Raw genomic sequence first — 72,089 nt, forward strand, 5'->3', positions numbered from 1 at the left:
CCAGTGACATCACAAGATGATGTCTTAACTTTCTACATGGTTAGATTTAACTCAGGCAGAGTTATATAAGGTCATCAGCGTCATTCTTTCTTATAGTTATTGAAGTCTAGTGGCAAGAAAAAAGTTACCCCCAGGGTACCATGGATGACCTTTGCATCTTCCTTGTGTGACCAAATTTTAGGCACTCCATAGCTCCTGCTTTCAAGTCCTTCATGGCCATTGAAACAAATTGTTCTCATTGCCCCGTTCTGCAGTGGTAATACTTCAAATGCTTGGATAGACACCCTTCTGACTCACCAAACAGTTTGTGGCTCCTCAGTTATCCTCAACTTAGTTTAGCCCATCTGCAAAGATGGCTTACTAAGGTGTGACTACTGTGCATGCTATAGCTTCATGGAGCCACAGGTGAGAGGTAAGTGCCAGGTGGACATCAAAGATAGATAAGCAGTTCTGAAAAAGGCTCAGAAAGACCTCTGCACAGAGGGATGAATCCTTCTTAAGCGTCCAACAGATAGGGCTTGGCTTTCAATCAATCATGATGGGATAATCCTAAAAAACAAAAGTGGGTAGGGAGAGGTAAAATGGAGAAAACTATCTCATTCAAAAGATGCATAAATGAAAGAACTTAAAGTGAAGAAAAAGATGGGGTACAAGGTAGATTAACCAGGAATTTTATTCTCATCAGAAGTGGGTTAAAAAGGGAATATACATCAAGTTGGGTATAAAAGCCATCTTAATTTACAGAGAAAAAGGATATAGGATAAGGGGACAGGATAAGGAAGGAATTATTACAAGGACATGAAGAAAAGAAAAGCAATGGTCAGAAATAAGTTCGATTTCTGAGTAGTGTTAGTGCAAAGTGTGTGTGTGTGTGTGTGTGTATGTGAGAGAGAGAGAGAGAGAGAGAGAGAGAGAGAGAGAGAGAGAGAGGGAGAGAGAGAGAGAATAAACAAATAAACAGTGAGGAATACAGGATGGGAAAAATAAACAACTTGTCATTATAACATTGAATGTGAATGGATTTAACTCACTTATAAAAGAGAAATGGATAGGAGAATGAGCCAAAATCCAGAACCCAACAATATCTTTTTACAAGAAACATACTTAAGAATGAGAAGCATACATATAATAAAAATAAAGAGATAAAATAAAAATTATGATGCTTCAGATGATGTAAAGAAATACAGGGATAACAATCTTGATCTAGATAAAGTTAAAGTTAAAATACATTTAATTAAAAGAAATAAATAAGGAAATTACAATATTTTAAAAGGTGCCATAGATAATGAACTAATGTCAGTATCAAGTATATAAGCACCAAATGTTATAGCATCAAGATTTATAGAGGAAAAGGCAGTTATGTTACAAATGAAAACAGGTAGCAAAACTAAAATAGTGGGAGAGTTCATTTTTCCCCTCTCAGAACTAGTGTATCTAACAAAAAAAAAATTACATATATATGAAAGAAATCAAGGAGATGATTAGCATCTTTGATAATCCAGGTGCAATATGATAGATATATGGAGAGAACTGATTGGAAATAGAAAAGTATATATCCATTTCTAAGTGGTGCATGGCATCGTTACAAAAATTAGCATTATGTTAGAAAAAATCTAGTTCATGGGAACAATAAATAATTTTATTAAAGAGAACAATATTAATGAGACAATATATCAAAATTTAGGAGGTTCAATTATAGTGATATTAGAGGAAACCTTCTATATTTCAATGCTCATATGAATAAAATATAGAAAAAGAAGTATAATGAATTGAATATGTAATTTTTTTTAAAAATAGAATAAGAATACATTTTAAATCTCCAATTAAAAACCAAATTGGAAATCCTGAAAACCAAAGATAAGATTTTAAAAGCTGATTGAATTAAATAAAACTAGGACCTGATTTTATGGAGAAAAAACAATAAACTATTGGTTGATACAATTTTTAGAAAGAGAGAATAAAACTATTATCACCAGTATCAAAAATGAAAAGGGTGAATACACCACTAATTAAGAATAACTTAAAACTATTATTAGGAGTCATTTTGCTAATTATATGCCAATAAATTTGAAAATGTTAAGTGAAATAGGAGAATAATTACAACAATATAAAATGCCCAGATTAATGGAAGAGTAAATAAAGTATCTAAATAAACCTTTAAAAATAAAAAGATATAGAACAGGAATGGAGCCATCATTTGACAAAAAAGAATGTGTATATATAAAACTATGTCTTTTTTATTTCTATTTATCAGTTCTTTTGATAATAATAATGAAGATAACAATAATATCTAGCATATGCTAAAGGTTTACAAAGCACTTTATCATTATTGTCTCATTTTAGTTTCACAACAATCCTGGGAGTAGGTGTTATTATTTGCTCCATTTTACAGATGAGGAAACTGAGACTTATGGAGGTTAAATGACTTGTTCAGTGTCATATAGCCATTTGGTATCTGAGAGAGAATTTGAATTTTCCACTGCATCATCCATATATAAGCCATCAAGGATGCTTGCACAGATGACAAAATGAATCATTGCCTCTCAAGCAACCATATACTTTAATGCAGTGATCATAACTTCACAGAAGAAAAAAGTTCCAAATCTTCAGATCTGAACAGGATACTTGGAGATGATTTTTCTCCTGCTCCAGTAAAACATTGAAGTAACTTTGGAGTAGCTTTGATAGACATCCTAGAATTGAACCCTTCCTGAAAAAGTAAATTACCTGATTTCTCTGATCCCTATCGTCGCAAGTAAGGTACTCTCTGAGCAGAGGCTACTAAGTACAAGTTATTTAATGACTATAGTTACCGGAGGACTGGAATTCTAGTAATCCAGCCTCATATTTAGTGATCTGTTTGATCACAAGAATCCTTTTCAACTATCTATATGCCCTAATGGAACTGGGTCTTTACTAAATGGTTAGACTATTTAAATGACCGGAGTCACCTACTAAAGGGTCATACCTCATAGAAAGTCTCTACTGATAAAATTTGCTCTCCTAGGAAAGGCCCTGGCTATTACTTTTCAGTCAGTCAATCAAAAGGCATTTTGTTAAATGCTTGCTTCTGTGCTAGGTAAGGAGGCTACCGAGACATAAAATAAAAAGGAGTTTAGGTTATCTTGGAAGAGAAAACAGGTTGATAGACAAGATGAAAGAAAAGCAGAGGACTGAGGGCAAGGGAAGAAACACTAGTAACAGGGGTCAGGGATCAAGAAATGCCTCATGCAGGAGATGGCATTGGCACTGATGTTTGAAGGGAACTAAAGATTCTAGGAGATGGTAGTGAGGAGGAGAGAAAACTAGGAACAGGGGACAGTATTCAAAGGCTCAGAGATGGGAAACTCTGTAAAGACTACTAAAGAGTGAATCAAGGAGAATAATATAAAAGTAACCCGGAGAGGAGGGTCAGAGCCAAGTTCTTAAGAGCTTTAAAGGGCAAAAGAGGCATGTATATTTGATGCTAGAGGCAAAAAGGAGCCAATGAAGATTATTGAACAGGAGAATGACAGGATAAGACTTCAGAATTCTCACTTTTACAACTCTGGTGGAAGGATTGAAGAGTTACAATTTTGCATTGAACCATACTTTGTTTCCCTCTTTGATTCTCTAATTCTAACCTGGCTCACAGACCACACATTTGGGACCAGCCTTCTTTCTAAACACTATTATTATTACTACTATAAAATAATAATAATAACCAACATTTATATAGCACTTAATGATATGCCAGCTACTATGTTAACCACATTACTACTATTATCTCATTTGGTCCTTACAACAACCCTGGGAGGTACTATTATTATTCCCATTTCAGTGGAGTAAACTTGGGTCAAAGAAAGATAAGTGACTTATCCAGCATCACACAGCTAGTAAATATCTGAAGTACGATTTGAACTCAGCTCTTTGTGACTCCAAACTCAGGGCTCTATACAATGTGCCACCTAGCTCCCGCTCCTTTCACAACTTGGTCGCTTCCTTGAATTGAAGAGGTTTAGCCCCCATTGCTTTGTCCCTATCTCGGACTAGTTGTTACCCTGACCTCACCCCTTAGCATGGATCTCAAACCGGGTTATCTAGCCCAGCCCTAATTTGCAACTCCAATATCCATGCATTGATCTCATACAACTGCCACATTTTTCTATTCATAGGAATACTCATTAATAGATATTTTATACTTAGAAAATCTTGAACCCCTAAAACTACATTACCCAGAATGCTTTTCCCTTTGTGCATGTTTGCATCTTCACATAATTGTTTATAAGTTCTGTAGCTCCTCCCTATTGCTCTCTTCTCTTGCAACCAGGCTGGGTTTAGGTAGATTTTTTTTTACTTTAGTTATTATTAATAAAACTTTTAAAATATAATAGTTATTGAATATCAATTTAATCATTTTAATCTTTACAATATAGTGCAAATCTGGCCTCAAATACTTCCCAGGTGTGAGCCTGATCAAGTTACCTAACCCCAATTGCCTAATTCTACTTTTCTGCCTTGGAACTAATAATTAGTATCAGTTCTAAGACAGAAATTAAGGTTGTTTTTTTCAATTCTAATGACTAGAACTTGCCTACTGACTACTTTGATCCCAGAATTCATCTTGATTTTTTTTCAGTATAGTTATCAAATTAAAAAGAAAAAGAAACCCCAAAGTACATATCCTTACAACTCATCCAAAATTAATGCTCATTTTCATTAATTTGTAAGCATAGATCTTGGTCTGGGGAAAATTCTTAAATTGGGAAAGAAAAACTAATTTAGGCACCATTAGAACTAGGAAGGTAACTCCATCTGGTACAAGTAATCAGCACACACCGCAAAAAGATCAGTCTGAGACAACTTCCATGATAGTTTATGCTTTTCTTTATTATTTATTGCAACATTGGGAAAGGATAAAAAAATTTTAGGTGAAATGAATGTTTTCTTAACTCTATTGGTTTCACACCAACAGAGTAAAAAAACAGATGGATGAACTTTGGGTCCTCAGTTTTGTCTCTGTCTTCTTCCACTGGTCAGCTAGAAGACAAAAACATGTGATAAGCAAAAATGATAAGAAGCAATTAAGCAAAAACAATGTTCTCATTTTTCCCCTCCCTTTTGAAAAAATATACCGAAGTATTTGTTTTTACATCACCTATCTTTCCCAATATATCTTTCCTTCGACCCCTTCCTTGAAAGATATCCTTTAGAGGAGTAATTTTAAAAAAGAAAGTTTGGGTGCAACTGGGTGGCTCATTGAATTGAGAATCAGGCCCACAAATGGGAGATCCTAGGTTCAAATCTGACCTCAGACACTTCCTAGCTATATGACCTTGGACAAGTCACTTAACCCCCATTGCCCAGCCCTTTTCATTCTTCTTACTCAGTATTGATTCTAAGATGTAAGGTAAGGGATTTTTTTAATTTGTTTTTTAAAGTTCAAAGAAACTAAAAGTCAAATAAAGTTGTATATGCAAATTTCTTTTATCATAGTCCCCTTTGCTCTATAAAGAGAGATCTCTTTATTTAAAAGACAATGGATTCATTAAACAAATCCAAAACCACTAGACATTAATGAATTCAGGAAGGGCAAAGAAAACATTTATCCATAGAAATCTAAAATTTAATATGAGCCCTTTCTTCTTGAGATGAGAAATCCTGAAGAGATTTAATATGTACCCTCCTTGGATTTTCATGGCAATGCTACATCATAACAAACATAGTAGGAATCATTACAAAACAGACTCTCTTCAGATTCCATTCTAGAGAAGTGATTTCTCAGGGACCACCACCCCATTTGCCTAATGCAGCTTGACTATATAGATTTGAATTCAGGCTTCAGTGTTGTCCGTTACTCAGGTAACATGACCTAAGACATAAGGTGCTAGACTGAGTCAAGAAGGATGGGTACCCTACCTTTGATGCTTATCAGCTCTGTAAAAGCAAGTCACTTAAACTCAAGTAAGATTGAGCTATTACATCAACTGTGAAAGATGGCAATTGAGGACGGTCCCACAAAGTTGAAATGTCAGCTACTTGACATATCCACATATTGCCAACAAAAGACCCAAAGAGAGTTACCTGAAATGCTAGCGGCAGCTTGTCCCTCTGCTGTTTATGCTAAGGCAGCTTGAGCTGAAGCAACCAGTTTGGGACCCTGCATGCAAAGAAATCACAGATGTGTGAAAAAGAAATTCCAGCGAGATCAGACCTAAGACCCCTGAAAGGGACTCTTTGAGTATGATCCATTGCTTTTAAAGATCCAAAAGCAACCTTATCAAATGTGCATACAAGATATCTAATTGCATATTAATCTGCTCTTGAATTGATAGGAAAGTCTTTCCTGTAGAATAGGGATGAAACTTGTTTGCTTTTCCCCTAGAGGTTGGCAAAACCTGTAAGAGCTACCTGTAAGACTTTACAAAGGGAGATAATGAATTCTTCTTCCTAGAAGCCTTCAAGTGGATTCTAGATGACAAATGGCCAGGTAAGGGCAAAGAGAATTATTGTGCAAATAGTGTTTGGACTAGATCAGGGGTTCTTAACTTAGAGTCCACATTTTTTTTCTAATATTGGTAACCGTATTTCAATATAACTGATTTCCTTTCCACTCTGGCACATTAATTTTGTGCATTTCAAGAAAATTCTTCTGAGAAGAGGCACAAGGACTTTACGGGGTTGCCAAAGAAGTCCTTGAAGCCAAAAAAGGTTAAGAACCCATGATCTAGATGATCTCTGAGGTTGCTTCCAACACCAAGTTTCTAGATTCAATGTTTGGGTGTCTTTGGGGCTGTTTTATCACCTAATCACAAGCATTCAGATTTGGCTGGGTTACAGATTGGTCTTTTTCAAAAAGATGGCCAACTAAAGGAATTCTTTGGTTAAATTTTATGCATCCTTCCAATACTACACATGTCTGATTTTCATTCAACTGGACACATACAAGACAGAGGAGCTAGATACCCAAATGGAAGAAAACTACAAACTTACAACAAAAATGAAGCATTCACTAGACACTTAAAATCTTTTAGTTTTGTGAGAAAAGGAAATAGGTTCTTATGTCAAGAATGGCCAGTGAAGCCCTTGTTAGGAAGCTAAGGTAGGAAACCTAAGTACTCCTGACTGAGGTCCCATTGAAATGTCACCAAGGACTCCCACAGATAGATGCGTAATAGAAAAAAGACATCCATACATCTTCAGCAAAGCAGCCTTCCTGGCTATCAGCTTTGCAGCATTTGTCCACAAAAGCAGTGAAGTCACTAATGACAGCCTTGAGTTGGTCCTGAGTGATCTTGGGCTTGTGTTTCACGAGTTCCGCAAGTACACTGCAATGAAAGAAACCACAGAATAGAATGGGATATGAAAAGAACAACTAGGATGGCTAACCATGCATCATCTGTCCTAGTTCTAATTCACAAATCAGGACACTGGTACCGAAGCATGAAGTTTAAAGAAATACATAAGTAAAGATGCACCTTTGGAAAATATTAGGACCTCCTAGGACATTTTCCTACCTTCCCCTTCATCTTATCATGGACTCTATCACATCAAATTAGAGAGATTCTCCTTTAGTTCCCACTTTCCACAATAGTGATCTACTAGATAGTGACCTACCTCTCTATTTGACCTTAATTTGGGGAGTAGACTAAGATAGGTAAATAGGTACCATGATGAATCCAGTGTTGGACTTGTAGTCAAGAAGACCTGAGGTCAAATCCTGCCTCACTAATTGTGTGACACTGCACTAGTCACTTTAACTTTTTCAACTTTAGTTTCCTGATCTGTAAAATGGGGTTAATAATAGCCTCCACCTATCAGGAGTGCTGTGAGCGGCAAGTGACATAACTTATCTAAAGCTATAGAAAGACTAGTAGCTAATATTGCCATTAGATGCTATTCAATTATCGTTGTTGTTCCACAAGTGTCTGCTGAATCCTTTGCACCTCAAACACTTTCTGAATATTTTTCCCTAACTGATACTTGCCCTGCCTCAGAAAGGTTTGCTCATGCAGTCCATAGAATGTATTTCTCTTTCCCACTCTCAAGGATGAAGCAAATAAGTTTTAAAGAAAACGGGACACCCAACTCTCCTTACGTTTGTTTCTTGGTCTGTTTTTCCTCTTCTGGAAGTGTGCATAGGTCAGCATGGAAGGTGAATGTGTCTGCAGAGAAGGCCTTGGGTTCATATGTTTCATCAACTCCCAAGGCAGTGAAGCAGGGCCTGCGGTTCACCAAGGATTCAGTGCAGCATTTGGTGATTTTGTCGCTCACTGGTGTCTTTTCATGCTGGCGGCACAGCTTGTCAACTACAATAGCCAACTAAAGATAAAAGGACAAATGGGTGAATCCGTCAGATAGGTAGAATGAACACATTACTACTTCAACAGACTAAACTAAGCTGCCATATTGAAGCCAATCCTTATTCATTGCCTCAGTCTTCCCTGTTCAATTCAAGGCTTCTGAGAGTGTAGGGTATTTCAAAAAAAAAATTAATTAAGGTCTTTTGGTTTGGGATTTTTTAATGCTCTCCTCAAGAAAAGAAGTAACTAACATTTATATAAAGCACTCTTGCCACGGATTTTTTATTGGCATCTTAAGCTTAAAAACTCACAATGAATATACAGAGATAAATGATCTTAGCAACTTAGTGTTTGATGAACTCCAAGACTCCAGTTTGGGGGATAAGAACTCACTATTTAACAAAAACTGCCAAGAAAACTGGAAAAGAGTATGGCACACCCTATACTAAGATAAGGTCAAAATGAATATATGATCTAGATATAAAGGGTGATCCCTAAGTAAATTAGGGGAACATAGAATAGGTTTATCTATCAGATCTATGGAGAAGGGAAGAATTTATGACCAAATAAGAGACAGACAGCATTATAAGTAAGATGTAAAATTTTGGTTATATTAAATAAAAAGCGATTGTACAAACAAAAGCAATGTAAGTAACCAAGATTAGAAGGGAAACAAAAGGGGGGAAAGTTTTATAACAAATTTCTCTGACAAAGGTCTAATTTCTCAGATCTATAGAAAACTGTCAAATTTATAAAAATACAGGCCATTCCCCAATTGATAAGTGGTCAAAGGATATGAACAAGCAGTTTTCAAATGAAAATATCAAATTATCAATAATCATATAAAAATGTTCTAAATTTCTCTTGATTAGATAAATTCATATTAAAACAATTCTGAGGTACCGCCTCACATCTATCAGATTGGTCAATATGACAGTAAAGGAAAGTGATAGATGTTGGATGAGATACGGCAAAATTGCATTGTTAGTGAAGTTGTGAACTGATCCAACCATTCTGGAGGGTAAACTGGTACTATGCCCAAAGGACCATAAAACTAAGCACACCTTTTGATCCTGTGATATCACTACTGAGTCTGTATCGCAAAGAGATCATAAAAAAAAGAGGAAAACACCTGCTTGTACAAAAATATTTAGAGTAGCTCTTTATTGAAGGGATGGATGTCCATCAATTGAGGAATGGCTGAATAAATTGTCATGTATGCCAGTGATGAAATACTATTGTGCTATAAGAAATGGTAAGCAAGATGATTTCAGAAAAAAACTGGAAAGAGCTACATGAACTGATGCAGAGCAAAATAATTAGAACCAAAAGAACACTGTACATAGTAACAACAATATTGTATCACAGTATCAACTGTGAAAATGTGGCTATTCTCAACAATGCAATGATCCAGGACAATTCTGAAGGACTTTTGACAAGGAACACTATCCACCTCCAGAGAACTGTTGGAGTTGGATGCAATTCAAAGCATACTGTCTTTCATATCAGCTTATTAATGGTTTCCTTTTGGATTTTTGGTTTTGTATGAGTGCAACAGTGACCAATATAAAAGTGTGTTTTGTATGATAAGATGGCCCAGGTCAAATGGTTTGGAGCTTATAATTTTGGAAAACATGTTGGAAATTATTTTTACATGCAACTGATAAAATAAAACATCTTTAAATTACACATTTTTTTAAAAAACCCAAAAATAGTATTAGAGTAGGAAAGGGAAAAAAAACTCACATAGCCCTCGGCACAGCCCATTTTTTCGTCATCACTGAGTTTACAGCATTTGGATCCAACTTTTGCTAACTTTTGTGAAAGTTCAACTACTGTTGGGGTTGATACTTGAGGCATTTTTTTGGTGTAACGGATCACTAATCTGTAATGACAGCATTCCAAATATTTGTAGTCAGACCAAAAAAAAAATACTTTTTAATTCAAAATAGCAATTATCGTGAATTCCATCAAAACTTGTTAAACACCAACTTGATAAATTTAAACTGATTATTACCTGGCAATCAATATGACTCTTCTATTTCCTTCCCTGTCTGGCCCTCCACTATCAGTCTCCTCCACCGATCCATTCTACCCAATATGGTGTTTTATTTAGTGATGACAATGATTTTTTGAAGGCTTTATAGATCCCCTCAATGTTGTTCACATTTAAAATCATAAAAGTTCTCCAGATTTCCCGGGTTTCCTCACTACTAATTTGTTATGCATGGCTCTTTCTTAAACATTGAATTTACTTAATTCTTTAGTCTATACTATCACCTCTTGGTATTCTTCAAGTTTCCTCTCCACATTGGAGAAAAATCCTTTTAATTATTTGTCCTAACCCATTTTGTTTCCATTTCAAGCCTCATATTTGCCTGAACAAGTCTAACATTCTTTATACTGATGCTTGTTTTCATACTTTTTTAGCCTTTGATCATATCAGCTTTCAAGTTTCAACTTTCCATGCTAAAGAATTTTGATGAGTTCAACACTGGATCATAGATTTAGAACTGGAAATGATCTTAAAGGACATTGAGTCCAAAACCCTCATTTTACATAGAGGGAAACTGAGTCCCAGTGGCTTGTCCAAAATAAAAAAAAAAAACCTAGTATCAGAATGAAGTCAAGATCGAGTCAAACTCGTCTTCCTAACCACCCTCACTGCTCTGTTCACTATCCCATATTGTCTCAGTCTATAGTAACATCTTTCCAGTAACAACCCAAGTGCTTTGCTTGTAACCTCAAAGTATTAAAGGAACCAGATTCTTTCAAAGGACTTGGAAAATGAAAGATTTTTGTGTTTTATGGCCATTTAGGAGAGAAAGTTCCTCCATCTTATTAAATCCTAAATGTTAAAAACTGATCAAACACAGGAGAAAAAAACACCATTCATAAGCAAAGGATAAACTATGGGAGTGGAAACACCGAGGAAAAGCAACTGCCTGAATACAGCGGTTGAGGGGACATGACAGAGGAGAGACTCTAAATGAACACCCTAATGCAAATACTATCAACAAAGCAATGGGTTCAAATCAAGAAAACATCTAATGCCCAGTGGACTTACGCGTCGGCTATGGGGGGTGGGGGGGGGGAGGAAAAGAAAATGATCTATGTCTTTAACGAATAATGCTTGGAAATGATCAAATAAAATATATTTTTTAAAAAAACTGATCAAACAGCAGGGTTCCACTTACTCATTTGCAAAGCCATATTCTCCAGCTTTTTCAAAAATATCACAATTTTGCTTGACTAAATTATTGCTGTCATCAATAATAGTTTTCCGTTGTAAGGTCTGAAAAAGAATAAAATGGTGTGCATGGTGTGTCTTCTGGGAACATATTACATATGTTGCTTATTATTTATCATTGATTATATTCAGTTTAGAGGACATTTTAGTATTCACCCTCAAAAATCATTCCTCCAGGCCACTACTTCACACAAGAGCACATCTAAAATATAAAACAAAGGTTTTCAAGGTTTCTATACAAGGACATTCTAGTTCCAGTGCCTAATGACCCTCATGCTCAGGATCCTCGTGACAACTCGAAATTTTTTCTATATAGCTAAATTGAGTCTCTCTTAAATTGCAACTCTCAGAATGCTTTTTCTCATTCTCTATTGATGGAGACGGAAAAAAACCAAATCTTTCTCCTTGGTCAAAGAGCCATTCTAGAATGAGAGCGTGTCGTTTGCAACCTTCTCATCTCTAGTAACTCATTATAATTCCTTTAACCACTGCTTATAGCAATCTGACTTAAAATCCCAGTGAGACAAAGTCACAAGGAAAAGTGCAACTAGTATTCATATGACTTTCACTGTCCCCCTCCTGCCCTCATCTTTTTTTCTACTACTGCAATATCATTTCCAGATTGAGCAATCCTGAGCACTTGGCATCCTTCCTCAGGAATTTAATTTGATTTTTTACTTTCTCATAAGAAACCTACCACTTTGGCATAGCAAGAGGGAGGATCATCTGTGGCACAGCATTCCTCAAGTGTGGTTTCATAGCCCTTGGCAAGCCTTAACAGTGTGGTGACTGCAAGGTTAGCACCTCTCCTTGCACTGTCATACAGATAGCTTTAAAATGAAAATAAAGCAGATGTTAGCTTGGTAAGAAACAGGACCAATCCCTAGCATTATTCCTGTGTCCTAAGGTCCTATGAATTTTGCGAAATTATAACAATAAAAAAGTTGCGATAAAATGTTTAGATTTAACTTCACCTACTGATCTTTATATTGATGCATTCCCCAGACCATGTTAAGTTTTCCTTTTTTATTTTTTCAAAAATTCAGTTGTGTGCATTATAGTTTTATTATATATATATATATATATATATATATATATAGAGAGAGAGAGAGAGAGAGAGAGAGAGAGATCATTGAAACCAGAGGATACCATAGTTACAACAGAAATATATCCCCCAGTTCTATACTTATCATAGCACTTAACTCCATAGTACCTTCTACTGTTAGTTAGTAGTTGCGTGTCTAGATGGCTTTCAACTTCTCCATTAGTCTGTACCTTCCTGGAATGCTAACATTCTATCTTATACTTTTTAATATCACTTGCAGTGCTTGCTCAATACTGTGAGTATGGTAAGGACTCAACAAATACTTATCTAATGAATGGGAGGGAATGAATGGATGGACCCATGAATGGATTAAAGAAAAGCTTAGCAGCCAGGGACAATGCAGGGGTCTCCTTTCTTCCCTGATAGGGGAGTGCTAAAGTTATCAAGCCTTGAAGGGTTCCAGAGCTAAAAGTGACCTTAGAAGTCCTTTGTACTCTTCCAACCAGTAAATGTCCAAAACTATCTCCATGTCCCTAACATCTGTACTCTCTGAGCCAAGCGGGACAATGAGAACTGCCTGTCATCATTGGACTCCTCTCCAGCTTAAAGGAAAGAGAATAAGCTGAAGTTCTAGAGTCATTGGCCTGGATCCCATGTCTAAGCACATCCAAGGTCATGAAGAGAGTTTTGTCTCTATCTCTCCCTAAAAGGCTTGGAGAAGGAATAGAGAACAGAACAAAGAAAAGGTAAGGAGTCATCAATAGCTCTACAAATGTGAAACAAGAACACCCTCTGGTAAATGGCATTAAGAATTTGAAAGAAGGGGGCAGCTGGGTAGCTCAGTGGATTGAGAACCAGGCCTAGAGACGGGAGGTCCTAGGTTCAAATCTGGCCTCAGATACTTCCCAGCTGTGTGACCCTGGGCAAGTCACTCGACCCCCATTGCCTAGCCCTTACCACTCTTCTGCCTTGGAGCCAATACACAGTATTGACTCCAAGACAGAAGGTAGGGTTTAAAAAAAAATAATTTGAAAGATATACATAAATAATCTTAGAAGTTTAATTACTTGGCTAAGAAGAGATCTTTTGCTTCTTTGTAGTTTTGGCAAGCTTCCTTGCTTGTCACATAGGTTTCATCGAAGTCAGGGAGGTCAGCAGGAAGGTCATCATTCTCCAAATCAGCAATGCACTGGCTCTTCTCCACTAGAGACTTATCACAACATTTTGTGAGTTTGGAGGAGATTGAGTCTTTGTTCTGACAAACGTAGTCAGAAAGAGCTGCCTAGAAGCAATAAGATGGAAGTGGTTCAACAGATGGTTCAACAATAAATGCCTATCCAACTCTGCCCTTCTCTTTTAAAGTACTCTATAGAACTTTCCTATTTTTAACAAGCTGTCCTTCACTTAGACCCCCCTCTTCTGAAGTTCCTTTCACATCCTTGAAGCCTCAGAAAACTGACATTCTCCTGATCCCTTTCCACCCTCTCTAGAATGGGATGTCCCTTTGCTCACCCTTTACACACACACATTCTCTCTCTCTCTCTCTCTCTCTCTCTCTCTCTCTCTCTCTCTCTCTCTCTCTCTCACACACACACACACACACACACACACACACACACACACACACACACCACATTGGACCAAAAGAGTGGGGTAGAATGTGGTTCCTTGCCTAGTCACTGGCACTTTCAGGCCCTTCATCTAGCACCAGCACTCTCTGGCTTCTTTTGAAGTTCATTACAACTAGATGTATAAGCCTATCCTGACCTAGTGATTTTTATCTAACTCCCCCAAGTCATCCTTCTCCCTTTATTTTGCTTGGTTGCATATCAGGTCCCTCCAAATTTGGTTGATTTTTTAAAGTCTTAAGCCTATAACTCACCTACTTAATGAACCCTAAAGGGTCTCTCCAGGATCAATTGTAAATTCTGATAGATATGCAAACTCTCCATCACTGGTCCCCTTCCTAACTTTCTAGCCTTCCTACACTATACTCTATTCCACAAGCTTTTCCAGCTAGGGACACTGGCCCTATTTGTATTGGCTGTACCCTATGGCTCAAATGCTCTATCCCCCAACCTCTGACTCAGTTTTCCTGACTTTCTTTAAGATTGATTAAGAAATCCCCCAAATGTAAGAGTCTTCCAGTCTCAGACTATCTTTCATATACTCTCTGAATATCTTGCATATTCATTATTTATTTGTGTTCTCCTTCCACTGGAATGTAAACTCTTGACAGTAACTATTATTGTCTTTCTCAGTATCCACAATACAATGTCTGGCACATAGTAGGTGTTTAATAAATACTTATTGACTGACTGACAAAATAGCTAGCAGCCATATTTACTTTAGTGACAATGAGTCTTTTCCAAGAAAACAACAATTATAATAATAACAATCAATATTCTTTCCTAAGAGCTCATTTGGGTAATGGAAATGATTAGAGTTTGAGGATGCTGGGAGCCCCGGGGGTCAGAGGGAAGATTTCTCACAACAGGTAGAGAAAGCAATAGGAATCTTAGAAACCTCGTCTGCTTCATTTCATAGTGTTGCCGATGATCTCCTTTATTTTATCAATGAGCAGGTATTCACTTGCTTCCTTCCACTGGCTAGACCCCAAGGATACAAAGGCAAAATAGTCCTTGCCTTCTAAGGACTTATATTCTCTCCAGGGAGATAACAAATATATACATAAGTATATAAAAATATATAAAAGTCAATACATAGTAATTTTCTGTAGGAAAAAAATGGGCAGCTGAGATCAGAGAAAGCTCCCTATACAGAGGAGTTATTTAAGCCTAGTCCAGTGCTTGGCATACAGTAGATGCTCAATAATGCCAGTTGACAGATTGACCTAAGGTTTTCAGGAAACTAGGGATTTAAGTGTATTTGTTATAATTTGTTATAATTCCTCTGATTCTCAATTAATTAATATTGTAAAAAAAATGTAAAAACCCAGATAAGTACATTATAAAGGAGTTTATATAAGAACAATGTGGGTTAATAACAATAAATAATTACCCTATCATCAGCACACTCCAGCAGGTCACCATGGCAACATTCTTTGTGAACATTGGCAAGATCTTCCACTATTTTATGAATTTCAGCAAAATCAGCCTTGGGAAATTTCTGGCTGAGTCTAGCTACAAGCCTGGAAAGAAAATTCATGAAAAGCAAATTGATAAAATTTTAAATTTACATGAAATTTCCCTGGAAATCATTTTTTTAAAAACTTTGAAATTCTTGAATGAAATTTACATGTAGAAAATATTTGGGAGGTCAGTCAAATAAACTTCAGTGTTGACTCTGAACTATCATTGCCATCACCATCACTAACTGAGTTGAGAGTCAGAATCATCATCTGGCCTGAGATACTTACTAGCCAGGTGACCCTGAGCAAGTCACTTAACCCCCCAACTACCTATCCCTTATAGCTTTTCTGCCTTGGAACTAATACTTTGTATTGATTCTAAGACAAAAGGTAATTTTTTTTTTCAATGTCAGCATACTCAATTCTAAAGTGCTCTAGATTTATGATCAGTGAAAAAAAAAGACAAGGTGATTAATTGTTTACTGATTCAATATAATCTCAGAACTAAGAGAGCTTTTCTGAAACTAGCAAACCTGCCAAGAGACCTGGGTGTTCCCCCTGACTTCTAAGGACTCGCAAGAAAGAAGTTTTGAGTTTTGAATCTCTCACAACAGTTCTGAAGTATCCAGATACCCATTAACCTGTTAACATGTATTTGCTACACACGTTGATCAGAAAAAAAATCTGTATCTTCTATAGATTTTCGGTCAGCTGCAGGAAATAGTTACATGGAATGCTTATCAAGAGGTTGATGGATCTCCTCAAGAAGGAATCTATTTCTAGGCTTCTCAAGGGGGAGTTAGGTGAAGAAGACCCAGGGATTGAGGGGGGAGAGGGAAAAGATTCCTTAACTCTATAATATTGTAGATTGACTTAACAGTTAACTTTGATAAAGAATCTATAATTACAAATCACTTCTATACTTCATCTGAGCTCACTATCTCAACTATAGATATTATATTATCTCTACTTTATGGATGAAGAAACAGAAGCAACAAAATGGTTTTCCCAAGGTCACAAAGCTAATAAGTAGAAGAGGCAAGAACCATAACCCAAGGCTTTTTTTAGTACTCTATTTCACTGGAAACAACAATCATCAACAAAAATAAACTTTATGTAAGAAAAGCTCTTGGATCATGAACCTTATATTTCTGGTGCCACATTCTGTCATTGTTGTTCTACAGCAGAGAGGATTCCCAGGAGAAACTCCCTACGCCAATTTAATTCATTTATAATTTTAAAAATCTGAATGATCTGGGGAACTGAAACAAGAAGTGATTTGCCTAGTTAAATAACTATTATGTGTCAAACATGGAACCTTAACCAAGGTCTTTCTGATTCCGAGTGCAACACTCTATACATTATGCCATACTTTGGGGAGGGAAAAGGATTATCCATGCCTTAGTATTAAATTGACCTTCATTACTATATTTTTATGGTCTTGAAAAACAGAGGCCACATCTCTTACTCTCTCTGCAAATTTTCCCACCCTGAGTATATATATATATATATATATATATATATATATATATATATATATATATATACACACACACACTCGTATAGAGAATATAGTAAACACATGGTTACCTAGAAACTTGTAGGGGACTTTGGGAACCCCCCTACAATGAGGTACTTTAGGGAGTCAAGCCCAGTATTAATGGACTCTTAGAATGAAAATAGAATCATGGCTTAACTGGGCTGAATGGGACTACATCATGATCCAAAGTGGAAAGCAAAGAATTAGACAGAACCAAACTCCCTAATCAATATAGCAGTAGAAGGAATTGGAACATTAAACTAAGTCAAGCAGTGGTGAAATGGGGTAGGGTTGGGGAAAAACCATTGCCATAAATTCTCTCTAATAGTCTAAGTAGGGGGTAGGGGGAATAAACATTTCTAGACCTTATTGACAAGACTGGAATAGGAATACCTGCCACTTTTGTGACAAGGATTAAAGAGAAATTTTCAGTTCTGAGGGGGTTTTTATTGATCTTATTTAAAATTAATTGATTTTGTCCTGTACATCATGGTTCTTTGTCCCTGGATTTAGTGAAGAAAACTGGTCTGTAATGAGTTAAGTTCAAAAATCCAGTTCTCCTGTTCATCACTGTTCTGTGCTTCCCTCAAGGAATTCTGCTATCATGGCAGGATAAGGATGGAAACAAGGCAAGTTATCCTTCAAAGATGTCTAGTTTCTATCCAAAGAAGTCGAGCTCACTATGTTTTAATGTTACAAATAGACTCAAATAATGAACTTTTCTTAGTCACAGGAAGGAAGGAAGGGGGCTATTGCTAGCCCCTCGTTTCCAACTACAACCAATAATAGTATTCCCTGAGCCTCAGCTATATAACGGATCATATTGTTCTCAACACCAGGATGTTGCCTGTGCTAGTCTGTTCTTTATTATTTGCTTGTTAAAAATGAGTTACATCTTTAATTCTTTGTCTTTTGACTAAACAAGTCAATCATTAGACCCAATTCTATTGAAATGTTTTCTTACTCAGAGAAGTGTGCTTTGGTTCATCTTTTTGTTTAATTTCACTCAACAATGCTTTGACATTTTTGAGGTGATGAAATTAACAACACTAAATGGTGATAGCTATGGATATCAGAATCCCAGGTCTTTTTCCATCTTTGTCTCTTCAAGAAATGTAACCATTTTTCGGCAAATGATACTTAAAGACTTACCCTGCCTTGACAGCTCTCTCTCCAAATTTGTCTAAACTGGCACATCGGAATCTCTGCTTTGCACCTGCACTTAGTACTTTTTCTCTTAAATCAGTGAGCTGTAGAAAGAAGAAACCACCTTTTTTCAGAAATAATTTTCACTATTTTTATTTATATGAAAAATAAATTCTCCACAAAGTCTTCAAGAATTAATTCAGTATTTTTATAATTCGGAGGTTTTAGGCTGGGTTCCATAAAATAGATAGATAGATAGATAGATAGATAGATAGATAGATAGATAGATAGATAGATAGACAGAGAAAGAAGAGGGTATTTGACAGGCATTGATCAGTGTATTTGAATATACTTGGATTCCTTGGCAATCCTATGTATTTACTTTTAGGCATATGAAGACATCATTCTGAGAAAGGGTCCTTAGGCCTTACTAGAATACCCAATGGGTCCATGACACAAAAAAGGTTAAGAAGCCTTATATGAAGATGGCATTGCTCACTCACCAATGATAAGGTATTCATTGCACTTGTTTTCTCAGTGGTAGTGGCAACTTTGCCCCAAACCCTTAATGTTGACTCATTCACACAACTCACTCTTTTATATACAGTAGGGTCTATGTGCTCCAACTTCCTCCTCAAATGTTAACACACACACACACACACACACACACACACACACACACACCTGTCACCAGGATGCAGAAAATTCCCAGATTTCAAAATTGCATATAGTGAAATAATCAGAGTAAAATGGGAAATTTAAGCAATAGGCAAATGCTATCAGACTATCCTTGGTAGAAATAAGAACAGTAGATGAGAGGAGCAAAGGAAGGAGCATATATTTAGAGTTGGAAAGAGCACGAAGTTCAACTCCCTTGCTTTACAGATTAGGAAGCTGAGGGCAAGACAAAGTAAGTGACTTACCCAGGATCCCACAGCTAATAAGCATCTAAGGTGGGATTTGACTTGAACCACTCACCCACAGGTCTTATCTACCACACTACGTGGCCTCTTGAGCCAAGGACTCAAGAAGATGATGATGAAAGATTATAGTAAAATAGATGGGGGTTCTTGGGTCCAGGTCAGAGAGCCTATGGTGACTAGATCTTCTTTTTGTTTGTTTGTTTGTTTTTTAATGAATACCTTGTCATTGAGGCATGTGGCTTTGTCAGCTGCTGCACAACATTCCCTCACAGCATCTCTGTACTGAATTGCATAGGCAAGGAGTGCTGGGGCATAGAAGTAGGGGTGTCTTCTGGCAACTTGATGCAGATAGCTGAAATTGGCAGAGAAACAAGTGGTCACTTTTGAGCAACTACAAATATTAAACATCCTCAATCTTGTGCCCACATCAAGAACCAAGGAGAGGAGTTTACTCCTCCAACTCAACTTAATTAGATTTGAATTTTGCTGACTCTTCCAGGCTAGAGATGTGATTTCCTCATCATTCTTCCAGCTCCATCTGGGAATTGGTATGCCTAGGGAAACCTTGCCTCGGGCAAAGGATGTAAAAGCCTCCATCAGTTGAGAGGTAAAGAGACAGACGCCCTGAGATGGAAGCAAAGGCTCTGGGGAGGCCATGAGTGGTGAATAATTCACCAAGGTCCCACATCTTCATTTCTAAATTAGTGATTCCTACTAATTAGGAGCTAGGTGCTGCTGTTTCCACACTGCTGAAAGGGCTACCAACGTTTTGAACTGTCTCTGGTTCTACCCACCTCAGCACTCTAAAACTAGGTCCAGCTCTGAGCAAAGGAAATTCTGAGCAAGGACACTCCCTCCATTTCTAGAAATTGACCAATTTTTAGTAACAATAGTCTTTGCCAAGCTGCCTAGATCACTAAGACTACAGAATTCTAGAGTTAGAAAGGAGTTCGAAGACCATCTGATCTAACCCTCTCATTTGATAGATGAGAAAACTGAGACCTAAAAGAGTTTAAATGATTTGCCTTTGCCAGCTAAGTGGCACAGCAGATAAAGTATCCAGCTTAGAGTCAGGAAGACCTGCATTCAAATCCAGCCTTAAAAACTTAGTATTTATGGGATCCTGGGCAAGTCACTTAACTTTATGTCTGCCTCTGTTTCCTCAACAATAAAATGGGGATTATGACAGCAACTACATAATTTTTTGTGGGACTATAACAAAATTATATTATTAAGTCACTTAGCACAAAATGGGGGTTTCACAAATGCTTATTCCTCTCCTTGACTCCTAGGTTGGCCCACTAGTTCATAATTTCTGATCTCACTTACTAGCCCATGACTTTGTTTTCATTCTCTTGGAATTCTTGGCACAGTTTATCAGGTTCAGGGGCTACAATTTTAGGGAGGTCTGGATGGTCATCTTTGTGGCTCAGGAAGCATTGATTTCTCTCAGGTTCTTCTTTAGCACAACAGTCTGCCATTTCACCATATGACTCCCGAAGACTTGCTATTTTGCATAGCTTGTCGCCCAAAAGTTGGTGCTACGAAGAAAAAAATAGGGGATTAGCTGCTGACCAATTTAAAGTTTCAGGCATACTTGACTTTCTTATTTGGGTGGACCAACATTCAAGGGGCAAGAAGTGAGGAGAGGAAGTCATCTTCACAGTCTGCTGCTCTTCATTCAGACAAATCTTTGCATTTTTTTAATGAGTAGGAACAATCCTGGACAGATTGTTTGGGTAAGATATCCAGGATCAAAGAGCAAAATGGGCTTCTTGCAGGGACAGATTGCTATGTACCCTGGCCTCCTACCTGAAACAAAATGAGAGAAAGTCAAACTGAAGAAAAGAATTGATACTCACGAGGGATTTGCCACAGTTTTCAGCTGTCTCATCAGCAGCACAGCCTTTTGCAAATTGTACAACCTCATCCACCAATTTCACATGATCTTCAAATGGGCATTTCTGGAGGTATTGAGCAAATGTGATCAAAACTCTGAAAAAAAAAGAGTTCTTCCTATTACTGAAAGCAAAGGAGGAATTGAATAGGACAAAGCCCCATTTTAAAGTGTTCCTTATGATGCAGATCCAACTGCATTGACACTATCCACAATCTAGCTAGAGTAAGAAGGTATTCTGAGGGAGAGACAGGGACAGCATATGCCAAATGGACCAACCACCACTTCTATTCAAATCCATGCCCAGGACCCTGGCATCTAAGAGCCCTGGGAATAGCAACACCTCTCTGACTACACATCTTTCTTCTAGTGTAACATTATGTATAGCCATTGTCCAGGGGAATCAACCCTTGTAAAGATAAAACATGGCACCCATCTTGGAAATTGTTGCAGCTCCCAACTCTTCAACAGCCACAGCTACTGAAGACTCAGCAAAGAAAATACTCATCATCAAAGTCCTTGACAATGTCAAATAGCTCAACATCAGAAAAATAATATGGCTTAAATATTACCATATGTTTTGCCATTTTACCCTATGCACCATAGGATTTTTGCATCTGCCTTTTAGCCAAACTCTCCTAGATGTGTTGTCACCCCCATTAGAATGTGAACTCCTTAAAAGCTGCTTTGCTTTCTACTCAGACATATTTCCAAGTCCTTCATTCAGTGTTTAATGTATGTTTTTTCATCCATCCACTCTATAAAGATCAAAGTGTATGATCTTTCTCACAACTCCTAACAAAGGAGAAGAAGGAAGCAAGCATTTATAGAGTACCTACTCAGTACTAAACACTTTTCAAATATGAACTCATTTGATGTTCACGCCAACCCTATAGAATAAGGATTATCAACGTCTTCACTTTGTAGATGGGAAAACTAAGGCAGGCAGAGGTTAAGTGATTTGCCTAGTTATACATTTAAGAAGAAGCTTCAGAGGCCAAATTTGAACTCGGGTCTTTCTGACTCTATGCCCAACACTCTAACCACTGAGACATTTTGCTGTTTATGATGTAAAATTTGTTAAAGCCAACTTCATTTTTTAAAAAAGGAAAAAAAATCTGAGCCCATTTCTTGTAATGCTCCCTTTCCCCTCTTCTTGGTTCCCTTTTGTCTTCTCCACTTCCTAGTGTAGGAGAGGAAAGCAGATTCATCATGCTGGAAGACCAACTCCAGCAAGGGAAGGGCAGGAAGGATGGAGAATTATGATGAAAGAACTGAGGAGCTGAGAGAGAATCCAAGCAGTTAACTCACTTCTCTTTGGGGAGCCCTCCAGAGAGGTTGGTCTGAGAGAACCTCTGAGAGTTGATCATCCTTCTGAGAATCCAAACCCCCTGAATCCAGTAGAAGACAACAGGAGTGGATAGGACTTTGATAGAAATCTATCCATCCCAGGAAGATCTCCTCTCTCCCTCTAAAGTAGTCCTTGAACATCATATCAGAATTAGGACAATTTGAAGTCGGAACAGCTATCACAAATTGACCCCAGAGGGTCAGGCAGGCAAAGCCTGACCCTACAGGATTTGGGGAGAAGGGGTTCAATTGTTAATCTTTAGGAATTTCCTATTTCCCAACTTTCCCATTACCTTATTCCACAATCTCACTTACCCTACCTTTTGTGTGTTCCTCAAGAATAAATAGCTGTTTCTATAGATCAAGTGCCTGCTCATAATATTTAAGGAGAGGGAACTGAAGCTTTGGGGAGGAGAACTATATTTCCTTCCTAAGGAAGAAGAAGCAGTTCAGTTCTGGATTTTACTTCATCCCAGTCTCTCAAGAAATTATAGTCTATAAATCTGAAGACAGCCTGTGTGGGTTTACAAGGGAAAGAAAAGGGAGAAACAATCTGTCCCCTCTCTCTACCCTTTAGCTCCATTCCATCTTTACCACACTCTAGTCCTGAATTAAGTAGTGGGGGACTCCATTTCTCCCCCTCCATTACACCAGTAACCCCCTATTCCTGCTTCTCATACAAACCCATGCCTCGGAATCTTCAGTCACACTGTTATAAGGGACTGGTAAGTTTAAAATGGTGTTCATCCTAAAGGGATTTGTATTTTACCAGTTAAACAAATGGGATCAAGTCTTTAAATGGAACTCCAAACATTAGCCTGTGGAGGAAGATTTTGTGGAGGGAGGAAAGGGTGTCCCCAGGCCCCCCAGAAATCATTCAATGTAGAAGAGCACCCACTACATGTGAGGCAACACTGGACAGCTGAATTCAATTCAATTAGAAATCTAGGTGGTCTAGAAGACCTGAATTCAAAGTTGGCCTCTGACACTTACTAGATAATCACTTACTAGCTATGTGACCTGAGGAAGTCACAACCACTGTCTGCCTCAGTTTCCTTATCTCTAAAAATGAGGATAATAATCACATCTACTTCCCAGGAATGTTGTGAGAATAAATGAGGTACTATTTGTCAAGCACTTTGCAAACCCCAAGGCACTATGTAAATATTAGCTATTAGTGTATAAATATATCATTAAATGCACAAATATTATTGTGTCCATTATTTGCTATGGACCAACAACACAAAGCCATAGTCTAAGATACAGTACATTCTTCCCAACAGCATCCCTGCACCATTACAAATGACCTCATATCAAGAACAGCTAACAGAGGGAAATCAATCCAGTCTTTGATGCTAAGCTCAGTTTGCTGTAATGGACAGCAGACCAACAGAGTCCCAAATTATAATGCTCTTAACAGCTCCCTTTCTATCCCTCCAATCAATACTAGATTAATAGACTTGGATCCACTTATGTCAATACAGAATGTCCTCGGTTAGAATTCAGAGCATCTCCATGGAACTCAATACCTTACTTGGTACCTTGGAAGGTTAAGACCAGAAAAGCCAAGGTGAAGTATGATTTAAATAAGATGTAAGATATGATGCTTTCAAAAGCAGGCTCTTTTCTAAATTTTACATTTCTAAATCATTTATTTACATGATTACAGCACTTTGGAGTTTCATGATCACATATTCCTTCTACAAGGTGTGGCATAACTTAGGTACTCCCAAAAGTGTATTATAGAATCATCACAAGCTGCCCTGTCCCTTGAGAAAGATCACCATAGCAGAGATCCTTAAAGCAGGTTTATAAATGTAAGAATGATGCCCTTTCCCTGTTCAAAGAGTATACTTAACTATCATTTTTGCTGACCATGTGGGAATTTGGGGCCCCTACTCCCAGCCATAAGTGACATCAAGGCTGCATGCAGAAGATTTTGAAATCTTTGAAATAGCTACTGAGAAGAAACCAATGGCAACTTAATAAGTACCATGGGTAAAGAAGGGGAGAGAGGAGGAAAGGCTCCTCTATTCAAGGTACAAATAAATCAGGTCACAATCAATACTCATAGAAAAATTAACCAACATTCAATAATTTTACTTACAGGGCTTTCACATTTTCTTCACCCAAATCTCTATACCGTTTGGCAATCTCACTCTTTGCTAGAAACAAAACAAAACAAAGAACAAAGATTTATATATGTTTTCATACTGCCAGCTGAACAATCCCTCTTCATTTGGGGCATGATTTATCTATCCATTTGACCAAAAGATAGTGCCTCCAGCAGCACAGAAAAATCTTTGTAGAACAGTCAAATTCAATTTAATATGATAACAGGAGAATTGTTGAATGACAAAGATACTTCTAGAGTCATCATTTGAACTTTACTTTTCCCCCCTCATATTTAAAGGAGAATTTTTGTTGTTTCTTTAGTCATTTTCAGTCAATCTAACTCTTCTTTGACCCTTTTTGGGGTTTTCCTGGCACAGATACTAGAGTGGTTTGCCATTTTCTTCTCCAGCTCATTCTACAAATGAGGAAACTGTGGCAAATTAGGCTACATGATTTGCTCAAAGTCAAACAACTATTAAGTGGCTGAGGTCAGATTTGAAATCAAGTCTTCTGACTCCAAGCCTACTACCATATCAACTCTCTTCCAAATTGGGATTAGTTCTCCTATAGCTTCTTCAGAGGAAGCCTGCCTGAACTGCAAGTGCTATAAAGCCAAACTCTATTTATAAAATTTCTCTAATGGTTCTAGATTTGTACATGCTGGGGCAAAGCTGATCAAGTTCTAACTGAGGAGATAAGAAACATAAGTTCCTTTTCTGTCTTTGGGATTGTACAACTTTAGGAAGTCATGACGGCTACCATTTTCTCCATCTGCTAAAGAATATTACAGAATCCCTCATGTCTAGTTCATCAACAGCATTAGACAGACTAATGATATAGCTTCTTCAACACTATATAAATACACCTATCCTGATGAGTTTTTTAACCTCCAAAGAAAAATATACAAAATGGTACCACATATCCCCAAAAAAGTCAGTCTTCATTTATTTAGACTCTCTTTCTACATTAAAAAGAAACCATGAGGGTGGGAGGATAGGAGAGGAAGAACCTGAATCATGTAACCATGGAAAAATATTCTACATTAATTAATTAAATAAAAGTTTTTAAGTTAAAAAAAGAAACCATGAATAGAAATTTTCTTACGTGCATCTCGACGGAAGAGATCCCTGGAATAAACAGAGCTGAAGAGGAAAATAAGGGAAATAAAAGTTACCCACTTCATCTTGTCAATTGTTTGTGGGCACTGATGGGGAAAAGGTAGGATGTTGAGAGGAAAAATGCACTAATATACTTTTTTTAACCAATAATTGTAGATTATTAACTTTGTATTTCATTTCCTCCCACTGATTACAAAATTCAGAATATTCTTGCCAAAACTTTGTTTGCCCAAATTCCTTGCATATGTTTGCCATCTGGAACTCTCTTCTCAAAAAGACCTTGTAAATTCATTAAACTTATGTAAAATATCTTATCAAATTATAAACAAGAATCTAAACTATTTGTACCTTTTATTCAGTACCATGTCCTTTATCCTAGATTCCCATTTGGACATTTTAGTTTGTGATAGTTGTAAAATTTTAACCAAGCCAGAGGCTAGGGTTGGAGATCTACACTAACAGAGACCCTAAATTTTAAAATGTGCCTAGGCAACCCATTTGCAGCACTGAACTTTCCTAATTGTAATGAAAGTTGTTTTTTTTTTAATTATAAATGAAAAGGATTAGGAGGCTTCTGTGCCCTCTATTCCTGCCCATACTTGGTCAATGCTGAAGTTCAAAAAGTTCCTATATGGACCAGGATTCAACTAATGGAGAGAATATACATATATATATGTAGAGTGCACAGCCAGAAGTGCAGAAACTTTATAGCATAATTCTCAGACTTGACCCTCAAAAGCAATTGCCTTTTCTGGAGTTCACTTTAATCCTTGAATTTAGCTTCACTAGAGATTCTTAGAAGTGATCGTAGAAAACAATTGAAATTATTGATATTGAGGTAAAAATCAAAAACTTGAAGCCATATAAACATGTGGCAACGCCCACAACCTTGAAAATATCAAGGTATTGTTCTTGCAGTTAGTTCAGTAATTCAGTCATGACCAACTCTTTGTAATCCCATGGGATATAGCAGGCCAAACTCTTCTACCCTCCATTATCTCTAAAAGCCTGTCCAAGTTCATTCATTTCATGTCACTAGCTACTAGATTTTCTCATCATCTTTTTTTAATATCCTTCCTGTCCAAAATTATTTTAATCAGTACAATTTGAAAGCATTGATTCTGTGGCACTCAGTTTTTCTTATAATCCATCTCTCAGTTATACATTACTACTGGAAAAAATATAGCTTTGACTACACAAACCTCTTTCATCAAGGTGATGTCTCTTCTTTTTAGTAGTCCAGATTTGCCATAGCTTTCCTTCCAAAGAGAGAGTATCTTTCCAATTTATGACTGCTTAATAACAGTGATTTTTAAGCCCAAGAATATAAAATCTGACATTGCTTCCAATGCTTCTCCTTCTACTTGCCAGAAATTGATGAGACTAGTTGCCAAGATCTCAGGTTGGTTTTTTTTTGTTTTGTTTTGTTTTTTTGTTGTTTTTTTATGTTATGCTTCAAGCCAGCTTTTACACTCTCCTCTTTCACCTTCATTAAGAGGCTTGATTCTTCTTCATTTTCTGCCATCATAGTGGTATTGTCTATATATCAGATTCTGTTGATATTTCTCCTAGCAAACTTAATTCCCACTTTTGATTCATCACATATGGAATTTCACATGATGTACTCTGCATATAAGTTAAATAAATAAATTGATAACATACAGCCTTATCATACTCCTTTTTCCATCTTAAATCAATCAGTTGTTTCATGTTCAGTTCTAACTGTGGCTTCTTAGTTCCTTGGGAGATAAATAAGATGATGTGGTATTCCCTTCTCTTTGAAGTAGCCTAAGGTTCATGGGAGACACAGGAAGAGACAAATGCTAAGTTCATATTTTTAAAGAGTTATGGGTAGATTATATGTCAGAAAGGAAAAGAAGCAGGCAAAGAACATTAGAAGAAGAGGTAGGAAATGAAGATAAAGAAAAAGAGGGAGAAGGCAAAGAAAAAAATTAAAACAAACTTCAAAGGGCAATTCAATCAAAATCATCAGTTTAATTATATTTTTGGTAATTTATATTCTTTTTCAAAAAGAAATTTTCATAAAGGATCCTTTCCCCACATACTCTTACAATTCTAAGGAAAATTCATTTATTTCTAAGTCAGTTGCGAACTCTAGCAGACTATCCCTCTATGAGAAGTTAAGATTCATTCTGGGAGATCCAATCAAAGTCTGAGAATCTTTGAATTCAGAGTGGATGTATCTAATTTATAATTAAAGGCCTCTGAGGAGAGGGGTTCCTCTACCTTCCAAGGCAATCCATTCCACTTATTGACAGCTCTAATTGTTAAGAAGCTTTCCGTTTTCTTGAGCCTAAACCTGCTTTTCTGAATTTCCATTCATTCTTCCTAACTAGGGCCATTGGCACCCAACATAAGATTAATCCTTCATCAATATGAAAACCTTTCAAAGACTTGTGGTTGCTTTCATGTCCCTCACAAGTCTCTTTTCCAACCTCTTTAGTCAATTTTGTCCCCATCATTGTTGCTCACTTTTAGAAGGGGTCTCACTTTCTTGGTGTAGCAAAAAAAAGCAATGGAGTTACAATCAGAAAGTTCCGGGTTTGACTCTCACCCCCACCATATATTAGTTGTTCACTGCATAGTCTAGGCATTTAATTTAATCTGAGACTTATTTCCTCTTCTGCACAATAGGAATAATAAAACTTAAAGCATCCATGTTAAGTGACTGTGTTATAAAATGACATCTGTATAACACTTTGCAAACATAAAAGTGTAATAATATACATGCCTTTTATTATATTTAATAATATTATTGTGCAGGACCTTCCAAAAATATTCACAGAATAAACGCAGAAGTCTAGATGTCATCTGAGGGGAACAAAGTGCAATCGAATTGTGACCTCTTTCATTCTGGACATTGAAATTATCTCAATGAAAGCTAAGAGAGCAATAGCTTTTTTGACTGTCATAATTATATTCTCAACTCAATTCAACAGGATTGTATCAGTGGAAATGGTATTAAAGAAGAAGGATTATAATTTTCTTTTTGCCATTGTATCCTATGAACCAGGGGACCTCTACACCTGACTCCCAGATGAAACGTTCCACATGTAATAGGATCTTGTTTTGCATGACCAATACATTCCAAGATCTTTTGCATCAATTGAAAGTCATATATAATAGCAAACTCCATTATTTAATAAATATTTCTTATATGAACATATCTAAACACTTCAGAACTTTTCTTAGGCTTATCAGAGCTACCAGCATCACTGTTCTTTGGGGCCATTATTGTTAACTAAATGGCATTAATGAAATTAAAAAAACAACACACAGCTCTGATACTGATGGGGACATAACATGTTACAAATGAGAATTTCAAATAAATATTGACAAAAGAGCTTACATTTGACCCAAACACTGTAATAATATATTAAAGCTTCTTACAAAGAGAATGAACATGATTAAGTAACTGCTGAGAGACTTTATGTCACTTGGGAAAATGGCACAAATTTGTCATGGAATTGAAATTTGTATTTAATTTATTTTTCTGTCTTTATTTTTTAATTTGCCAATAGCGTATATTGGAATTTGTTTGACTTGAGTTTGCAGTCAAAGAGGTTGTGTTATATGTTGTCTCCTTCATTAGAAGATAAACTCCTTGAGAAAAAGGACTGAATTATATTTCTATTTGTATTTCCAGTGCTCTGCCCATAGCAAGCATTTCATAAGTGCTTCATTCATTCATTCAACTGAGCTTAGAGTCCATTGAATCCCCCAGGTGTTTATCTGATTGAACTATTATGGAACCACCCTATCTTACCACCCTGTACTAATGAAAGTGATTTTATAACCCAAGGGGAAAGTTTTATATCAGTCTATCTTTGCTGACATCTTATTAAATTTGGTCCATAGTTCAAGCCTGTCAAGTTGATTGCAGATCCTGTCTCTGACATCTAACATATGAGCTTTCCTTCCCAGCTTCATATCATCTGAAATTTCATGAGGATCTTTTCTATGATTTTACCTAAGTTAGTGATAGCAAACCTTTTAGAAACCTGGTGCATGCCCCACTCCACCCCCACCTAGAGACCATGTGCTATACCCCACCTCCCCCAGAGACTAAATGCCAAGCTGCTGCCACCCTGATAACCTCACTTACCATAGACCTGGGAGACAGAAAGTGTTCCCAGTGGGTTGCTTTAGAGAGGGTTGGATGAAGTGAAAAAAAAAAGTCCTTAGAGTTAGGGTTAGAAATTAATTTAGCACTAGAAATGGATTTAGGGTTAGAGTTAGAGTTATGGTTAAAGTTAGGATTAGGATTAGAAATGAATTTAGGGTTAGGGATAGAAACAAATTTCGGTTTAGGGTTAGGGATGAGAGTGGCCTGAGTGCTCTTTTCCCCTCCAGTTTTGCTGCCTATGACCTTCCCACCTTATCCCAGTCAGGGGAGGGAGGAAACGCTCCCATAGGGCTGCTGGGCAGAGAGGTATGTAAAGTAGAAAAATGTCCTCAGGTTGGGGAAAAAGGGGAAGCAGAGCAGCTCTGCCTGAGCCCCGTTGCCTTTCTAGTAACAAATTCTGACAGGAAATGGGTGCATGCACACAGAATGGTCTCTGTGTGCCCTTTCTGACATGTGTTCCATAAGTTCACCATCACAATTCTAAGTCATTGATAAAAAGATTGAGCAGCACAGGACCAAGGACAGATCCCTAGAGCATTCCATTGCAAGACCTCCTTTGAAGTTGACAGTGACTCTTTGGATCCTGTCATTCCGTAAGTTCTGAATCCATCTACTCCATTGCTTTAATCTGTGAGATACTGTCAAAAGCTTTGCTAAATATTAACTATATAACCTTTACATATATTTATGGTTATAGTTACATATAAACTTTTTGATAATAATAATGATGATGATAGCTATTATAGGATTATGGTCTATCTTTGTATACCTTACCTTACTATTATTGTCTTACAGAAATCTAGCCTCACAACAATCCTAGGAAGTAGCTGCTATTATTTGTTCCATTTTATCCATAAGAAAATTGAATGTTACAGAGGTTAGCTGATATATCCAGGGTCACATAGCCAATAAGTGTCTGAAAGAGAATCCTCTATGCACTGCATCATTCTCACATACTCCATTAAGGTTGCTTGAACAACACAGAGAATAAACCATTGCCTCTGAAGCAATAATATGCTTGAATACACTGATCATAACTTCTGAGAAGAAAAAAAAGTTCCAAATCTTCAGGTCTGAACAAAATACATGGAAGTGATTCTTCTGTTTCAGAAAAAGATTGAAATTATGTAGGAGTAGCTTGAAAACGCTAGAATTGAACACACCTTAAAAAAGGAATTAAGGGGGCAGCTGGGTAGCTCAGTGGATTGAGAGCCAGGCCTAGAGATGGGAGGTCCTAGGTTCAAGTCTGGCCTCAGACACTTCCCAGCTGTGTGACCCTGGGCAAGTCACTTGACCCCCATTGCCTAGCCCTTGCCACTCTTCTGCCTTGGAGCCAATACACAGTATTGACTCCAAGATGGAAGGTAAGGGTTTAAAAAAGAAAAAAAAGGAATTACATGTTTTCTCTGACCCCTTTAATTCCAAGTAAGGTACTCATTGCACAGAAGGTGCTAAATACAGACTATTAAATGACTGAAATTGCCAGAAGACTGGGATTCTAATAATTCATCCCTGCATTTAGTGGTCAACTTGATCATAAAAGTTCCTTTTCTACTATCAGTCAGTGGATTCCTAATACAAGTGGAGCCAGATTTTCTTTCTGGGAAAAAAAATCATCCTGGAATTGGGAGTATATATGAATTTCATAAAATCATAAATTTAGAACTAGAGAAGGCCTAAGAGGCTCTTTAGTCTAACCCCTTTATTTTTACAGATGAAGAAACTTGGGCCACGAGAAATTAAGTAATTAAGTAGTGAGCATTTATATAGTATTCAAAATTTTGCAAAGTATTTTACAAATATTATGTAATTTTATCTTTAAGCAACCCTGAGATTTATGATCTATTATTACCATTTACAGAGGAGAAACTGAGGCACATAATACTTTGTAGAATTTGCCCAAAGTTGCACAGCCAGTAAGTGCTCAAAGCCAATTTTGAACCCAGATCTTCCTGATTCCAAGTCCATCACTTTGTCCACTGCTCCACCTTCACAAGAAAATGCAGGTAGTTTGAATCAGAGGAGGTATTTGATCCCAGGTCCACAGACTCCACATGCAATTCTCTTTCCACTGTGCTATACTACCTCTGAAAATGTTCTTAGATCTTTTAAAATATTTTAAGCTACAACAGATGACTAACAAAAGTATATGTTTATCTTAAGGGAATAGAATGGAGAGAGACAGAAAGAGATATAGAGACAGAGAGAGATGAATAAAGGAGGGCTAAATCTATAAATATAAGTTAGAGAATCTAACTTTTTAAAATTATTTAATAATGATATTTTTAACTAAGAGTTAAAAAAACTTCTTATTTATGATATGGAACTCTTATGCTCTCCAATCATATAGCATTGAATCTTAAGCCCTAACCTAATGTTTTTATTTTCTGTATAAAAATTTGTCCAAATGTATTGCTAGGGTTTTCTGTTTCATTTGATTTGATTTGGTTTTGAATATTAGCCACTTTTTTCTTCCTTCTGTATATCTAAAAAGGGAAAAAGGAATCCATGTTCATAAAATGAAATCTAAAATGGCATGTACAAAGAGTTCAGAAAGGAATACTATAAAGCATAACTACAAATCCAAATACAGTTGGAAATTGAGTCATCGCTTTATTTTATCCCCTTTTTTAAGAACAGGAAAGATCATAAGTAAAACTGTGAAGCAGGTGAAGGTTCTCTTCATTGAGTTTTCCCTTCCTCCTGTTCAAGCAGTTTCCTCATCCTGTTTTCACTTCCCTACATTCCATCATGGTACCCCAACCAAAACTAATTCCCATATCTCTAATATATTGCTAAACTCCTCACTTCGAAGCATCTCTGCTCAGTGTTATCCTTTACTAACGAGATGTCTTCTAGCTGATGGTCTAGATAAGTAGAGAAATGTGCTCATCGTACTGTGTATGAATTAATGGGTTACCCTTCCTAGACAATATATCTATACTTTTAACCGCACGTTTATTTGTATTATAAATCATGTAATGTTTACTTAATTGTAAAAATCTATAAATCAACCAGAAGAACATTGTACACAGTGTTAGCAATATTGTAATGATAATCAGCTGTGAAGGACTTAGCTACTCCAATCAAGACAATGGTCCAAGGCAATTCGGAAGGACCCATGATAGGAAATGCTACCCACCTACAGAGAGAGAGCTAATAAACGTGGAATGCAGATTGAAACATACATTTTCACCTTCTTTCTTTTTCTTGTTGAATGGGTATATTTTCTTTTGCAACACGGCTAATGTAAAAATATGTTTTGCATGACTTCACATGTATAATCAATATAAATTGCTTGCTTTCTCAAGGGGTGGTGGAGGGGCAGGAAAGAGGGACCAGATTTGGAAATAAAAAAATTTAATATAATTGAACTATTTAGTGAAATATATAAAGATATTTTTAAGTATGCAAATCTATCAATAAACATTAAGTGTGCACTGACCATAGTGCTAGCTACTCCTTTACAAAGATAAAATAGAAAAAGAGTACCATATGTTCTATCAGAAGAAATAATATGTACACATATAACTTAATTAATTATATAAACATATTTGCAGTAAATAAAGATGCAGAAAAAATATAGAAAGGAGTTACATAGCCAAACAAATGCTTCTGGAATTTCATGAAGAATATGAATCGTGGTAGAACTCTTAGCAACTTGGGAGGCTTTAGAAAAATACTGGATACCTATGGGGAAGAGTAATTTCGAGGAGCACTTTGAGCTCCTCTGTTAGCAAATGTCTGTCATGTAAACATCAGTCCAAAATCCAATAGACCTCAGGGTTTCAAAGTTACACAATAAACAAGTCAGGGAGACATGGCTTATTGAAGTTTCAAGCTCCATATAAAGCATTTAGCAAAAATTTTCTTTTACATGTAATTAGGTTTAATATTTTTAAATGGACAACAAATATGCTTATTTACATTTTCTATTTTAAATGAGCTTTGTTACTAGGGAATTAAGATTTGAATTTATGCAAACTCTTCAAAGAAAATTTTTGTTGGCTTTTTTCCAAAAATTCAAGGAACAATATTTGCCGCCTTTTAAAGCATAACTTTCTCCTCTTAGTGCCCCTATTATATATTAGAAGTAAAAATTGAAGAAAGCCTCTCATATAAAAATAATGAATGCCAATAACCAAAAAAAAATCAGTACATACAGTCATGCTTCTCTTTCTGCCCTAGAAAGACCTTTATGGTATAATGTGAATGTTGAGAATAGTATTCGCCATCCAAAATATTGCTACTCAATTTATGAAATCTTAAAATTTCTACAGCCCTCTTTCCTCCTACCTCCTACTTGCTTTCTATAATTCCTACATGTAGACTTTTCATGAGAGCTGTACCTGGTCCTAGAACTCAATAAACATATCTCTAGTTCCATATGAAAATTTAGTTTTATTCCTGATTGACCAAAACTGCAAAATCCAAGAGACTCAATCTTTAATATCTTTAAAGTTAACGGACTCATTGATAAGCCCAAACCTCTCACTCAGCAGGTCTACTAAATATTGGCATAAAAGTCACGTCATGAAATAGACAGTATCTGGAAACAAACATTGACTCCAGTGTTAACAAACATGATTATTTATTTAAGGGCTGGAGCATTTTTGCTAACACTGCACAAAGTTCAGCAGTATTCCTTTGTGACTTTGTGAAGCACCTGAGAGGGCCTTCCCTTATGGAGAACCAATTTGCCTTGGACTTCAGGAGCTGTTGTGAGCCTAAGGCTACCAGGGGAACCACAGTGTAGTAGCATCCCCTCAGGAGACCATCGTTTCTCTAGCAGAGTTCTTGGGGAGGGTCCAGAATCAGCTGTAGTCTAGCCCATCAGAGAGCCATTATGGTGGGTACTTCCATGAAACCTGCTCATGGAGAGCTGAATGCCCTCTATTTTCATGAAATTAAAGATCTTACTGACCTTTTATCAATTGAAAGGATGTTTTTTTTCTAAATAGTATTTGTGAAACATTTGCTTATCTGTCTCTTGACCCTTTCAGATGATATTGGAATAAATCCTCCCTCAAAACTCTTCCCAAAATAGTTTGGTACCCTTGTAAAATGATGTTCATACTCAAAACACTAATGACTGGCATTGACTGGTAGATCGATGCCTGGATCATTTAAGAATTAAAACTTTTTAACTGAACCCAGATAGGAGCATTTTGCCGAGTCTCCTAAAATAAGGCTATTTCTTAGTATTTATGCATGAAGGATTTTACCCTTTGGAGCCACTGACACTATATAATGACCCAATGTGTGCTTGATAACCACAGGCCAGGGTAACATAAAATAATGACCCACTTCAAGAAGTCTCTTTTGCCTTTTTTCCCTTCCTCCCTGCCACAAAGAATAAAACCAGGTCATCTTCTTTTTGCTTACTCTTTCAACTATTGAAGTTCACCTTTTCATAAGGTTCAGAATTTCTCTTTTCTTACTTGGGTTTCCTTCAAAAGGCTGAAATCATTGCTCAAGGAGTATTAGTCATGGGAAATGGGAGGGATACAATAAGACTGGAAATAGGCAAATATCTAGATTTTCTTTTTTTATTATTCAAAGTCATTTTATTTTCCCAATTACATGTAATAACAATTTTCAACATACATTTTCCAAAATTAAAAGATCTTAGTTGTCTCCCATCTTCTCTTCCCTCCCTCCTCTCAGAGATGGCAAGTATTTTGATCAGGAATATACATGCAAAACATAATTCCATACTGGTTATTGTTGTAAGAAAATACTCATATAAAACCAAAACCCCAAACTAATGTGGAAAATAGTACATTTTGGTCTATGTCTGACTCCAACAGTTCTTTCTCTGAAGCTGGATAACATTCTCTGTCAAAAGTCCTTTGGAGTTGTCCCAGATCATTGCATTGTTGAGAGTAGCCACATTTTCACAGTTGATCATCATTACAGTATTGTTGCTGTGTACAATGTTCTTCTGATTATTCTTATTTTGCTATGCAACAGTTCATACAGATCTTTTCAGCTTTTCTGAAATCATCCTAATTATCATTTCTCATGGTACAATAGTGTTCTATCACTAACATTGATGGACATCCTCTCAATTTCCAATTCTTTGCCACCACAAAAGGAGCTACTATAAATATTTTTGTAGAAACAGGTCCTTTCTCCTTTTTTGTCTCTTTGGGATACAAACACAGTAGTGGTATTACAGGTTCAAAGAGTACAGCCCTTTGGGCATAGTTCTAATTGCCCTCCAGAATGGTTAGATCAGCTCACAACTCCACCAACAATGCATTAGTGTCCCAGTTTTGCCACGTCTCATTCAACATTTATCATTTTCATTTACCGTAATATTGACAAATCTGATAGCTATGAAGTGGTACCTCACAGTTGATTTAATTTGCATTTCTCTAATCTAGAGTGATTTAGAATATTTTTAAATGTGATTATTGATAGGTTTAATTTCTTCATCTAAAAACAGCTTGTTTATATCCTTTGACCACTTATCAATTAGAGAATGTCTAGTTTTCTTATAAATTTGACTTAGTTCTCTATAGATTTGAGAAATTAGGCCTCTATCAGAGAAATCTTTTATAAACATTTTTTCCCAGTCTGTTCTTAAAGATTAAAGGAAACTTTTAATCTTGGTTACACTGGTTTTGTTTGTACACAAGATTTTTTAATTTAATATAATCAAAATGATTCATTTTATATCTTATACTCTTATCTGATCATAAATTTTTCCCTTCTCCAAAGATCTTCCAGGTAAACTATTCTATGTTCCCCTAATTTCTTTATGGAATCACTCTTCATAACTAAATCATATACCCATTTTGACCTTATCTTGGTATAGAGTGTGAGATACTAATTGATGCTGAGTTTCTGCCACACTGTTTTGAAATTTTCCCAGAAGTTTTTGTTAAATAGTTGAATTCTTATCCTAAAAGCGAGGGTCTTGGAGTTTATCAAACATTAGGTTAATTTGGTTTTTTTTTTTTAAGTAGAAGAGGAAAACAGTGAGCTTGACTCTAATTACTGGGGAAAAAAATTCTTGAATAGAAAAGAAAGCAGTGATTACAAAGAGTCAATAGGGCTTCATCAAGAATAGGTCATGTCAGGATAACCTCATCTTCTTTTTTTGATAAGATTAGTAATTAATAGATAAGGGAAATGCTATGAATAGAATTTACCTAGATTTTACCATGGCTTACAAAGTATTTCATACTATTCTTGTGAAGGAGATGGAAAGATCTTAGTTAAAGAAGAATACAATTAGATGGTCTCAGAACTGATTGGTTGGCTAGGTTCAACTAGGAGTTGATAATGGTTCAATATCAACATAGTGGGAGGTTTCCAGGGAAGAATCATAAGGCTCAATGATTGGTCTTATACTGTTTAACATTTTTATTAGTGATTTGGATAAAAAACATAAATAATGTGATTACCAAATTTGCCAGTGGCACAAAGTTGCATGAGAAAGTCAGAATCAAAAGCACCTAGGCCAGGTTGAGCTTTGGGATAGATATAATAAGATGAAATTCAATAATAATGAATGTAAGAACTTATTTTAATACAAATTTTCAGCTTCTCAAGCATAAAATGAGAAAAGTGTGGAGAGATAGCAGTTGTTCTGGTGGGGGAAAGTAACCTGGAGGTTTTAGTGGACAGCAAGCTCAACATGAGTCAGCAATGTGATGTGACAGCCAAAAAAGCTAATGCAATCTTGGATTACCTTAGAATAAGTATAACTTCTAGAGGTTAGGCAGTACAAGTCCAGGTTTACTCTGCCCTTGTCAGGCAAAGTACTCATCTAGAGTACCAAGTCCAATTCTAAGCACAATGATTTAAGAAGATATTAATAAGCCAGAAAATCCAGAGGAGGATAACCAGGATCAATTGAAAGAATTAGCAATATTTAACCTGGAGAAGAATAGGTTGGAAGGAAAGAGTAAAAGGTAGTAGAAATGATAACTGTGTTCAAGTATTTGAAAGACCAACACGTGGAGGATTTCTTCTATTTAGTCGCAGAGTGGTGGGTAGAAGTAACAAAGAGACCAATTTAAGTTTTGTGTCAGGAAAATGTTTCTAATAATTAAAAATGTCTGAAAGTGGAATCAAGCTGCCTAGAGAGGTAGTTACCCTTCCTTAGAGTTTTGTAAGCAGAGGCTGATCAAACCCTTAATAAATATGTTATCATGAGAATTCCCTTGATATGTGGGTTAAATTATAGCTGCAAAGATCCCTTTCAACTCTCAAATTCTCTCATCTTGTAATTAAACTTCACAAGGATAACATTTCAAGAGTAAACACTAGAGTAACTGGGGGCAAAAATAACTTGAGTAACTGGGGGAGAAGAAGAAATAGAGTGATATAAAGGATCAAAAAAATGAGAAAAACAGAACACCTATACCTATCTGGAGTTATAATCTAATTCTCTTTCAATCTTTGTGATTTCCCTGGAATAACAGAAGTCACATTCATTTTTTAACTTGAGATCTGATTGGTAGAAATTTAAAGGCTAGAGAATAGGTGAAAGATCTCATCTAGCTCTGTAGTAATCATCATGGCATCATAGATTTACATCTGAGATACCAAAGCTCAGTATAACGTAGCCACCACCCCATGATTCTCCCTCCTCTCCTTAACTTGGCATAGCTTCCAGTCTTGCTACTTCTTTCAGCTTGCCTCCCACTTCCAGCTCTCACAGTATTGCTTCCCATTTTGTAGAGCTTTTTTTTTGTCTATTAAAGTCATGGGTCATCCAAAAGGCCATGGTGTGTAGACCACAACATATTGCCAACACAGGAGAAGTGGCATAAAGGACATCATCAGAAGGTTGTATAATGGGAAAAAGAGTAAAAAGTGAAAGATTGCCAATGGACAATACTTATGCTCTAAGGGTATCCACATAACGTCAAAAATCCAAAGGAAGACACGTGGGGTTGGATTCCCTATGGATAATTTATAGATTAAAAATAGGAGTCATACAAGAATGAAAAGGCTTATATTGGCTTCCATTTGCACCATTGGAAGGAATACTCTTATCAATGAAATTTTGGGTCTAGTCAAAGCCAGGAAGCATTTGTAGTCTTTTATCAAGCATTCTTTTAAGGGAAGTGCAGTACAGTGGATGGTATAGTAATCCTGTATTCAGAGGGAATGGGTTCAAATCCCATATCAGATGTAACTTGTCTGATAGTCATTTAACCTTCTTAGACTTCTATAAGCAAAGACATAAGGACTAGGTGGTCTTAATGGTCCTTGCTAGCTCTTGAGAGCTAAGATCTCTTTTCCCAAAATCATTCATTCTACAAAAGCCAGTTGAGTACCTATGATGGGCAAGGTATGAGCCTGGTGATCTTATATAATCCTCCTTCTTTAACCTTTATTCACTGATTTTATTTTCTAAATTTTAATAATTAATGTACATGTATTTGCATATAATGGCAAAAAAGTAAAATCATTGTCCCTTTGTTGTTCATCTATTCAGGAATATAACAAAAATCTAATCTGTGACTCTACTTCTCAAAAACAGACCAAAATAAAAATTTTATCTCACTTTCAAATAAAATTAAAATCAATAATTTATTAAGTGTCCACAATGGGCAAATAGACAAAAAAAAGCAATAGAATAACATCTGATTTTTATGTAGCATTGTCAAGACTTATTCTAAGTACTTTAAATACCAATAAGGAAGCTTTAGAAACGGACCTGTATGATACTCCCAACTTCATATCTTGATTCAAACTAACCCTATTAGAGGAAATTGGATTCTCAGCTCTCAAAGGACTACTGTAATTGAGTTGCAAAGGTAGGGTGGGGCTTTTTAGAGGAATTCTTGAATATCAGACTGAGAATTTTAGAATTCCTCATGCCAATGAAGATGTGGAACAGAAAAATGACCTAATGAGAACATAAAGATTAATCTTCCAGCAAGGCAAAGGATGAATAAAAGACACAAGGGGCTCCAATATGAAGTAATTAGTGAAGGTGTAGACAAGGTGGGAGGCAGTATCCATAGCAAAAAAAAGAGGAAAAGAATAAGAATACTTGGAAAGAAAATTGAGAGGATTTGGGCAGATTTGAAACTGGCATTAGGGATAACCCCTCCCACGAATATTATAGATGCCTTTGCTATATCTAGAGTACCTGAGTTCCTAGGAAGAGTGTGCTCAAATGTAATGTCATCTTACAAAGCATTCCCTCCATCAAGTTCACTTCCAAATGCAGCACAGTTGATACCAGGTTTGTCATCCCTGGAGATGTACATGCACTTAGTTTCAAGGTGACAAATGTTTCTCCAAAATGTCCATCGTTCTCCAAAATAATTTTAGGGGTTATATTTGCTAGAGATGAATGTAGATGATGTTATAGAAAGACCAATATGTAAAAGATTGCATTTGTTACTTGACATTTCTAATGGCAGTTCTTGTCATTTTAGAACCATTTTAGTTTCCCTGTTCGTTATGCCTTTCTTTTATTTAATTCATTTGCAAAGCACCAACTAGAAAATCACCTGACTCCATGCAGGCACGTCTCCATAATGGATCAGCCCATCCTCTGCTTACAGGGCTTATGGCTACGATGATTACTCTTTAACCCCTTAAAATAGAGTCTACAAGGCCTGGTCAGACAGTAAACATATTTAGACCTCTAATCAGCAGAGGCTGAACTCTGGCCAATGAAAAGTGTACTCTGAGCAAATGAATGACAGAGAGTGCACACAGATATGACCTCCAGAAACCAGCCTCCACTCCTGGGGGAAAAGAGCAGTGCTGATCCTAGCACCTATGCTCCAGGGAGAAAGATTTCCTAAACAAAGAGCCAGGGAAGCACTTCACATCAACCCAGAATGTGGCTTGTGCGTAAACTCCGCTAAACAGCCACATTCTGTTATGGTGGTCTTCCCCCACCGCCCAACCACCAAATGATAAATACAATAAGACGCAATGGTCACATTTCCCTGGGCTCACATATTCAGTTAGCTTTAGGTGGCTCCACTTCGCTCCTAACCCCAACCAGCCATACACATCTTGCTGGCTGTAATGGTGCCTGAGAAATTGATGCTGGATTAGCACAAATCCATGCCCACTACTGGGAAGACAATTCATGTGTGCCCACCAGTGGGGGATATCCTTAGATATGAAGTGCAGCATATGAGGATCCCAGTTCCCTTCAGACATGTTATGTATGCTTCAGATTCCAAAAGCCTTATGATTTAGGCAGGTACAATTCCAAGTTATTTTATACTGAGTCTGAATTTTCTGGAGGGTCTATAATGGTTCTATGTGATGCATCACTTTGCCAAATTCTTTCCTTCTACTCCAAAGTAGTTTGCTTTATCTATTGTGCCTCATTGTTTAAAAAATAAAACCATAGTTTTTATATTAAGGCTCATGATTACAATGTTGTAAGTTTATATTAAACTGTTTATAATAGCACAGTTTTTATGTACTAGTATTTTTTATGGTAAAGAGATTTATTTCTGGTTCTTCATTTAACTTGGAAAAATGGTTAATGTAAAGAAAAATATTTGGTTTTGGTCAGTCATTGCTTTAAAATACAAGCAACCATGAAAAAAAATCGTAATGGGAGAAGCTTAGTACTATAGAAACTGCAATGACTCTGGAGTTAGAGAGCTGGCCACAAATCCCCTTCTCTGACACTTGTTTGCTATGTAACCTTGGGCAAGTCACTTATCCTCTGTCAAATAAGGGAATTGGATTACATGGTCTCTAAAGAACTTCCAGTTCTAAATCTATGATCCTATGACCTTGAGCTAATCACTTTATCCCATTGAGACTCACTTCCCTTATTTGTAAAATGAGGGAGTTAGACTAGATACTGTTTGAGCTCCCTTACACATCCAAATAGTGCCTGGCTTATGGTAGTACTTAATAAATACTCATGGAATGACTCTACCTTTGCTCTTATCCATTTGTCTTTAAAAGAATCTTGTTTAATTAGATGGGTTGTTGTGTTGTTGGCAAATACCAGAAACACTGAGAAAATGTATTCCAGTTCCCTGTTTTGCCCCCCTTTCACGTGTAGAAACACTGAAAGGAAGTAATTAGCCTAGTGATCAAGGACAAACTAGAAACTGAAGAATTGCACATATTAAGCCATGCTCATTAATTCATTCCCTTAGCAACCTTGATTAAATGCCTACTTTATGGGAGCCACGATGCTGCCAGCTGAGGAGGACACAAAGGTTACTGTGACCCAGTCCCTGTTTTCAAGATGACATTCTGGTAGGGAATAGGAGATACAAAAATGTAGTATGAAATGGAGTTCCAAACAAACATAAAAGACTCTGTTGGAAAGCCTCTTGACCTTCTTGCATGGCCAGAATTTTGAAGGCTATTAAGATGGGTTTCATGAATATCTGCAGATTAAAAAGTGAGTAGGACCAGAACTAAGAAGAATCATTTTCTTATCTGTCCTACTGTTAAAAACCAAAAAGGAAAAGGGGAATAAGTAAAATCCCTACCTAATAACCTCTATTTTCAAGTTTCAGGGAATTAAAAGCATTTTCCTTATTCATAAATAATATGCATCCTAGTTTTAGCTAACATCACACTAGAAATTTATATTCAGGGTTTTTCTTTTCAGCTAAGGAGGAAACCAAGTCTAAATATTGTGACATGCACCCTTTGGTGTCTTTTATTTTTCATTACAAATGTATCTAAGAAGTCAATATAAATCATATCTTTTGTAAATTGAATTTATTATATTTGTCTTATTCTCCAGATAAAACCACCAAGCTTTAGCTGCCTTTTCTCTCCACCTCTCAGGTCTCCTTCTCCTATTGGTGAATTTTTCTTGGGGCCTCCATTTGAGAAAAGGCCTAGAGCAGTCATTTTTCAGTCTTGATATTTGGCCATCAAATCTCCCCTTCCTTGCTTCTCTTCTCCCATTAGAATGTAAGCTCCTTGATCTCAGGGATTGTCTTTGGTTTTTTGCTTGTATTTATATCGCAATGGTTTTTCACAATGCCCAGAACATAGGAAGAACTTAAAAAACATTGACATGATTTGATATTGTAAGTAGGTCATGCAAACTGGCTACTGAACACCTACCACAAATGCTTTTGTGACATGAAGAAATAAAATATAGTTATTTGCTGCTATTTAAGAAATCTGGATTTCTGCATTTTGGATTTCTTTAAAGTGAAGCATGTTGAGTATTTTTACTAGTGCCATTTGGGTTCTCAATATTCATAAACCTTTTTATAAATCCTAATGTCAATTAATAAAATAAAATCATTCATCTACTTAAATTTGAAGGAAAGATGTGTTGCAATGATATCAGAGGACCAAAAGCTAGAAGCACACCAGTTACGCAGTAAAAGGGTAAAATTTTCATCAGCCTTGAAAGACACTTCTGGGATAAAGACAGAGAACCACATGGATCAGATAGAGCACTTCTTGAGGATTCCATGCTTGCTGACCTGTTCCACTGACCACTTTTTGCTTTGCCTGATGGCCAAGAGGAAAGATCAGTAGAAGTAAGGAAATCAGCTTATCCCTGGAGTTGCTTTATGAAATCTGAGAGAGATATAGTATATTTGTACTTTGGCACAGCTAGTCCTGGAGACATGGAGGTCCTGGGTTCAAATCTGGTCTCAGATACTACCTTGTGTGTGAGCCTAGGCAAGTCACTTAAATCCCATTGTCTAGATTTTATCACTCTTCTGTCTTAGATCCAATACTTAGTACTGATTCTAAAATAGAAGGTTTACAAAAAGGAAGGAAGGAAGGAAGGAAGGAAGGAAGGAAGGAAGGAAGGAAGGAAGGAAGGAAGGAAGGAAGGAAGGAAGGAAGGAAGGAAGGAAGGAAGGAAGGAAGGAAGGAAGGAGGGAGGGAGGGAGGAAGGAAGGAAGAAAGAAAATTTTTATTATATAAAATATAGTATATAATTATATAATAAATATATAATAAAATATAATAATAATATAATATATAAATATTATAATATATGATATATATTATAAAAATTCAAATTTTTAATCAGTTTTCCTTATATCAAACCTAAAACTTCCCCTCTGAGATTTCTACCCTCATTTAATTATTCATCCGTAAGTGCAGGAAAAATCTAATCCTATTAAATATGTGAAAACATTCCTAATTCTGTTCTTTTCCCAGTTGAACATCCCCAGTTCTTTTATCAAGGTATTAGATGACAAAAATTCAGGAAGCTTTCATATATCCCTCCTCTGAGGAACTTCCTGTTTAGGGAGGTCTTTCCTAAAATGTGGTGCCCAGAACTAAAAACAATCATCTAGGTACAGTCTGAACAGGGTAAGCTATGTACAAAGAAGTTCTCACTTCCTTGGTCCTGGATTTTTGTTCAGTCATTTCAGTCATGTCTGACTCTTCATGATCCCATTTGGCGTTTTCTTGGCAAAGATACTTAAGTGCTTTGCCATTTCCTTTCCAGTCTATTTTACAAATGAGAAAACTGAAGCCAACAGGGTTAAGTGACTTTCCCTGGGGAAGATGAGTGTTCCTGACTCCCAAATAGACACTCTACCCACAATGCCACCTAGCTACCCATTGCTCCTAGATACCATACTTCTTATAATGTAGCCCAAGATAACATTACCTTTTTTTTGGCTCCTGGATCAGACATTGTTGACTTATAATGAGCTGACAATCTAGCTACTTCAAATCTTTTTTTTCTGAGAGTTATATAGCCATATTTTCACCAACTGGAGAACCCATGACAGTAATATCTTTTAGAAACTACATGCAATTGCTGGTGGAGTTGTGAATTGATCCAACCATTCTGGAGGGCAATTTGGAACTATGTCCAAAGGGCGATAAAAGACTGTCTGCCCTTTGATCCAGCCATAGCACTGCTGGGCTTGTACCCCAAAGAGATAATGGACACAAAGACTTGTACAAAAATATTCATAGCTGCGCTCTTTGTGGTGGCCAAAAATTGGAAAATGAGGGGATGCCCTTCAATTGGAGAATGGCTGAACAAATTGTGGTATATGTTGGTGATGGAATACTATTGTGCTCAAAGGAATAATAAAGTGGAGGAATTCCATGGAGACTGGAACAACCTCCAGGAAGTGATGCAGAGTGAGAGGAGTAGAACCAAGAGAACATTGTACACAGAGACTGATACATTGTGGTACAATCGAAGGTGATAGACTTCTCCATTAGTATCAATGCAATTTCCCTGAACAAACTGCAGGGATCTAAAAAAAAATACTACCCACAAGCAGAGGATAAACTGTGGGAGTAAAAACACCGCTGAAAAGCAACTGCTTGACTACAGGGTTGGAGGAGATAAGACTGAGGAGAGACTCTAAATGAACACTATAATGCAAACTCCAACAACAGGGAAATGGGTTCGAGTCAAGAACACATGTGATAACCAGTGGAATCATGCGTCGGCTATGGGAGAGGGAAAGGCTGGGGGGGGGGGGGGAGGGGAAGGGGAGGGGAGGAAAAGAAAACGATCTTTGTTTCCAGTGAATAATGTATGAAAACGACCAAATAAAATAATATTTAAAAAAAAAAAGAAACTACATGCAAATGTTTAAATTAGCCCTATTAAATTGCATCTACAAACTTTCTCTAAAGGCTGACTTTGATGGCTCACCTTGTTGAGGTACTTCCAACTCCTTTTATCTCTCCTGAGTCATCTCTTTCCCAGTCTCCAGAAAAAGTCTTCAAAATCTTATTCCTTCCCTAGTGATGCATAGCTCCACTTTCCCCTTTTCTGTTAGCAGAGGATCTTGTCAAATCATTGAAAAAGTTGAGGCCATCCATCATGAATTCGCCCTTCTCCCCAATTCCACATTTCATATTATCTCAACATCATTCCCCACCACCACCCTCTCTTGTCTTCTTCCAACACCAGAGAATGAGGTAGACCTTCTCCTTACAAAGGGCAATATCCCTTTTTGTGCCCTTGATCCCAAAATCTTCATGCCCCTCAGATCATTCATTCTCTCTTCCTAATATTCCAATTATCTACGGACTCCTTCTCTATTGATTTCAAGCAAGACCTGATAGCTCTAACCTTCAAAAATCTTCTCTTGACCATTCACTCCCTTTAGGAATCCTCTTATATCTCTCTTTTTATAATGAAATTCTTAAATGTTTTCTACATTCATTGCCTTCACTTTCTCACCTTTCCACTCCCTTCTCAAAGCCTTGAAATCTGGCTTCTGTTCCCAGTATTGCACTGAAACTGTTCTCCCCAAAGTCACCAAATGACATCATTATTGCTAATCAGTGGTTTCCTATTTGCACAATACAATATTTGATATGAGTGAAAAACCCTTCCTTCTTGTAAAAATGGAGGTTTTGAACCCTAGACTTCAATCCCCAGAAGTCCTTGGTATTTCCCAGAATTCCCTATAATCTCACTTGAGTCTCCACTTTGATGAGATCACAATTGGTATTTAACTGGCAGTAATGCCTCCCACCCTCTTCCTTCCTTTGCAATGATGTAGCAAGTATAGTGGTAAGCTAAGGGCAGGGATTTTAAATGGGCTAATCAGCCATGGGCACATGATTTTTATTTTGTATCTTCTTTATTCCTTGATTTCTAATGATCCTTAATAAACCTCATAAAATATAATATTTTTATTATTAGAAATATAATTTTAAATTTAGCACTCTCTGACTTTTTATAATTTCTAGTGTGTGTTTTTTTCCTACCTCTCAGACTGATCCTATTAATCTCCTTTATAAATTAGTCATCCTTGTCCATTAGCTAATGTGTGGGTGTACCCCAAGACACTGTCTTGGATCCTCCTCTATTCTCTCTCCACATTCTCCATGGTGAGCTCATCAGTACCCACATAGCCAACTCTCATCTCTTTTTAGTTGAATCCCAAATATACATAGCCAGCTTTGATTACTTTTCTGAGCACTTAGTGCCATATCACCAATTACTTTATTAGACATTTGAACATTTTATAGCACTTACTTCTCAAACCATCTGTTCCTGGGGGTAGGAGGTAGAGTTCCTTTGGAAGTTCATGTTATGGCTTATTCAATTTTTTTCTACTGAAATTGGATTATTTTAAATTCTTTATTTCTTGTTCTATTAATCTGAATATTTTACATTTTACATTTACATATTAATCTGGATAATTTTTTTCATTTTATTTGGCATAAGTTTTGTTGGCAAAGAATAGAGTAAAATCCTTTCTGACAATTTTATTTATTTCATCTAACACTTTGAATTCTCCTTTCTTTTGATACTGACAATGTAGTGTTACACTCCTGTTTAAGACTAATTAACCATATATCAACTTAATTTCTTTTTAAAAACTGTTCTTATTTATTAACAATGGTTTGGGCTTTTTGTTTTCTATCTTGTTAATTCATTCTTTGATTTTCATATTTTCTGTTTTCTTTTGGGAGTTTGAGGATTTGTTTAGAGAGAGAAATTTTCCATCAAGGACTTCTTTGAATATATCCCAAAAGTTTTGGTATATTGCCTTGTGTCATAATTTTCATTGATGAAGCTATTTTTTAATTCTATGAGTTTTTGTTGTTGTTGTTTTACCCACCTCATTCCTCATCTTTTTGGTTACTATACAGTATTTGACATGGTTGATCAATCTCTCCTTCTGAATGCTCTGTCCTCCTTGTGCTTTTGTGACACTATTCTTATGAGATTTTCTTCCTACATTTCAGACTGACCCCCCCCCCCCAGTCTCCTTTATTCAATTGATTGTTCCTGTCCATTAACTTATGTATGGGTATATCCCCAAGATTCTGTCTTGGGCCCACTCCTAATGTTTCCACAATTTCCTTCTTAGAGATCTCATCATGATTTAACTAAAATCATTCTCCAAATGACTTAATCCTTACTTCAAAGGATTCATATTTTGATTTTCTGCACTTATTTGTGAGACTTTTAAACCCTAATCCATAATCAATTTTTGTAAAAGAGCCATCCACAACTAAAAATATTCCATTTTCTACCTAGATATCTTTCATATCTAAAATTTTATTTAGAGCTTTATCTTCTTTCTTGATTATCTTTTTATAATAGTTTTCTTGATCTGAAAGGTGTAGTACATTGAGGTTGTCCATTATTATATATATTTTAATGTATTTTTTCTCCCTATAATTAGATTAATTTTTCCTTTAAGTACTTAGGCTATATTATTCAGTGTACATATATTAAGTATTGATATAGATTCAGTATCCATAATGACTTAAAGTATAATGTAGTTCCATGTATATTTTATCTGTTTCATGTTCTGAGACTATAATTACTCTCTCTTTTTTATTTTTGTTTTTTGTGATTAACAAACTTTGAGCTTCTACTGGAACTCTGTCTGGATCTTTATGTTGCAAATGTGATTCTTGTAAACATATGTTGTTGGATTCTGCTTCCTAATTCATTTGTCTCTGCTTTTTTTATTTTTATGGATGAGTTCATCCCAATCACAATCATGCTTGTAATAATTAATTTTGGGTTTCCAGCCATACTAGCCTCTTATGCTTTTTCTTTTTGACCCTCTCCCCTATTTATAAGGAAAATATTGAAAGAACATTATGCTTAACATTAGTGATCACTAGCTCAAACAATTTGTTTATATTTTGTGGTCTATATTCTCTTCTCCTCACCCAGCCTCTAATCAGAGTCCTTACAAGTCCTTACCCTTTCTTTCCTTCCTTTTAATGCCCTCTGACACTGTAGTGTGTTTTGCTTGTGACTCATTGATCCTGCTCCCCTCCCTCACCCCAGAGGATTCCTAAAGGGAATGAATGGTCAAGAGAAGATTTTTACAGTTGAGAAAACTGAGTCATACAGATATGAAGTTCCTTGTCCAGGGTCACACAGAAAGGTTGGATTTGAACTCAATTCTTCCTGACTCTAAGCCCAGTACTCCAACCACCATTCTAGGTAGCTACCTTTTATAAGTCAATTATTCCAATAGAATGTAAATTCCTTAGATTTATTGAATGGATGCATAGTAAACTAAATTAGAAAAACACATACATATAATAACCATAACAATGTTTATTGAAATATCAACCAAAAGGAAGCAATCCTTTATCATTGTAATGACCACATTTAATGCCAGAAATGGTTCTATCCACCTCATTCAAATGAGAAAATGAATCTTCTTGCAGAGATGGGGGAGTATGGATGTGGAAACATTGCATAAACAATACTGTAAGACTTACTGGATGTGTTAGGTGATTTTCCTAAACAGCTTCTTAGAAGATCCAATAAAATGGGAAGAGTGCTACAACTGATTTTGTATAACCAAGTACCCTCCAGGTGAATTTTTTTAATCAATAAGCAAATAATGGTCAATAATGAATAAGAGGGAGCAAAAGGGGAGATGACAAAAATAGCATTCAAGACCAATAAATCTTTACCACCTTACTTTACTATTACCCTAACTTAAAGCTATGAGGACATTTAGGACATCCTACGCTCCACAGAGCTATGGGGAAAGGGGAATCACTTTTATAGCAGAAATCAAATAATTGATTTTGATAAAGGTAATCATAGTAATAATTGCTTTGCGTTTGTCATTGAAATGCTTGACACTGGTCAAGACAGACTATATGGTAAAGAGAAAGACTGGATTCTTGGTGGAGGACACAGATAATGATCAGTATTTCACAAAAGGAGTTTTCAAACCCTGGGTGGTAGGCAACCTTTGAGATTTTCAAGAGCATCGACTCCGCTGGAGTAGCCTTGCTTGGATAGTTCTAGTCCTGCTTGACATTGCTCACAGAACTTTGAACTGACTGTTTTTGTTTGGAAAGCTTGAAGCATCTCATTAAGCTAAACAAACCCTTGGACAGAAACCCCCTTGTTTGGTGATCAAGACTTCCACCCACTGATGGAAAATTTCACCAGAAGGCCATTCATTAGACCCAATGCTAAATAACCAGCTCAATAGTTCCTAACTTGATGAGCCTCCTAAGGGATCTGAGAGGCTTTTTAACTTTATTTCTCAATAAGAATCAGTCTACAGGCTTGAACTCAATACTGTTAACAAATGTGGGTTGAGGGACATACACTAACTTACATTTATATAGGGGGTCCCAAAAGTCTTAGTGTTAAAAGTGGAGCTTTGATAGCTACTATAAGTCTTTTCTCAATTCTTCGCCTTCTTGACCTCTCTGCTACCTGGGGCATTGTTAATCTCACTCTTCTCTACATTTACAGGATGCCATTCTCTCCTGATTCTCCTCCTCTCTCTCTCTTTGCTTCTCTGACTCCATTGCTGGATCCTTCTCCAGATCACATCCACTAATGATGGGTGGCCCACAAGGTTCTGTCCTAGGCTCTCTTCTCTTTCTTTACTATTTCATTTGTTGGTCAGGTCTTCAGCACCCATATGGATTCAGTTATCATCTCTAATACTGGTGATTCCCAGATCTACTTATCTAGCCCTAACCTTTCTGCTTATCTTACATCTCCAAATACAGGTTGCAACTCTCAAATTTCATGTTCTAGGAGCAGCTTGGTAGCACAAAGGATAGAGTTCCAGTCCTGGAGTCAGGAGAATCTGGGTTCAAATTTGACCTCAGGCACATCCTAGCTGTGTGACCCTGCACAAGTCACTTAACCCCAATTGCCTTGCCTTGGCCATTCTTCTAGCTTAGAATTGATACTAAAACAGAAAGTAAGGATTTTTTTTTATTTGCATGCTCTACAGACATCTTACATTTCTTCAGACTTGCATAAAATAACTTATTTTCTTCCTCCTCCCCAACCCCTGTCCTCCTCCTAACTTCCCTGTTTCTATAATGCATCCTCCTAGGCACCCATGCTTATAATAAATGTCATTCTCAACTCCTCATTCTCTCATCCCCCATATCCAATCAGTTATCAAAACTGGTTGGTTTTACTTGAACCGTCTCTTCCCCTTCTCTCCTCTGACACTACCATCACCTCATACCTGGACTGCTGTAATAATAATTAATAATAATAACAAATATTTCTTTAGTGCCTACTATGTGCCAGGCATGTACCCAAGTGCTTTAGGGAGTGAGGTACTACTGTTATCCCCATTTTATAGTTGAGGAAACTGAGACAAACAGAGATTAAAGTGATTTGCCCAGAGTCACACAACTCGAAGTATCTCAGACTGAATTTGAACTGAGGTCTTCCTAACTCACAGTGATCTTCTCATGGGTCTGTCTGCCTTAAATCTCTCCTCACTTCAGTCCATCCTCCACTCAGCTGTCAAAGTGATCTTCTTCAAGTGTAGGTATGGCCATGTCACCTCCCTCCTCAATTAATGCAATAGTTCCCTACCACCTCCAAGATCAAAAATAAAGCCCTTCATAATTTGACCCACCCCACTTTTTCAGTCTTTTATCTTTTTTCAGTTGTGTTTCAGTCGTGTCTGTCTCTTTGTGACCCCATTTGAAGTTTTCTTGGCAATGATACTGGAGTGGTTTGCCATTTCCTTCTTCAGATCATTTATAGATCAGGAAACTGAGGCAAACATAGTTAAGCAACTTGCCCAGAGTCATGCAGCTAGTACATATCTGAGGCCAGATTTGAACTCAGGAAGATGGATCTTCCTCATTTTAGGCCCACTACTCTATCCACAGTGCCTCCTACCTGACCTTATTATTATATCTTACACCCCCCATGTATTCAATGATCCATGATTGTTCCTGGCACAAGACATTTCAAGTCCCTACTCTGGGATTTCACGTTTTCCTCATTCCTGGAATCTTCCTTCAGGGACCAGCCAAAATCCCTCTTCTACAGAAAATCTTTCTCCATCCTATTTTATCCCCAACCTTCCTTCCATTATCTAGCTCCAATTTGTCCGGTATGTAGCTTATTTGTATGTTGTCTTCTCTATTAGACTGTGAGTTCCTCAAGGGCAAAGAATATCTTTTATTGTATCCCCCGTGTTTAATTAGCATGGTGCCTGACATAGTAAACATTTAACTTATGTCTGTTAACTGACAATAAAAAGGCGGTTGTAGATTTTTGGTAAATCTGACCCCTTGGATATTCTCAGGACTAATTCACTCCCCTACTTATAAGCCTTCACTGGCTCTCCATTTCCAACAAGATAAAGCTCAACTTCATCACTATTATGATGTGTCCAATACCAAGCAAAGAGATTCCAAAATAGAAACATGAAGCCCTGGACTTGGAGTCAGGAAGACCTGAGTTTGGGTTCCATCTTAAACACTTAATTGCTTTGTGACTGGGCACGTCTCTGAATCTGTTTCCTTGCCTATGAAATGTGAGCAGAACCAGGAGAATGTCATAGGCAGTAACAAGAATAGTGTACGATGATCAGCTGTGAATGACTTAACTGTTATCAGTAAGGCAAGTATCCACAACAGCAAAAGAGATGCATGACAAAAATGGATAGCCATAGCCATAGACCAAATGCAGATTGAATCACGCCATTTTCACTTTATTTCTGAATTTTTCTCTAATGTAAGCAATATGTATCTTGTTTCACAACATGACGAACTGGGACATATGTATTATATGATAATATATGTGTATGTATATACATATGTGTATATATATATATATATATATATATATATATATATATATATATATATATATATATGTATGTATGTATCATATTACCTGCCTACTTGAGGAGGGATGGATGGGAGAGAAGAAGAAAAAAGAATGAGACATACATTTTTGAACATGGCTCATGTGAGAATTTGTTTCTCTTGGATAAGCATATTTATTTTAATTTACTTGATATTTATAACAATTCATATGTCACATTACTGTTGTTACTTATATGATATTATATATAAAAAATAAATGAAGTAAGTGGTAACTTTTCCCAAAAAAATTACTTAATGTCTTCAGAAGGGTCTTTTCTGATCCTAGAATTTTACGAATGCCTCAAGCTAACATTAAAATTTCTCATAAGACCACATTGCCTTTATTATCCCACCTCGTCCCGAGGTGAACTATCAAGTCTAGAAAGGTGTACTCCTAAATGTCCCCTGAATATGAAATGCTTATTCCTTTTTCCATACATTTACCTGCCCTGTTCTATCTATGCATCTTTTATATGCTAAGGTGAAGGAAGACTCTCCATGGGATCACAGAGACCTTAAAAGATCTCCCCAAGATCATGTCAACTTTGGAAAGTTTCCTTGGAATCACAGACGATGAAGGGTCTTCCTACAAGAACAGAGAATACTAGAGTTCGCTCACAGGTATTCAGAAGAGCTCAACATGTTTTAAGGTTCCAGGGACCTTGAGGAAGGGACTTTCATCTAAGCTCTGGTGTCCCAGGCAGGAAAGATATGGAATGTCAAAACACAGGTAGAGTTTTGACAACAGAGGCAAGGAGTGAGACAAACTGATGCATGCATGATGGAAATGAACAGGAGCAAGTGGTGCGCTAGAACCAACCGCATGAGGTGATTGTTAAATTTTTAGTCTGAGTATTTAACACCTCATAAATCAGCAAATACCTTTGTTGATTGTCTAGACTTAAGAAAGTGATGAAGAAAAGTTAATAATGAAGATGGAAGTTAAATTGAACTATGAATACTTTTTTTTTCTTATAGAGCTGGTTGTTAAACATTTATCAGCATTCCCCTGACTTGACCTGTGAGACCCTGCTGTCCCAGCAGTTTTGACAATTGAGATCACAGAGTGAAGTCTAGTTAACTGCTCCTCTCTTCCCCTTGCTTTTCCTAGAGCACAGGGCTTTGGAAATCTCCAACCAGAATTTTCATCTCAATCACTTTCTTCACCAACTCTAACTCCCTGAAGTATCCTGAGAGTAAAATGGAAGAGAACAGAAGAACTAGGGTCTACCTGTGAGCTCTCTTGTGCAATACTGCTATTAAAATAATATGCCCATTAATAAAGATTATATTTCAGCCTAATAAGTTCATGGTTCAAGATCAAAAGAGTAAAAACTATCTTCTCAGAGAAAAGGTTGGCTTATAATTTTGGAGACTTCAGATGAAGAAAAAAGATAATTAAAAAGATGAGCTTGGAGCAAAGAGTATGTGGGAGTGGTTAGGTGGTTCTGAGTGTACCTGAAAGGCTTTTAATCACACACCCACATGATCACAAGAACTAAGAACTACTCTCTCTTTCTATGCCCATCAAAATTTTATATACCTTTATTTTTTTTAACAATTGCATGTAATAAATTTCTACACAAGCTTTCCCAAGTTATATGATTGAACTTCTCTCCTTCCTTCCATTCTCCCTCCTGATGTTGGCAAGGTGATTTGATCTGGGTTATACATATATTATCACGCAAAACATATTTCCATATTGTTCATTTTTGTAAGTGAATAACCTTATAAAACCAAAACTCCAAAACGTAAACCCAAATAAACAAGTGAAAAATTGCCCGTTTTCATCTGCATTCCATCTCCAGCAGTTCTTTCTCTGGAGGTGGATAGCATTCTTTGTCCTAAGTCCATCAGAATTGCCCTGGATCTCTGTATTACTGACAATAGCTAAGTCTATCACTTTATATACCTTTCTAAACACAGCTGAGATCTCATCTTACTCATTGAAATCTTCTCTGGTCCCAAGAACCAAATCTCTTCTCTCTGATTTCCTGGACCAAATATTTTGACACTTAATGATGCCTTATTTTATATTGTTTCTTAATTTCTCATCAATCAATAAATCAATCAACAACCTCAGTTGCACCAGAATTAGGATTTATTTGAGATGGGGTATACAAAAGTATTTAGCACAGTTTATGCCCAGAAGAAGCTTATATTCTAGTTAGAAGATGACCAGCACTCATGAAAATGAAAGAATGGATGAGAAAATGGGTATGGAATTAATGCCTGTCAAGATGAAAATATAAGTAGAAAAAGTTTCCAGCTAAATAAATAGCCTGCCTTCATAAAGGGGCACAGTACCCCCAGGCAAAGATTAGGCCTTTTCTTTTCCATCCCTATCTCTGGAGGGAGGAGTACCACACCTTGATAAACCAAGACAGTCACAAAGAAATCACAATAACCCATCAGGAGCCGGTAGCAGAGGCCAAAATCATTTAAATTATTTGAGTCAAAAGCCAAGGCAAATGCAGGAGACAAGGTTGATGTTCTCCACCCACCTAGCTACATGAGTATCATCCATATCTATGGGCAGCAAAGCCTAATTACTGGAGACAGACTTTGGCCAACAGAAATTTTTCAGTTTCCCTATATAAGAAAATAATGATGCCAATATAATGCCATTATATGCCAGGCACTGTTCTAAGTACTTTACAGTTTTTAACTCATTTAATCCTTGCAACAACCCTAGAAAGTAGGTGCTACTATTATCCCCATTTTACAGTTGAGGATACTAAGTCAGACAGAGTCATACAGCTAGTAAATATCTCAGTCTAGATTTGAACTCAGTCCTTATTGACTGAAAGCCCCTTACTCTCTCCACTGAACCACCCAGAAGAAAAGAGCTGGGCAATATCCATTATGGAAAACTAAATAAATAAAGGGAATAATAAAGATCAGCAAAGTTTGGAAAGCATGAACACATATATATGCCCCAAACTACCTCTTACTCGTATTTATTTATGAGTTAAGTAATGAGGAAAGAAGAATTTCCCTGTGGTAGAAATTACTCTGAATACCAAATCATGGCATTCAATTTTATCCCCTTCCATCCTCATAATTATTCTCTTTCCCATTCACCATGCAATCTCCTCTCTGGGTCCATTTCTTCCTACCCTTCTGGGTGCCAGTTACCCCTCTCCAAAACCCCCAGGAACTCTGATTTCATTTTCCCAAAAGCAGGATGGTTTACTGTCCCTAGAACAAAAGTAGTTTACATTTTGCATGAACTCCCTCATTTTACACACATAGTAAGATCTTCAGCTCCCATTTTAAAATATACTTCTTCCCCCATAAAAATGTTCTTCAATACAAACCTCTCCTCACACTGGGTCTGAAACCTTCTCTTTCAATTCTTCCTGTTCAGTTCCTCTTTTTTTCTATCCATCCTATTTTCTTTTCCTCTTCCTGTTAAGAGACTACAGGAGTTATCTTCCCTTCATTATTCATTCTTGAACTTGATTAGATTACACACATTGCCCTTTATTCTTCACCTCCTTTCTTCCCTTTTATACCCTCCCATTCTGCAATTTAATCCCACAAAATATGTTGATTCACTGATTGAGGGACTGTAGAGTTTAGTTCATGGACTTTCAGGTCAATCCTTTCTCCTTTAATTTTATTTTTTAAATTACACGTCCATTTTTATTCCATTTTGCCCTTGAATTTTTTCTTTTTTGTTCATCAATATGCATAATAAGTACCTACTATGTTTAAGGCACTGGGGGGATACAAAGAAATGCAAAAGACAATACCAGGAAGCTCACAGTCTAGTGGGAGAGACAACACACAAACAAATATGTACAAATTATGAACAGAAGAAATCGGAAATAATTAAAAGAGAGAAGCCACTAGAATTAAGAAGAATTAGGAAAGGTTTCCTCTAGAAAGGGGGAATTTACTTAAACAAAGCCAAGGAAACCAAGGTTAGCCATGAGAAGAGAGAGCCTTCCAGGCAGATACAATGCCCAAAGCATGAGATAGAGTGTTGAGTTCAAGGAACAACCAGGAAGCCAGAGTCACTGGATCTGAGAGTACTAGGGGAAGAAGGGGTGAGGAATGAGGGAGGAGGGATGGTGGGGAGGGGGGAAGATATAAGAAGACCCATGATAAGGAGCCACTGGAATCAGTTTTTTGAGTACAAAAATATTAATTAACAAGGATTTATTTTCTCTCCTCATCTGTTCCTTCCCCCCCCCCCCATTGAAGGGGAAGGTCTTTTCACAAACATGTTCAGTGAAGCAAAGAAAATTTCTGCATTGATTATTGCCAAAAATATGTTTTATTTTGCATCTTGAGTTCTGTAGATTCTTTCGATTGATGCTTTGTTTTCTGTATTCATAAATTGTGGGCAGTTTTCTTGTATTAATTCTTGCCCTATGGTGCTTGGGTTTCTCAATTTGTCACATCCTTCTGGAAAACATATGACCCCTTATATATACCCCTCTGTATAACCTGTCTTTGTGATCAATGACTTTTGCTCCTGTAGAGATCATAGATTCTTTTAGCATTCTTCCCTTTTGCTTCTTTTCTTCTGGGTTGTATCAACGTGGAAATCTAGAAGTCCCCAGTTTATTTAGTTGGGAGGTAGAAACCCCAGGTTTTGGCCTTGTCACTTGAGAGTTCTCCCCCGGAGGGAAGGTTCTACTTCACTGGTCTCTGGCTAACTGGCTAACAAAAGACAATCCACTTCAGGTGGGAGCTAATCCCAAGCCAAAGTCATGTGACTCCTTGATTCTATAGGTAGCACATCAGTCTCACAAAATGAAGGTCCTGAGTTCAATCCTTGGAAGGAGGGTGTGATATACTGGGAAAGGGCTTCTGGAGACCAACTTTATTTTGGGATTAGCTCCCACCTGAAGTGTGGAAGACAAGTGAAGTGGGACTTTCCCTCAGGGAAAAAATTCTCCTGTGACAAGGTCAAAACAACTAACTAAACTGGGGACTTCTAGATTTCCACATTGACAGTTGTCCACCTCAGCATTTTGTATTTCACAATGAATTCTAGTTTTTCTTGTCTAGTAGTTATTTGGGGGGGGGGGGTAGGCCATGTATCCCAACATTTATTCTCTTGTAACTTGTATTTTTATAGTTCTATTTCACTTTTAACCCATAATGGATCATCTCATTCTTTACAGTGTCAAGATTCCACAGATTTCTGTATTTCATTAGACATTGGTTCATTAACACTTGTTTTGCAATATTTATTTAGAGAAGTCTGTAAATTTTTGTTTCGGTTCTCATCTCTTCATTATAATTTTAGCATCCTCTGTTAATTTTTCTTTTTCTAGTCTGTATTTAATTTAACTATTCTTGAAAACTTTTGTAGCTTTAGCATATACATATATTTGTGTGTGTGTGTGTGTGTGTGTGTGTGTGTGCGTGTGTGTGCGCATGTTTTTTTACCTAACTCTTCTTTCTGACTCTTGCCTTTTTGATAGTAGATAGATAACCCATTTGGGGGATGAACTGCAAAGCTACCTCAGCCTCCTCCCACTCTGGGGAATTTACTTTTCAGCAGCCAAAGCCCTTGTTCCAAATACCTTCTAGAGGGATGGGACTAACTCAAGCTGGTTTCAGTTCCTCTCCTTTATGCCCATGTAGCCACTAGCATGCCCCTTGCCCCAAGTCTGTCCTTTCTTTGTAATCCTTCATTTTCTGGCACACTGAGTCAGCTTCTGCTGGTTTTTTCAGAGTTGGAGAAGGGAGAGGTGTGGGATCTGGGCAGAACTGCTGCAGCCTTGGAGTTCCATAACCTAGAGTCTGCCTCAACCAAAAGGAAGCCCAGTGCCACCTACCCCTCATACAAGGATTATAGAGATTATAGAGTAAGTGTCGATTGCTTTGAGCAACAGGGTAAGGCTAGAACTCTGAGAGGATGTAGTAGCCAAGGTCTGAGGACCAGACGTATCAGGGAGAATGAGAGTTGGGATAAGCCTTCTGAGAAGCGGAAGATGTCTTTTCTAGTGCTATATAGTTCATTAACCCCTCTAAATCCTTCAAAGCTGCAAGGTCCTCCTCCAGGCAAAAGGATGGTGAGGAAACCCAGGTCAAAATTGAAATAAATGCTCCCCTACCCCCACCCAAAGTGACTCCTTTACAGGGAATTTAGCTTGAATATTCTTTCCTTGTTCATTGTTTGCTGGAATCTAAAACTTTGCTTAATAACAGAATAACTTGGGACCCCAATAGATCTTCTAGTTTATAGATGAACCAGAGAACCTAAGTTTTTCCAGCTGATCTAGACACTTCCAATTATCCAAGGACATTTTACACTTAATGTTAAAGTCTTTGATAGATTGGTTAATTGAATCTTAGTCATATTCCATTAAGGAATCTGGGCACCCAAAAGACTCATGATGGAAAATGCCATCTGCCTCCAAATCAAGAATTGATAACATCTGAATGCAGATCAAAGCATACTATTTTTCACTTTATTTTTTTTGTTCCAATTATCTTCCACAAAATGACTAGCATGAAAATGGGTTTTATGTAACTGGACATACAAAACCCATATCATATTGCTTACTGTCTTAGGGAGGGGAAGGAAGAAAGGTATGGAGAGAATTTGGAACTCAGAATTTTAAAAAATGAATGTGATAAAATAAAATATTTTTAGAGATAATAAATACAAATTGTTAATGGGGGGAAAAGGAATCTGGGTATCATTACTTCTTTTAAGTGGATTGATTTTATTCCTGTTCTCAATCAACTCCATCCTTATATAAGGAGAGTCCCTGACATATATTTATAGATATCCATAATTTGGCAAATACTTCCACAGTCAAGAAAGACAAGGAAATAAATAACAAAAAAGAGAAAGATGAAAAAAAAATACATTTAACACCACAATTTCTGATGTCAAAAAAGAAGTGCAAGCAAAATAGGTCTCCATCCCACTGAGGAATGAATGAACAAATAAACAAATAAAAATAGAAAGATGTTGTATTATGTCATAAGAGATGATCAAAATAAGGAATTTAGATAAACATGGCAAGAAGTGCATGAAACCAAAGTAAAATAAAGTGAACAGAATGAAGAAAACAGTAGAGTAATATGCTATAGTAATACAAATGAAAATATTAATCATTCTTAGTCTCAGAACTTATAATGAACTATTTCTTTTTTTTCAGAAGAGGAAAAGGGGGTGATAAAGTCAAAACAAGTTTCTATGTTTGTTAATCTCACTTAAATTTTTTTCTTTGTTACAAAGGAACCTTCAGTGTCAGTGTGGATAGTTTAAAAAAACAGATTGCAATGTAAAGACTCTCTTTACATTTTAAACAATAAACATTTTAAATGTTAAGAAATAATTAATCTCAAAACACAACATCTTTGTATTTCACCAAAATTTCTGGAGAAATGGAGAAAAGCTTGCTAAAAAGTTTTGACCAGCATCTTACACCATAAGCTACATTAACTTATGTTATTTATAATATGGGGAAGCATTGAAGGGAATTATTCTGGACCCAACTAATAAAAGAGTACTGCTTGGTAAATCATTGAGTTGGAATAGTTAACATATTAAATTCCAACCAACTCCTTGGAGAACATCTCAAAATGGAAAGTCAAATACTTAAACATAACCATCATTTTGTTCAGTACACGAACCTCACACTGCCTTGATACTTGAACACAGTGTTCTGAAGCTCCCACAACAAAGTGTCAAAAAACCAGTAGAAGATAACAATCCATTTGGCAACAGTTTAATCAGTCAGTGTCATTTGGAAAGGCACTTCCGGAGAACCTAGAACAGGTGCAACCTATTTTGTACCAAAGAACTCGCCCACACATGTTTGTTCATCATGCTCTTTTATGATCCTTCACCAATTCTAACAACAATTTGACCTTGCCAATGAACTCCTAGTTCCTGGGAGTAGAGGGCATGTGCCACTGGGACAGAATATGGCCCTCAAGCCAAAAGGGAGAAATGTGGATCCATAAGTCTTTTTCTTTTACCCCAGTCAAATTCCCAACTACCTCCTCACCCAAAGTCTTCCTCTTCATCCCATGAAGTTTCTTGACATTCTTGACTTCTGGCTTTCAATTTATTAAAAATACTTAATAGGCCTTCTTATATTTCTGTCACCCTGGGGGGACGAGAACTTTTTGGCCATGGACAATCCAAGGTTTAATGTTTAGATGTGGCTTCCTTACTCCAACAAAGCTTGTATATACCAACTTCACTCTCCAATGAAGACAGATGCTATTTATTACTAAATAATATTTGTACCATCAACCTTCTACATGAACAAAGAGTTAAATCTAATTCAAGAGGGGGCAGCTGGGTGATTCAGCGGATTGAGAGCCATGCCCAGAGACAGGAGGTCCTGGGTTCCAATCTGACCTTAAGCACTTCCTAGCTGTGTGACCCTGGGCAAGCCTCGCCCTTACCACTCTTCTATCTTGGAACCAATACACAGTATTGATTCCAAGATGGAATGTAAGAGTTAAAAAAAAAAGAGAGAGAACATACAGTATTTGTGAAGGGGAAAAGTTTGTTTTTCTCATGCTAAAGAGCAGGCTGCATGTTTGGTAATTCCTAAACTATGGCTATCAAGAGGCCTTGCATTCTGGGGTACACTGACCATTTTTCCACAGCCTTGCTAAATGGAAAGTCCCTGATCTTTCTATTCTTTACTACCCAGAAGCCTTGCATTCTGGGATGCATTGGGCATGGAACCCCCTGATCTTCTTATGTTGTTCCTACATTATTCCTTTCATCACAATAGTATTCCATCACAATCAGATACCATAATTTGTTCAGCCATTCACCAATTGATAGACATCCCTTTATTTTCCAGTTTTTTGCCACTCTTTGAATATTTTTATACACAGATTTTTCCCTATTATCTCTTTGGGGTACAAACCCAGCAGTGGTGTGATTGGATCAAAGGGCAGGCAGTCTATTAAAGTCCTTTGGGCATAATACAGCTTTTAGGACAAGAATTTGACAAAAACTACTGGGAATACTGGAAAATAGTATAGGAGAGATTAGGTCTAGATCAACATCTCACACTCTATATCAAGATAAATTCAGAATGAGTAAGTGACTTAAATATAAAGAAGGAAATTATAAGTAAATTGGGTGAACATAGAATAGTATACCTGTCAGATCTATGGGAAAGGAAAGAATTTAAGACCAGGCAAGAGATAGAGAATATTACAAAATGTAAAATGAATAATTTTGATTACATTAAATTAAAATGGTTTTGTATAAACAAAAACAATGCAACCAAAATTAGAAGGGCAGCAACAAATTGGGGAAAATCTTTATAACAAAAACCTCTGACAAAGGTCTAATTTCTCAAATTTATAAGGAGCTAAGTCAATTGTACAAAAAATTAAGCCATTCCCCAATTGACAAATGGGCAAGGGACATGAATAAGCAGTTTTCAGATAAAGAAATCAAAACTATCAATAAGCACATGAAAAAGTGTTCTAAATCTCTCATAATTAGAGAAATGCAGATCAAAACAACTCTGAGGTACCACCTAGCAGATTGGCCAATATGACAGCAAAGGAATGTAATAAATGTTGGAGGGGATGGGGGAAAATAGTGCGGCTTCGCCTGCGAGAGCCACAATGAAAGAAAGAGAGAGAAAGGATAGTAGTTTGGAATTCCACAGGGAGCATGACAGAGCCAGGTAAGAGATGGCAGAACTGAGTCAGAAACCAGGCCGTATTGATTTCAATGGAGCTGCAGCCAACTCCGATCTCTGGACAACCCAAAGGCAGAATCCATCCAGTGATCCAAATTTAACACTACACCGGTCAGAGGATGATATAGCTTGGCTGAGAGAATAAACAGAGTATGATAGGATGAATTAGATGGAGCTAGGTATTAGCATTGGAAAAGAAAGGCACCTGGCCGCCCAGGTGAGATAGAGAGAGGAGAGAAAAAGAGAAGAGACAGTGTTAGGCAACCGTGAGATCTCAGAAAGCAGGTGACTGCAGCCTCTCCTTTTAATGTCTTTGATACGCAAATATACCCAATACATATTGATGAATTACATAGTGTATTGCCATTCATTAATTGTAAATTACGACCAGGTAAAGGTGGGGTTTTATCCCAGCATGGGTAAGACAAAGGGAACTAAGTTTTTGCGCCTTAACCCTAGCAATGCTGGGATCGGAGTTCATTGCCATGCACAAGAATGTCCATGTGCCCACACACAATCCTTGCATCTTAATTATACATGTAGCCTGGGCTGCTACAAATAGGGACACTAATACATTACTAGTGGAGTTGTGAATTGATCCAACCATTCTAGAAGGCAATTTGAAATTATGCCCAAAGGGCTTTAAAAGACTTCCTCACTTCTAAGTACTAACTACTTCCAGGTAAAAATCTGAGTTCATAAATTTATTCACTGTTAATCCTGAGACTTTCCCAGATACTAGAACCTTTAGAATCTCCTATATCAATGAACATTTATTAAATGCCTGCTATAGACTTCGCTAAGTGTTGAGGGTTCAAAGAAAAGCAAAGGGCAGTTCCTGATTTCATGGAGTTCCCAGTCTAATGGGGTAGACAACATACAAATAACTACCAACAAGCTATAAGATAAATTGGAGACGATTGCCTGAAGAAAGTATTAGCATTATGGGGGAGAATCAGCAAAGAATTCTTATAGGTGATATTTTCCCTTTGACTTGAAAGAATCTGGGAAAATCAGGAGACAGAGATGAGGAGGGTGAGCATTCAAGATATGGGTGGGGGGTGGCAGTCAGTGAAAATTCATGGAACTAGGAGTATCTTGTACAAGGAAGAGCAAGGAGGCCAGCATCTATAGATCAGAGTACTTGAGTATGAAAAGTATAAGAAGACTAGAAAGGTAGGAAGGGACCAGGTTATGAAGGGCTTTGAATACCCAGTAGGATTTTATATTTTATCTCAGAGATGATAAGAAGACACTGAAGTTTATTGAATACTCTCCCTCCATCCCCCCCAGCAACTAGTCTGATAAAAGTTACGCCTATGCTTTCATGCAATACATATTTCTATATTTTAAGATACATATCATACATACAATTAAAAAACTCACAAAGGAAATAAAGGGAAAGCTGTTGTTTTGATTTGTAATCAGATTCCAACATCTTCTTCATATGTAGATAGTGGGTTGTTTTTTTTTTTATCTTGAGTCCTTTGGGGTTGTCTTAGGACCTTGTTTTGCTTACAATAGATTAGCTCTTCATAGTTGTTTAGGTGGAAAATTTGCAGCACCTGAGCTACATTCCCAGGATCCCCATTTTGTGTATGGAGGCTTGGGAGATAAATTTGGCTGAGACCCATGCTGTGGGGCTCTTTTTTGGGGAGCTTGTGTTTTTGGGAAAGTGCTGCAGATGTGAGTCTGGCTCTCTTTGTTCTGCTCACTTGACTGAAAGAATCCTCTTTTTCTTTTCCCTCTCTTTTGATTTGTTATTAAAAATCCTATATATTTTTAAATACTGGGAGTATTTATTCATTTTTACTACTACACAGTTGACCATTGTACAAAATTTCTTTTACTGTATATACTGTGATGGTTCTGCTCACTTCACTTTCCCTCCATTCCTTTAAGTCTTTCTTTTAAAAAAAAAACCCTCTTACTTTCTGTTTTAGAATCAATTGATTCTAGGGCAGAAGAGTGGGAAAGGCTAGGCAATGGGGGTTAAGTGACTTGCCCAGGATTACCCAGCTTTTAAGTGTCTGAGGTCATATTGGAACCCAGGACCTCCCATCTCTAGGCCTGGTTCTCAATCCACTGATTATTATCTCCATATTATAGCTGGGGAAACTGAGGCAAAGAGCAGTTAAGTAACTTGACTAAATCATCCAGTAAGCATCTGGGGCCAAATTTAAAATCAGGTCTTCATGACTCCAGCCTAGCACTCTATCCACTATGACACCTAGCTGCTTCTAGATTCCCCTGAAATAGCAGCAGTTTCCAAAAGCAGGAGTGCTGCATAATTTCCCAGCATGGCATGGCCAATTTCCATTCTTCTCCTAGTTTCTCTCCTGCCATGGTTGAAGTCACTCAAGTGAGGGACAATGGGTTGAAGCAACACACACACACACACAGAGTTGCAATCTGGGTTGTCTGATGACCACCCCTGGGCATTCATACCTACTTGTCACTTGTCAATCCTCTCCTTTTCCACAGATCTGGGAGGGTCATCTCATCTCAGCTGCCATTATTTCATGTCCTTCTAGGGCTCTGGTAGAGGCATATAAAGGAATTTGTCTAAGAGCTTCCTATAATATTAATACACGTTCTTGCTTATGGATAGAATGGAAAGAGGGAAATTGCTAAAAGTGTTCCTCCTATCACTGATACTCATTTTATTTGCAATATATTGAGTTTTTCCTTTGAGTGATATAAGGCTTCCTGGAGACAACTTCGCCTGAATAATTGTCCAGTGAAAAATAACTTCGCCCATTGCCATTTAGCAAACTGATCATGAACTATTCATCTAACACAGGAGTTCTTAACCTGGAGCCTATGTGCCTTTTTTTTACTTGAAATATTTTTTAATTTTGAAAACTATTTCAATATAATAGATTTTTTCACAATTTTATTTATTTAAGAGAGATATGATGGTATGCTTAGCGAACCCTAGAGAGTCAATAAAATTAATAGAAATAATAGTTTCAGTAAAATTTCAGTTTATATAATAAACTCACATATACTATTATGATTCCTCTATATTATCTACAAAATCCAGCAGGAAGAGCTAGAAAAGAAAATTCCCTTTAAAACAACTTTGGGAGCTACTCAATATTTGGGAAAATATCTAACAAGATTCACTCAGGAACTATATGAATCCAGCTACAAAATATGATTTGCAGAAATGGAGATTGATCTAAATATTTAGAGAAACACTAATAGATTGAGCCAATAAAATACAATATATTATTAGCATATATAAGATGAAGGAGAATATTACATAAACTAATTTACTTATTCAATGCTACGTCAATTAAACTACCAAAGGAATATTTTGTGGAGATAATTTTTTTTATTTAGATACTTCATCTTCCTAATCACAAGTAATAATTTTCAAAATATGTTTTCTGTAATTATAAGATCCAAATTGTCTTCCTTCCCTCCCTCCTACCTTTTGGAGGTGGTAAGCAATTTGATATGAGTTATACATGAATTATCATGAAAAACATATATCCTGGATCTTTGTATTGTTGAGAGTAGATTGCCTATGATATTTCATTTTTTTTTTAAACCCTCACCTTCCACCTTAGAATCAATACTGTGTATTGTTTCCAAGGCAGAAGAGTGGTAAAGGCTAGACAATGGGGATTAAGTGACTTGTCCAAGGTCACACAGCTAGGAAGTGGTCTGAAGTCTTATTTGAACTCAGGACCTCCTGTCTCTAGGCCTGGTTCTCAATCCACTGAGCCACCTAGCTGCCCTCACCTATTTCTAAGGGATTTTATTGTGGGGTTTCACTCTAGAAGTTTTATCTTATAGGTTTAAGAGTTCTATAAATTTTTCATTTTTATTTTCTTGAAATATATTACACAGACTTTTTGTCATGATTTTAAAACAATTTAAAAATTATCTCTTATAACAGTTGTTTTTTATTATATTTCTTACATAGTCTTTTGTTTTCCCAATTTTTAAATTTTTTGTTTAGATCATTTTCATTTTCTTATTGAGTTATTGTTTTCCATTTGGAGCATTTAGTTCTTGAGTGAGGTTTTCCACCATCTTATCTAAGGTGTCAATTTTTCTTTCCATTTTTTCTTCCTTAGTTTTTCTATTCTGCAGCTCTTATTTCCATTCCTTCCTAGGACCAGGACACTGTTCTTCCTCTGAGGTTTTTCCTGGACTTGTTTTAGGATTACTATCTTCCTGGGGTTTACCTCAAACCAAAGTATTTCTCCATGGTGTTTAGAGGTTTCCTTGGTTTGCTTATTCACTTCAGTATCTTGCAAGAGAGAGCTAGGCTTAGGCCAAGTTTTCCAGGTGAATGGTATGGGAATTCTGGTACTGAATAGAGTGTCCTAGAATTATAGTGTCCTTGTTCGGTGGATCCTGATAATGCTCTGGTCCTGGGATCTACCTGGGGATTCACTTTTGCCATATACTCATCCCCACTGCTATAGGTTCTAAGTGAGTTCCCTCCTCCCTGCTGCTTGACTCATGGGCCATCCCTATCCTGCACTGGGTTATTAGTGTATATATATATACTGAACCCTCTTAGAGCCCTCTACCTGTCAGGGCTTTCCTGTTCAAAGCTAGGTTAATTTCATTGGCATTAACCTATTTACCTGTAGTTCTGTGACCTTAATTTCCTACCACAATAGCCTATTGCCAATCTCAAGATACAGGGACCACAGAAAAGAAGGCTATCCAAAATGTCATTGCTTCTAGTGAAGTCTGAATGACTATCCACATCCTGCTCCCTAACCATAGAAAATGAGATTGATTTCAATTTTTGGGGAAAATTCTAAAACAGATCATTGAAAAGATGGTTGATGAACATCTGGATAGGAAAGTGATGATTAAGACTACAGATCAATGTGTGGCAAACCTGAATAAAATTTTTCAAATCTTTTGTGCACCTCTAAGCAATTTGAGATCCTTTTGTCAGATAGCCAACTCCCCAACCATCTTTATCTTGTTTGGTCTTAGTCCAAACAAATGTTTGCTTTTTCTTGTAATGTTCAGCTCATGGTCATGGCAGTCTTTGAACATGAAAGGTAGACAGCCCTCTGTCCCTCTACCTATGGACTTCAGCATAATAGGAGGTAAAATTTACCTCTCATTATTTGCTATTTGAGGAAAGGAAATTCTTCATGACTGGATAGATCTAGTAAATCAGATACTTATAGTCAATAATTTGGAGAGGAAAAATCTGAAGATACAAAGTATATGCAATTTTCTTCTTCTTGAGAATAATGAAAAAACTCTACATTTCTTTCATGTAAAACTATGTTCAAAGTACATGAAAAAGATACATTTGCCTTTTTCTTCCTTTCATGATAAAAAGCCGTCTCCCAAATATTCAGAAATTCTTCAAAATATCCTATCAGTATAGTTAAAAATGAGATACAATGACTAGTTTTTTAGCGGATGCAGCACATGGTTAGACACAATATACAACTTATTTCAAGTTTGTAATCTAAATGAATGGAAAAGTGAATAGGATGTGTATTTATATTACATACTTTCTGTACTTTGTTTCAAACTCTGACTGAGGAAAAATTATTCAAGAGAAATGAAGCAAAAGATGGCAGCAGGCTGATGGGTCTGTCATTTAGCTGGAGTAACAGAACCTGTGTCTGATATGGGTCAAAGAAGTCAAGAAACCTAGCTGAAAGCCTTCAGCGTGTGGGCTAGAGAGAATGGGCAGGAGGACGCAACCAAAAACAGAGCAGGAACAGACCGTGTGAATGAGTTACAAGCTACACTGACTACCACATAACTATCCAAGTACTTTTTCAGACAATTTGGAAATTTCTAAAATTAATATGACTAATCTCAAGAAATATTTAGATGTTAGCAAGTGGTATGGAAAAGGATTTCATCATTTCACCTATAATCTTACATATGTAAATGTTTATTTGGAGGGTGTTTGTTAAATTCAGAATTTAAAACATTTTTAATGTAAAAAGAAAACTATTTAGAGAAAGTTCTGGAATATGAATTCAAAGTGAGTTATTCTCACCACACTATACACCCAACCAAACTCTCCTAGCATCTGCCTTTCAGCTATTTCATACATTGTCTTTTGTCTTTATCGGAATTTCTCCTGGAATCAACGTCTTTGCTTTAAAAAAAAAAGGGAGGGGGAAATAGGTTGGGGACATTCCAACCAAACTCTCCTTCAATGGGCATTTTCAACTACACTGCCTCCAGTGGATTCCGAGCAGCCCACAGTAGTAGCTGCAATTTTGCTTTACAAGGTAGCCTTCTGTGAGTCACACTCAGGACAAGACTGCCACCTTGTGTTTGAATGGCCAATAGTCATAAGCAAGTTTCACTAGTAGGTTTCTTTAATTAAACTGCCTTTACTGAATAAAGTAGAATAAGAGATGTTTTTTCCTTAATAGTGAATACTTGAGTTTTTTGTTGTTGTTTTTTCTTTAAATAGTAACCAGCGGGTAGCAAATTCTTGGTTCTTGTGGTAAAAGAGATCAATGCCTAATGGGATCAAAGCCCATATGTCTCTGCCCATCACCATTAGCCACACTAGGTAAGGATTTATTAGCTATTGTTGTTGTTGTTTTTAAATAACCATAGAGGGCAAAGTTTCACTTAATCCTTAGTGGAAAGGGAGGAGCTAATTCTTCTCAGACCCTGTGATCTCATCCCCCCAGGGTTCGGCTTTGGGCAGAACCCTCCCATCCACACTTCTAATCTCTGATCCCTCCTATATTGCTGGAGGCTGGGATCTTGGAAATTCCTCCTGCCTCCTCTTCTCATGCCCAGGCTTATAACTACAGCTTGTTGCATCATTTCGCTTAGGGAAAAGAAAGATCTCAAGGTCTGTTTAAACCCTTCCTCTTAGGAAGTTTATCAAAATTATTAACAAAATCATAACTATATAGATCGTGGGGTCCCAAGCCAAAAGCCAGAGACTGCTGGATGGCCGAATTTAGATCTTCCCAGGAATATAGCCTTCTTTGAGCTCTACTAGGTGCTGGCGGACCTGCGGCAACTTGGTAAATGGGGGCCATTTGGATGCCCAGGAAAAGATTGTATGTCCTCTACAATCCTGGAGTCCAATAAGTTTCTGAATTTTCTTCTTAGACCATGGGAAAGCAAATGTCAGCAGCTCATTCCAGACCTAGAATCCTCTCCATTTCCCCCATCCAGGATATTTCTCATATTTGACTGAGTGGGCTAGACCCTGAATTTTCAGGAGATTGACTTTCTACCCTTGGCCCCTCATAGGGGCCACCATCTAATCTAGAACTTTAGCCATGGTGCCTCAACATTATGTTAGTAATTCAGCACTCTTAGGAAGAAAAGACTCTTTCAGTTGTGCATCTACCATGTTAGCTATGTGGAGCAGAGACATTTTCAACTGGTGAAAAATGGTGTTGGCCATGAGTCTAGCCAAGTAGTCTGGAACCTATAGAGTAAAGGATCAGACAATGGAAAGCTCCTGGGGTCCAGACCAATGGAGGAATTCTATCAGTGCCCCCCACTACAGAAACCTAGTTGTGGGGCATCTCAGCACCTATCAGACATACTATATGCTCTTCACTGAACTAAACAACCAGATTGGAGCTGTTATAAAAACAGCAAAGGATGAGGAATAAATCCATTGCTGATTTGGAGATGGGAATGATCCAGGCACAGAACCTAACAAAAGGTGAGGCACCTCTTCTTACGGAATGGGCTCTTTGTGTCTATCAGAGCACCCATGAAATTCAAACAGATTGCTGAGTGGCTGAATTGCTTTTGAGAAATCCCATAGTTCCTTTGCTGACTCTAAGCTTCCCAGAAAAGTGAAAGCCCATCTTTCCAATACTAACATAATTTTCAGTACTAACATTCTATGTACATTGCTATATCAAAGAGATAGGTAACAAATGCCCTCTGAAGAAATAAAAATGAGCAATATACAGAAGAAAGTGGGAGGTGCATGGGAGGTGTGATCACATTGCAACACATCACCAGTGAAGAACAGGTCTTTGGGGTTGTTGAGCAGTTCCATCATGTCGAACTCCTGTGACCACATTTGGGATTCTCTCGGTAAAGATCCTGAAGTGGTTTTCCATTTCCTTCTGAGCTGGAGCTCCCTTTACAGATGAAGAAAGCAAGGTGAACAGGATCAAGTGACAGGCAGTTCCAAAGGGAAGATATATATTCTAACAATAACTATATAAAAATGTTTCAAACCACTAATAATTAGTAAAATGCAAATTAAAGCAACTCTGAGGTTCACATCAGATTGCCAAAGGTAAAAAAAAAAGGAAATAGACAATTATTAGGATATAACACTGCAGAAAAGGACACATTAAAATGTGGTTGGTGGAACAACACTCTGGTATTGGTATGAATTAGAATAGCTACAATGGAAAGTAATTTGGAACTATGTCCCAAAAGTTACTATACCTTTTAAACCACCACAACTAGGGAGAAAAAGGACCCATTTAGTAAAAAAAAAAATTATTGGTTATCACAAAGAACTTAAAGCTAAAGAGTTATCCATATACCCATAGACATTTCAGAGAAACAGCTGAACAAATTGCGGAATATAAATGTAATGGAATACTATTGTACTACAAGAAATGACAAAAAAATGGTTTCAGAGAAAACTGGGATGACTTATAAGAAATGATACAGAGTAGAATCAAGAGAACAAGTTAAACAGAAACAACATTATCAAAACAAATAAAAAAGACTTGAGAACTGTCTATTTGTTTTTTTAACTGTTACCCTCCATCTTAGAGTCAATGCTATTTATTGGTTCCAAGGCAGAAGAGCAGTAAGGACTAGGCAATGGGGATTAAGTGACTTGCCCAGAGTCATACAGACAAGAAGTGTCTGAGGTCAGATTTGAACTTTGGGCCTCCCTTCTCTAGGTTTGGCCCTTAGTCCACTGAGCCACCTAACTACTCATAAAACTTCAGAATCTGATCAATGTAGTGACACACCACCATTCCAGAGGATGAATTAATCAAGAATGCTGTCTCCTGACTAAGAGATAATGGATTCAATATATAGAAAAACATATACATTTTGGACATGACCAATGTGGTGAAATATGTTTCTGTTTTAGCATGCATATTTGCTACATGTTTGTTGTTTTCCTTTTTTTTTCTTCTCAATTTTTGGGTAAGACGAGAAAAATATTGCTAAAAAACATTTAAGAAATTAATCAGTGGAGAGGGAGGAAAAGATCCTTCATAGCCAGTTTCAAGGCACTTTTATCACGTGCTATTTCCTAAAGAACATTTAGTAAAGACATCATCCAAATCACTAAAATAAGAAAAACAAACATTAAAACACTTCTCAAGTTCTGCCTTATACCAATCAAATTGACGAAGTTGAAAAAGGAAGGAAAATGAAAGGATTGGCACACTAGCCCACTATTTTGGAAATATGAGCTGGTCATTATAGAGAGTAATTTGGAATTATACCCGCAAAAGCCTTAAACTATTCAACAATATTCTGAGGCCAGATTTGAACCTAGGGCCTCCCATCTCTAGGCCTGACTCTCAATCCACTGAGCTACCCAGCTGCTCCCTCTCCTTGACCCCTTTAGGGATTTTATTGAAAAAATATTAAAATATTTTGCCATTTCCATATCCAGCTCATTTTACAGATGAGGAAACTGAGGTAAATAGGGGTGACTTGTCTGTAGTCCCAAAGTCAGAAAGTGCTTGAGGTTAAATTTGCACTCATGTCTTCCAGACTCTAGGCCTGGCACTCTGTCCACTGCACCACTTTGCTACACAATGACGAATCACAACCCCAAAATTCTAAGGCTGCCTGCCTCTTAAGAAAGAGGTGATCAAAGCTGTCAGTGATCATATGAAAAAATGTTCCAAATCACTATTGATTAAAGAAATATAAATTAAAATCACTCTGAGGTACCACTTCACACCTATCAGATTGGCCAATAAGATAGTAAAGGAAAGTGATGAGTGTTGGAGATGTGACAAAATTGGAACAGTAATGCATTATTGGTAA

The 72,089-nt window shown here is 36.9% G+C and overlaps 1 protein-coding gene across 1 annotated transcript; it reads right to left on the reverse strand.

Moving 5' to 3' along the window:
* Window positions 1-4,848: 4,848 nt before the first annotated feature.
* ALB (albumin) lies at window positions 4,849-25,899 on the reverse strand. The gene is made up of 15 exons (XM_001364821.3): window positions 25,744-25,899; window positions 24,632-24,689; window positions 21,140-21,272; window positions 20,607-20,818; window positions 19,497-19,629; window positions 18,361-18,458; window positions 15,599-15,728; window positions 13,645-13,859; window positions 12,230-12,362; window positions 11,480-11,577; window positions 10,029-10,167; window positions 8,078-8,301; window positions 7,175-7,307; window positions 6,064-6,139; window positions 4,849-5,019 (listed from the first exon to the last, which is right to left on the reverse strand). The coding sequence occupies exons 1-14, from the start codon at window positions 25,820-25,822 to the stop codon at window positions 6,098-6,100; spliced, it is 1,827 nt and encodes a 608-aa protein (XP_001364858.2). The 5' UTR covers window positions 25,823-25,899; the 3' UTR covers window positions 4,849-5,019; window positions 6,064-6,097.
* Between the last annotated feature and the right edge of the window lie 46,190 nt (window positions 25,900-72,089).

This window comes from Monodelphis domestica, chromosome 6 (assembly GCF_027887165.1).
Source record: "Monodelphis domestica isolate mMonDom1 chromosome 6, mMonDom1.pri, whole genome shotgun sequence".
In the NCBI taxonomy this organism is placed as follows: domain Eukaryota; kingdom Metazoa; phylum Chordata; class Mammalia; order Didelphimorphia; family Didelphidae; genus Monodelphis; species Monodelphis domestica.

Excerpts from the sequence above, each read along its gene's own strand:
- ALB (XM_001364821.3), bottom strand. The coding sequence starts at position 25,822 with ATGAAGTGGGTAACTTTTATTTCCCTTATTTTCCTCTTCAGCTCTGTT. Across the intron at positions 24,690-25,743 it reads TCTCTTCCGTCGAGATGCAC|CAAAGAGTGAGATTGCCAAA; the intron begins GTAAGAAAATTT and ends TTTTGTTTCTAG. Across the intron at positions 10,168-11,479 it reads GAATATGGCTTTGCAAATGA|ATTAGTGATCCGTTACACCA; the intron begins GTAAGTGGAACC and ends CTGTCATTACAG.